Source organism: Scophthalmus maximus, chromosome 22 (genome assembly GCF_022379125.1).
Source record: "Scophthalmus maximus strain ysfricsl-2021 chromosome 22, ASM2237912v1, whole genome shotgun sequence".
Classification (NCBI taxonomy): Eukaryota; Metazoa; Chordata; class Actinopteri; order Pleuronectiformes; family Scophthalmidae; genus Scophthalmus; species Scophthalmus maximus.
Genome location: NC_061536.1, coordinates 5,195,001 through 5,257,500, shown reverse-complemented (window position 1 = coordinate 5,257,500; position 62,500 = coordinate 5,195,001). Strand labels below are relative to the sequence as shown.

The window sequence follows — 62,500 nt, the reverse complement described above, 5'->3', positions numbered from 1 at the left end:
CCAAGACAGAGAGAGAGAGAGAGAGAGAGAGAGAGAGAGAGAGCAGGGATTTAACCACCAATCTAGTTGAGGCTACTATCACTTTGCATTAGTTCAGGTCCTGGTCTTAATTGTCAATTCCCTTTAAGTGTTAAGCCATTATGTGTTAGGTGTAATTAAATGGGGTGTATTTAAGGCAGTCACTAGATGGTGCTCTCTGCTTGAACTGCTTCATCTGAACCCAGCTGCATATGGGACCAGGTCAAATACTCGCCGATGGTGTTCTTCAAATCCGCTTGACTCATGTTCTTCAAATCCGTCAAATGAGAGAGATCTCAATCACAAGCTCGGCAGCTGCTGATCTGAGTCCAAGTGCGGATTATTGTAAAAGGGCAGTGAAAGGCTTTGTGAGTCTCTGACTATGAAAATCAAGAGCCTCTACATAACTATTTAAAAGAGCCATTAATAATAAGGGAACTTTTCCTTTGTTATTATTTCTGCACAACTTAATAAGAGGTAGGGTTCTTTTTATTTTTACAAATTACCTAGTTAAATTACGCTCTGGCTGTAACAAAAATCCACATGAATGTTAGTAGAAAAACTATTGTTCCTTCATGATGTGACAAATTAGAAACAGTACTCTTGATTGATTTTAAAAAGGTTTTTGACTCTGATTCAGGATTGAATAAACATGTTGCGTCTGTGAACTGATTAAAAGTTTGAATTGGGGAAAGGTTCAAATGCAAGACCTACAAGAGCCCTCCTTGTAGCTGTGAAAAGCCCCCAGATCCCTATTACGGAAATGGGACCCCCTTCAGTTCCGGATGAAAGCACATCAGCCTCACAGAGAGAGGTGTCAATTGGTTTCGACTGGGGAGGAGAAGAGGAGAAGGCAAGGATGAGGAGAGAGAGGGAGGGATAAAAGACATTGGCAAGTTACCAAGTGGTGCAGGTGCCAGCCTAACAACAGGCTGCACGAACGCAATGCACAAGGCAAGCGAGGTCTGGCCTGAGCAGGGCCCAGAGACTGTAGGAAAACAAACCAAGCCTATAATGGCAAACACACAGAGAGCAGGACTGTGTGTGTGTGTGTGTGTGTGTGTGTGTGTGTGTGTGTGTGTGTGTGTGTGTGTGTGTGTGTGTGTGAGTGTGTGTGTGAGTGTGTGTGTGTGTGTGTGTGTGTGTGTGTGAGTGTGTGCCCGCACGCCCACATTGTCTATTCATGCAGTGGACGAATAGATCCTTTCATCATCCTTGCGAACATGAAGACACTTTGTGACTTTCAATTCTGTCAAATCTATGCCGAGCTCAAAGAAAAGCTATGAGATAAGGTTAATGCGCTCGATAAATCATCATTCAGAAGTCTGAGACTCAACAAGTCTGTAGTCCAAAAAACAAGAAAACAAATCAAATGTCTGAAGTCTAATTTCTCGGATGAACCACATCATTTAATCTATTGAATGCACTTTAATGCCTATTTGTTAAAAACAATGTTGATTTTGATGAGAGTGATCCGTGCTCTCTAAAAAAAAGAATCAGCTGAATTAAATGTTGTTTCTGATTTGTTGCAATATTAGGTCCTACCCATAACAAAAGAAAATCTCTTTTCCAACTTCAAGAAAATAATTCAGTTGGAAACACAAATGAATTTGGGTTTTATCAAATGAAAGCTTTTAATTGTCTTAACCTGTTAACTTGTGAACAGTTCATACGTGATCAGACCAAAGGTCACTCGGGTCACGTCGTCAGTGGACGCAGCATGTGTCACTGTGAATAAATACAAGCATTAACTTCAACAAAAATTTGAGAGACACACTTTCTCAGAAGCAACTATTTAGAAATGAAATCAGAGGAGAGAGCTCCTCAGAGGCTCCTTTTCAAGTGCAAGTCGTGGATATCCTGAATATTGAATATGTTTTTGTTTTGACCATTTTAAACTTGTCAAAGTTTTCAGGTTGCACCTCTGCACTTAAATGGTAAGGGTGACATTAGTCACTGGGCACACAATGACTTATTAAACGTTTAGGATCAGCTACAGGGTTAATTATTATTATAGCCAGGGGCAAATCTCAGTGAGGCATAATTACAGCTAACAGGCTAGCAAAGAGCGCTGCGTCAAGCTAACTGTAGGAGGTTGCTGACAAACGGAAGTACGCCGCGATTAAGTTTTTTTTCCTTCTTTTTTTTTGGGGGGGGCGTTTTTATGGTTTTTCCTGTATATCACAATCTTCACATTCTTTAACTATGTCGACAGGTTTCATTGCATTTTCCAATGTCATTACTTTAAGGGCAAAAACGTATTGACCCTGGTTTCACCCTCATTGTAATTTATTGCTTTATTTTACTGACGTTTTTCTTTTCTTTCTTTCTTTTACAATGCCCTTTTCTACTGTAACATGGTACATTTCCCAGGTAGAGACTGATACGGGATTATCGTATTATATAACTTATAATCATATCATATACTTTGATTGCTGTACATAAAAGTTTTGCAAGATTTCGGGTGATATTAATAACCAGAAAGCCATATTTAAGTTGAAAGGGATGAGAAATGACGTTATAAATCTTTATATTACCAGTTAATAGTTCGTGTACAGCAACTATTTAATGTGTAGGGCAGTTATGCCCAGTTCAAGGAGCCCCCCCCCCCCGTCGTGCTTTTATTATGACAAGGTCGTAACGGAATCTCTTCGGGTTATGACGGTCGCCTTGACGCGGGCCAGGAGCCCAGCGTGGAGGAGGAGAGGATGTGGTGGTGGGCATGCTGACATCTGCAAAGCCAGAGGTGTGAGTGGAGGACGAGCGCAACGGCCCCGGCGAGCTCCAAGAAAGTCCGAGACATGTAACTTTCTCCTCAAGGTAAAAGTCCTTCCCACCGAAGCGAGCTAACACCGCGTCTCTCTCGTCTTATTTGTCCTGCGGGGACTTTAGTGTTGTTTTTAATGTCGCCGTCACGCAGTTGCGTTCGCTGTCGACAAGTTAATTCTCATTTCCGACTCTGACGCGTTCTGCCGGCGAGATGGTGTGACGAGGAAGCGAACGGCGACGTGTACAAATCAACTTCACGACGCTTGTGGAAAAAGTTCAGACTTGTTTGTCACTGCTCCGACTCACTGCTGCGCCAGTCTGCACATTTGAAGCACGACTGTGCGCTGAGACGTGGTTCTCCAGACTTCACCCTCCTCCCCGCGTTACGACCGTCCCGGGCCGGCCGGGTCCGTGTGACAGGCCGGGAGACGGTGTGTGTGTGTGTGTGTGTGTGTGTGTGTGTGTGTGTCCGGGAGACGGTGTGTGTGTGTGTGTGTGTGTGTGTGTGTGTGTGTGTCCGGGAGACGGTGTGTGTGTGTGTGTGTGTGTGTGTGTGTCCGGGAGACGGTGTGTGTGTGTGTGTGTGTGTGTGTGTGTGTGTCCGGGAGACGTGTGTGTGTGTGTGTGTCCGGGAGACGGTGTGTGTGTGTGTGTGTGTCCGGGAGACGTGTGTGTGTGTGTGTGTGTGTGTCCGTGTGTCCGGGAGACGTGTGTGTGTGTGTGTGTGTGTGTGTGTGTGTGTGAGAGTGTGTGTGTGTGTGTGTGTGAGTGTGTCCGGGTGTCCGGGAGACGTGTGTGTGTGTGTGTGTGTGTGTGTGTGTGTGTGTGTGTGTGTGTGTGTGTGTTTGTTTCCGGGAGACCTGTGTGCGTGTGTGTGTGTGTGTGTTTGTGTGTTCAGGTGTCCGGGAAACGTGTGTGTGTGTGTGTGTGTGTGTGTGTTACCGGGAGACCTGTGTGTGTGTGTGTGTGTGTGTGTGTGTGTTGCTTTCAAGTGAATCTTTCTCCTGCATATGTGAAAACAAGAGAGGGGAAGCAGCATTTGTTCAAGACAGATTGTAATCAAGCAAAGAGACTTGGCTGCGTCGCCGAGAAGACGTTGTCAGTGATCCTGTCACACACACACACACACACACACACACACACACACACACATCTCACGGACAAACACGTCTCACGGACACACACGTCTCACGGACACACACGCACACACACACACACACACACACACACACACACACACACTTGTGGGCCAGTTGGTTAAATGGGGAGGGGATTTGTAGTTGACCCTTCTGGTGGCTGCAGCTTGTGTAACCTGTTCCACTGCTGCACACATCGCGTGTGTTTGTCCTCCTCTCACGAACTGGCTGACGAGGAAGTGAGCCATGTGCGTCGCCGCGCCGCGGTGCAGAGACTGTTCTTTCCAGGCTGACCATGGAGAGTGATGAGTTTTTTTTCCTTACCTCACACAGGTAACCTCATGGCCTTGTCAGTGTGACGGGGTGAAACATGCACCACAGATTGCATCCTTGGAAGCAAATGTGAATCTTAATCTTATCGTTTGTTTCATTCCCTCTTAGCCAAAAAGAAAGTGGAGCAGGATTTAAGTCTTTTTCTTTTTTGGGCAGAATAAGGAAATAACCATAATGGGGCACTGATGTGAGGAAGGGGAAGGTTTGCGTGTGTGTGTTTGTGTGTGTGTGTGTCAGTGTTGCTGCTAAGTCTGTCCGCCACTGGCTGCCACACGTGTGAAACGGCACTCTGCTCAAATATTAATGCAGCACAATAATGTGATTACACTCAGTCCAGTCCGGTGTGGTGCTCTGCTCTCGCCGCGTCCTGCTACGACACGCTAAGTTGATCCGTCAGACGTGAATGACGAAAATGACTCACCTCGGCTGATCCTATTTTAAGTCGGGATTTACAGATCTGTCCTTGTGTACATATTCCACCATCTCTATTTGGATGGCAATCCTCAAATAGAGGAAAAAAAAATGCTCAATATAAATGCAGACAAAGTCTCACTGAGGCCCCGACAACAGGCTGAGCACCTGGTGTGTTTGGAAAATTACAAAAGCTTGACTTGAAAATGTGCCTCATCGAGTCAGATTCTTCCAGAAAATATTCCATCTGTAGCAAAAACTTTTACGTCTGACGGGGGGGAAAAGAAATACATCTCCGCGGTTTTCCCAGAAATGTTTGCCAGCACGAACGAGGGGGAATCGGCTGATCGGAAACCTCACATGACATGTGAAAATGAGCGGCGAGCTCAGTCGGTGGCACAGTCTGGGGGAAAACCACTACTTATTGCAGATCTTCGCTCTGATGCAGTGCGACTAAAGCCGCGCCGCTGTGATGAAGCTTATCGTGGCTCTCATCGCAGGACGTCGCGGACCCAATTCGCTGCGCACATTACTGTACCAAAAGCCATAATTTAACCTCTTCTGTCTACGCATTTTTAGAATTTAATGAGCAACTCAATGCAGCCCTGCATGCGACTATATTAATGATGTCGGTGTTGATTATTGGTGGTCCGGTCTGTTGGAGCCTTGCCCTCAGGGCACTTGTGAATTCAGAGTCCAACACTTTCTTTCTTGGGTGTGTAGGTGAATAACTTCCCTTCAACCTGACGAGGAGAGTTGACTCTTATAGAGTCTTTTTTTTTTCTCGTAAGGCCAACACATGTATCTGATATGTGATATCTAACGTTGATGATCATACCTTTTAGTGTAACCCATTGTCTCCTGTTCCCCAGAGGCTTGTGTCCTGTCGGGGCACCCCGAAGCTCGGGCCAGTGACGGTGCCTCCCGGGGGCTTTGCGTCATGAGGGGGCGTTGCTCTCGAAAACTGGGTGTGCTGGCCAAGGCTGGCTTCCTGCTGTGGCTGCTGTGGCTGGGCTACCTTTTGCTGGCGCGCTCCTCTTTCCCCTCCTCTTCCTCCGTGCAGGAGGAGGACGAGGAGCGCGAGCGCGTGGCGCGACAGCTCTCCGTGGATGAGAGCAACAGCGACGGGCAGCTGGCGAGGCCTCTCTACATTAAGCCCACACCAGACAACAATGCTCCGGGGGAGTGGGGTCGGGCCACGCACCTCACCCTCGGCCCTGAGGAAAAGAAACAGGAGGAGGACGCACTCGAGCGCTACGCTATCAACATCTACGTCAGTGACAAGATTTCCCTCCATCGGCACATCCAGGACCAAAGGATGAACGAGTGAGTAGGAGAAAAGCTGCATCCTAAATTTGACCTGTTAGTCCCCTCCTGAAAAATACCTTATGATGTTTAGCCGCTTAAAATTGTTTTTTGCAATATTTTTTTTATTGCTTGCTTTTTTCTGAGTTTCAGGCCAAAATACATAAGTATCTCTGGCCCAGAACACTGCTTTGAGCTGATCGCTGTGCTGCAGCTGTGTCAGGGATAAATGACACAATAGAGATTAAGTTGAGCTCTTTACTGGAATCAGTTTTCCCACTGACAGTCCGAAACAAAGATGAAGGCTCACGATGCATCGCGGGGGCTTTACTGAAGCTGCTGTAAGCAGCTCTGCGGCCGAACGGATTTGATTCCCCCCAGAGTTGTCGTCCGCAGCTCAGCCTGTGATGAAACACAGAGTGCGATGTCTTTTATTAGGAGTTTTTTATATCTCTTACTTGGCTCCCGTCCTAACGAAACCCAGATGTGGTGTCCATCAGTGTGCTGAGAACCGTCACTTGATTGTGTAATGACCATGTGTTTGTTCTTACATGCCCCGGAGTATAAAAGTGGAGCGTAGATTCCCCTTAACAGCGGAGGACCGCCGTGATAAAATGTGTCAAATTGACTTCAAAACGACTGACGACAGAATAGATGATGCTCCCACGTTACCAAGGTTAAAATGGGAGGAAAATATTTTGTCATGGCTGCATATCTGGAGATGGACTGATAGCGATTACACGCTTCGATCTTCCCGCCGGGCTGAGGAATCGGCCTGGAAGGTGAGGAGTCAAACCCCGTGGCTTATCCACAGATAATGTTCACATCAGGCACCAGCCTGGCTGTGAACGTGACACACGTTAGCTGTGTGCAGATTTGGTGTAATGGAACAATATCGTATTCACAATCTTGTATAGATTACATGTCTGCCAGTTTTTACTACGAGGAAAATAAACACTTTTTTCATTTTTATAACTATTCACATGCCAGCTGTGATATGAGTGGCTGTCATCCAACGTACTAGCAGTCAGTCATTACGGGGCTGTTCTACATAAAGTGAGGTTTGTGGATTACATCCTTCACAGATATTACGGGAGGGATGGTTTTATGCCTCTTCCTGTTGTCGGACTGTTCCAACTGCACCAGTGTTTGTCTTTTATGCCTAGCAACAACGTAAGCAAATGTGTTATGTCCTCCCAAGTTGATTCATTCTCAGGCGGTGTGCTTGAGCTTGCTTCGTAATCACATCAGTTTCCTCTTTGGATCAGGTTTTTTTTATGGGGGACAGATTCACTTTGGGCTGCTCTCTGCGCCATGAAACTGCAGCAGCACTGACAACAGAGCGTAGATGGAAAGGAAAGCGGCCTTTTTCGATTGGTTGCGACTGATACTCGGGGCGTTTCGCACATGTTCTAATTCCCAACAAACTTCTCAAATTTGCGGTTTGATTCTCTGGCCATAAAATTATTCATTCAGCTTGCGCCAATGTTCACACACTCTCTCACTGCGTCTTACACACTTACACACAAAAACACAGTTCACAAAGAGAGAAAAGAAAAAGTCTGTCCATTTTTTTGTTGTCGTTCCCATCGAATTATTAGTTTCCGGTGTTTCCAGTTTTGATTTTCCCTTCCCTTCCCATCTGTTCTGTTCTTTTTGTCTGTTTGCCAGAGTTTCTGTAGTGTCTCTCTCCCTCCCTCTCTCTCTCTCTCTCTCTCTCACACCAGAGTACTGCTGCGGTATGTTGCTCATTGGTGCGATACCCTTCCTACCCCCATTCATTTTTCTGCGGCTCTTTATTGTTTTAATGACTGCCATCTGGATTAAGACCAGACAACCTCCTCTTGCCTCAGTAGTTGCTAAGTTTGCTCTGGCCATATGCACAAAACGTTTTGCCTGGCTTTGAGTCTGTTTAGTGAGCTGCGTTTTTAGTTTAGTTTAGTATTTTTCACTTTTCTTTAAAAATTAAAAAATGTGTGCCCTACATGTTCACCTTTGCTTATGAAAACCCTGTCTCCCTCCTCCTCACCCCGCCCACACACAAACATACTTCAGATGCCGGAGTAAGAGGTTTGACTACCGGCGTTTACCCACCACCTCTGTGATCATAGCCTTCTACAACGAAGCCTGGTCCACCCTGCTGAGGACAATCCACAGTGTGCTGGAGACCACGCCCGCCGTCCTGTTGAAGGAGATCATTCTCATCGACGACTACAGTGACCGAGGTCTGATGACTCAACGCTCACAAATAAACCAATGTGATATTATTTTTTGTAAAACAAAACTGAAAAAAAAACTTTCGGTGCACAAGGGACGAGTCAAACAGGACTCTGCTATATATAGAAACGATATGCTATCTACGTAGCAGTGAATAGGTGATGCCTCTCAGTGTAGTGAGGGAAACATCCTGAGAGAGAAGTCGGGAAACAATCCTTTAACGGTGAGACACAGAGCAGAGTAACAGCACGTTGGAAACACTTGGCTTTTTTGAATTTCTTTAGAGGTTATTCAAAATACATGGATTTTGGTAATCCACAGATTTTTCCTGCTGTATTCGCCCATGGGCCAAAGGCCTGGCAGGAAAAGTTCTGGAAAATGTCCGGACGTCAGTGCATGTCTATTCTAAATGTCCATTGCTTTGTGTCGGCACCTTTACAACAAAAGTTTGAACTTTAGTAAGGAAGTTATTTCTTGACCTTGGGAACGCTGCCTCTGACCAACTGCGTCTCACCGTTTCCATCAGCAAATTGAGTGTCATGATAGTTCTGTGTTAAGGCCGAGAGTGATCCGACTTTGTCCCAGAAACTGGATACAGGAGCAGCTCGGTGTCCGTCTGTCCTAATGGAACTAGTATTCGCTCTCCCAGCTCGTCTGGTCTGTGTGTATCGGAGACGTTACACCATGATGATGACTTCAGCAAGCACTGAGCTGCCATGACATCATTTCCTCTCCTCTGACCACCCTGACCAGATGGAATGCTGGAAATGTCACTCCATGAACCAGAACAGTTACTGAAGAAAGACAGTGACTGGAGGACTCACTCATGTTTCCGAGCTGGGTGGACAGGGTCTATCACACTAGCCCCAAGCACACCTTTAGGTCCTAAAAGTTATTGTGTTAATGTAACTCATCTGATAATTGAGTTTCGGTAACTGTCAATTGAATTCATAATCAGGAATTTATTCATCAGCAAAGCTTGTAAAGTGAGCAAGTTATTAAACCTGCATTAATCTGTATTTTTTTAAATATTGGCACTGAGTCAAATCCCTGCACCAACTCTGGACATTTCTTTTGTCAAAGGGACTAAAGCGGAGTAAATGGGATTCAAAAAAGGTTTAACTCATCATGTGGCTAGTTTATTATATGTTTTTTTGTCTGTCAACTTATTTCAGTGTTTTACCGCCCACTAGTGGCCAAACTTCAATTGAAGCAGCTTTGACGTAAAGGAGTGTTACGTTATGGAAGAGGAAAAAACAAAGCTTCATGTTTTAAATTATGTGCCTGTGTTTGTGTTCTGAAAAAATAGGATACCTGAAATCCCAACTAGCTGAATACATCAGTAATCTGAACCGCGTGCGGCTCATCCGGACCAACAAGAGAGAAGGGCTGGTCCGGGCACGTCTCATTGGCGCCACCTACGCGACGGGTGATGTACTGACGTTTCTCGATTGCCACTGTGAGTGTGTCCCAGGCTGGATTGAGCCTCTGCTTGAAAGGTGGGTCGACCAAATCAGCCGAGTTAGAGCACTGGCAACCCTATGAAGGCTAAACAAAACACTAAACCGAGAGTTTCATACTTGTCTCTCCTGTCTTGTTATTGGCCGTGCTTCTTTGTTAAGGATCGGCGAGAATGCCAGTACCATCGTGTGCCCTGTGATCGACACCATTGACTGGAACACTTTTGAGTTCTACATGCAAACAGATGAGCCGATGATCGGGGGTTTCGACTGGAGACTCACCTTCCAGTGGCACGCGGTCCCAGAAGTGGAACGCAAGAGACGCCAGTCTCGCATTGACCCCATCAGGTGACGGTTTGATGCTTCCCGTTCGTCTATCACATGGGAGAGCACTTGAAGAAGATTTGGCACATGACCTGTATTTTTCCTTGAATTTCTCTTCCAGATCCCCAACAATGGCAGGTGGATTATTTGCTGTGAGCAAGGCTTACTTTGAGTACCTGGGCACATATGACATGGGCATGGAGGTGTGGGGAGGAGAAAACCTGGAGCTCTCCTTCAGAGTGAGTTCAGTTTTTCCTCCAGCGAGGAGCACAGAGCACTTGGACACGTAGCAATTTGCGACCAGTGTGTGGCTTTAAAAAAAAGAAGAAAAAAAGTTGGGGAAGAGTGACTAATCTACTGAAATCTCCTACTTGCAGACAGAGCATCAATTGAGCTTGAAAGTTAGCTTCTCTTTTTTTTTTTTTTACTGTGATGAAAAGTAGACAGAAAAGATAAATGGGGTTTTACTTTTACTGGCTTCTCATTACCAAAGGGAATATCCTGTCCACAGTGTTCGCCCCTGATCATTTCATTCGTCCATCTTAACAGCCAACAGTCAGTGGGTCAGTCGATGTGAGACAGACACGTGTCGGATGTCGGATCACAGTCGGCCATGGCATCTGAAACTGCACCCTGATATTGGCTGATACCTAGTTGGGACATTGGTGCTGCTTTTCACTTGTTTGTGTTGATCAAATTAGCACAGATGTTTGACTGTGTGTTAGTTTACAACAGAAGCATGCTATGGTCGTTAATGTAAAGTGTGTGTGTGTGTGTGTGCGTGTGTGTGTGCATGTGCGTGTGTGTGTGTGTCATTACCTACGTATGTAACTAACTAACCTCTGAACTGGTTTGACCAGGATGTAGGTGGGGTTTGCTGATCTCTGCTTGAGGGTGTGTTATTTGTAATGTATTGAAAATATGCAGGTTTATTGAGTGTATGTGGCTACAGAGTGAGGACGGATGGGCTGTTCCCCCTTTTAAATTAAAAAAGCCTCTCACTGAGACTTTTTTCAAGTGGTTTTAAGTCTGTTTCTGGAGTGCTAAAAATATGTCGGCCAGTGAAAATCGTGCTGAATTAAGATGGAAGCGACGGTCATGTCGTGGCTGTGTATGTACGTTAATGATTTTGCCCTGTGTTACTGCAAAACAGCTCATCCAAGTGTTAAGGTTAACCTTGTAAACAACCTTTCATTATTTAAGGGTGTTGTCGGTTTACTTTTCTGTTTTTCCATGGTAAAAGAACAAGCAATGATACAATGCAAATGTGTGCGATAAATCAGCCGCATTCAAATGAAAGTTGACTCACGACTCATGACAGGGAAGTATTTTCACAGTGAGATTGAAGGCAAAGAGCGCACAGCTTTGTTCGTCATTCAGAGAGGATTTCTGGCACGGCATCAGTCACCACGAATGTTATCATTTTATCCGAATTAAGGTTTGTATCCCCCTTAAAGAGAAGATTTATACTAATGTAGGTATGGATGAAAATAGTGCACAAGGACATACTTATTGCTAGCGACTCTTTGTTGTTCACCATTTGCTACACAAAGTTTCTACCAGTTTATCTGCAGGTAGGTCAATGATTGTGAGTCATAAATACCTGCAGTAAAGTTCAACCGGTTCAACGTGCAGTGTACAACTTACAATGTAGCAAGTTAATGATAAACACATTGATGCAACTTTTGATCTTCATCATAGTAAAAAAACAAAAAACAGCAACATCTAATGTGCGGTATTTGGTGTGTTTTATGTCCTCAGGTGTGGCAGTGTGGGGGCAGCCTGGAGATCCACCCCTGCTCTCATGTGGGCCATGTGTTCCCTAAGAAAGCTCCTTATGCGAGGCCCAACTTCCTCCAGAATACTGTTCGAGCTGCAGAGGTTTGGATGGACTCTTATAAACAACACTTCTACAACAGGAATCCTCCAGCAAGAAAGGTACCGTAGGACAGAGGAACTGAGTTTTTAAACTTTTTTGCTTTGCTTGACATGTTTCTGGCTATCATGCTGACCTCAGAATCATATTTGGACAAATGCATTCACCAGGCACCAGGCTATGTCTAAGGATACATCCACACTACTTAGTTTTAGTTTTTTAAAACTCAACCCTGCTGCCACGGTTAACATGTCATCTAAACTACTCCAGCACCTAAAATGGAGAAAACTCTGATTGCCCCGTTTTGGTTTGAAAACTCTGACGTTTAGAAACAAAGACGTTTAGAAACGATGACGCAGTCGCTGGCATTTCCTTTCTGGTTGGTTCTTATTCCGCACAACCACCAGCGCTGAACGCAAAAGGTTGGAGACACTTTTCACGTTTGAATCTGCTTTTTCCTGCTGTGTTCTCACACAGGCATTTTACGAAAACTTTAACAGGGGGCTGGCAGGAAAAGATCTGTAAAGTGTCTGGAACACTTGCGTTCTTACACACAGCCCCCTGAAGTCAGGACTTCAGTGCATGTCTGAGAGCAGCTTTAATGGCTGTAACCATTCCACCTCATCATCAGGCACTCACATGTCCAGTGTCAGTGAGGGGCCATGTGATATCAGTTTTTCAGGTGTGTTACGGGGGTTAGTACTGACACAGAGCTAAAATGCTTGTGTGGACACAGAGAACGTTTTAGTTTGAAAAAGATTGTATGTAGCCTTAGACTTTACATGCTTGTTTTTCATTCAACAAATTGCTAAACCGAAGCCTCACAGTGATGCCATGTTCCACCCAGCAGCATCATGTTAACATGCTAAGAGTGTCGTACCTTTGATGTCAGGATCCACCTGTCGAGGTGTCAACACATGATGAAACGCTGCTTTTGTACGGCGTCGGATGTAGGTGTATGTGAGTGTGTGTGTGCTGTGCCTCTCAGGTTTTGAGTATTGGGCATCATTAAAAATTCATGTGTCTCAGTTTCACCTATCTGAAAAAAAAAAAGTACATTATTAATGTCGGGGATCTTTGATCAAATAATAAATTAGCTTGTCAGGGGGATTGAACGCAGCACTGCCAGAACAGAGCTCCAAATCCATTGGTCTGCGATCATAATATGTATTAACAGACTACAAAGCTACACACTGCAATATTGATTTGGACTATTACGTAATTATTTTGTTATTTAGTACATTTAGATGTGAGTATTGATTAAATATTCACTGTGCCACTCAGATAAAAATGTTCTAATCAGGATTTAATTTACCATAGCTGCACGCACGGCATTCATTTGTAATGAGTCTGTATATGCAGGGTTTGGAGATTCATCGTGAAAATTGAATCAAGAGTTTTCACAAAAGATTAAAAAATAAATCCTTACAATCTTGTTTATTTAAGCAACTGCATTCCTCTATTGTTTAAACCAGCAACAATTTCTGATGCAGAAAGGCAGGCTGGAGCAAAGTGTGTGACTGAAACAGGCGTAAAAAGTAAATGAAACGTGCCTTTCTAATCTTAAACTCGAGTCCCACGCTCCAATTCGCATGTCGCTGAGGATCAAACATCCCATTCACACACTGATGGCACAGCCAGCATTGACAAAATTGTGGGTCGGTGTCTTGCCCATGGACACTTTGTCATGTGGAGCCTGGGTTTGAACAACCAACCTGTTCTACCTGCTGAGCCACAGTTGCCCCTAATCTTTGACACCCTGTACTTTTGTCACACCGTCAGGCAGTGCGGAGGTGTCGTAAGGTGTGTGTGAGTGTTCTGGACTTTGTTTAGTTAGAGGTGGAGTTCCCCACCTCAGCAAACACAGCTATCTAAAATGTTTTATTATGTACCTTAGGTTTGACCAATTCAAACCAGCGAGTTTGATTTCCTAGAAGTTGCGTGTGTAGGATGTAGCCATCATATCCAGGATGTAAATGTTTACTTTTATGGTGTGACTGTTTGTTTTAGATGTTTAGAATCATTCATAAAGTGTACTGCAAAAGATCAATGTGTATGTAATGAACAAACTGAAAAGACTGTGGAAGAGAAAGTGACGCTGTCACGTCACAGAGGCGTGTCTGTGACGTGACAGCGTCACCGCTTGGTGACACGCAAATTGTGCTCATTTCACAGGAAAACTACGGGGACATCTCAGAGCGGCTGCTGCTGAGGGAGAGGCTCAAGTGCAACAGTTTTGACTGGTACCTGAAGAACACCTACCCTGACCTCCATGTTCCTGAGGACAGGGAGGGCTGGCACGGGGCTGTGAGTGTCTGCCATCCATATCTTTATACGAGTACAACTCCTGCTTCAGTGTTTTATTTTCTCTGATCACAAATCTGGTGCTGGTGGTTGTACCTGGATTCTGAATCTCACAAAAAGTCATGCTGTTTCTTTCTCTTTTAATTCCGTCTGTTAAGAGTCCAAAAACGGGCGCGAGGTGGGGACGTGATATGGGAAAATCCTGTTGATGGCGAGAAGGCTGGACTCAGCACAAACAAATGCTTTGAAATCCATTTGGACTGAGCTCAAAACCACTATAATCCAGGCACCTGGTCGAATACTCCATCCACCACAACTTATTACCAAAAACAGAAAAATCCCCAAAAGATTTGTTAGCTAAAAATCCAACACCTTGCCATGTTGCCAACGGTTTCACATTAACAGCTGTGAATCACATGGTACTCGAGGGCTAAAATTTTGAATGCACGCCTACAGCACAGACGCACAATGGCGTAACTTGAAAATATAGCTTTTTTTCCCCCCAGAAGAAGAAATATTGGCCTTTGAAATTAACTCAGGAGAAAGAAATACATTGGTCATCCATCTTATATTGATTGTTCAAAAGATGTGTTGATGTGGAAAACAAGCAAACTGCAGCTTAAAGTCTGTTATCGTTTTGAGGTGATATTTTGGATTTATTTATTTTATTCTTCTCTCAGTCTACCAGCTTCAGTGGTGCTGTTCTGTATCTGCCCTTACAGTCTGGCCTGCCTGGAGAGGATTAAACCAACCAAGAGAAACTTCTTACAGTAATCAATGTATAGCACAGCATTTTAATTTTTATTGATATTTATTGCTCTCCCCTTGCCAGGTGCGTAGCTCAGGGATACAGTCAGAGTGTCTGGACTACAACGCTCCAGACCACAGTCCGACAGGTGCACACCTCTCCCTGTTCGGCTGCCATGGCCAGGGAGGCAACCAGGTACGTTAAACGTTTCACACCTCGTTTATTCTGTCGCGCTCCGTCTCTCTCCTTCTCTCTCTCTCATGCCCTGATTTTCTCTTGTCACAATGTGCACAACCTCTCTTGGCCAAGTGGGAGGCATATCTTAAAATGTCAGCGATTTCTGTTAAACCCCGAAAATGAGCTGCCACAGTCGATTCACACCATAAAAATTCTCTCTGCTGATATCTCCGGTCTGACTTGAGTGTAATGAAGGGTAAGTGTAGCTGGCTATTGCATCCACATATACCCCCAAAAGATCGCACGATTGAATCTCTGGTAGTCTTTAACTGAACGCCTGCCAGCTTCAGTGATGGATGCCTTAGCAAGCAGCAGATTATTTGTCCGTGATGATGTATATTTAATGTTTGAGGCAGGCTTCTTTCATCGAATCTCCAACCGGCTTGATTTCTCTGATTACCCCATTGGTGCACCGCATCAGGTGTCCCCAGTCACATAAAGCACCATGTGTGAGTGAAAATCAATGTGTGAATGGCTCGCGTCTGAAACAAAAACCTGAGGGCCATCCACCGCCTCCCTCTCTCCCTGGCACCACATGAGGACCACGTTCCATTTAAAAGATACATGAGCTTTGCAGGGCGAAGGAGTGGCACAGCCTGGGTAAAATACGCTTGAGGCCAGAAACAGGGGCCTCGAGTGAGTCTTTTATCAGACATCCATTAAGGGCCCCAATGCACCTGAAAGATGTATGAGATGTGAAGAGAAGGATGGGGAAGTATGAAGATTGATTACCTGACCCTCTGTTTAATGGGTAGCCAAGGGATTGTTGCATCTTTTGTCCCAGTGGGCCAGAATGTTGAAATGACACGGGGGGGGGGGTTTGTGTTCCTGATAGAGTGCGCCAAGTCTGCATCTTTACTGATGAGATCCCTTGGCACGCATGCAGACACGCCATGCAGACACGCCATGCAGACACGCCATGCAGACACGCCATGCAACGCTGCCCGAGCCAGGAACTGATCCCACACAGCTCAGGAAGAGAAAAATATCCTGTAATCCTAGTAGAAAAAACAACATGCCAACCTTCTCCATTGTGCATTCTGAAAAAAAAGACAGATTAAGGTAGAAAGAGACATCTACAGAAACAACTGGAAAGGAGGCAGAACAGCATTTTAATCTCTTAGTTGCTCTCCAAAGAAATGTACAAATGCAGACTCGTTGCAAAGCAGCCACATAACCGGGTCTTTCTTCTGCCCCAGTACTTTGAATACACATCCCAGAAGGAGATCCGTTTCAACTCGGTGACGGAGCTGTGCGCCGAAGTGCTCGAGGGTCAGACCTCCATCGGGATGAGGCACTGTCCTCGCGATGGGGAGCTCAAGTCTCCCAGCATCACCTGGGAGTTCAAAAAGGTCAGAGGTGCACACGGTTACACACACACAAACACAAACACGCTGTCTCTCACTCGTGCACAAACCCCAAGAGAACTCATTTGCACAGTGCATTATTCCACATGACGAAAATTTAACACATTTCTTATCCCACCCCTGATCTAAACCTTCCAGGACGGGACCATTTACCACCCTCAATCAGACATGTGTGCGACCGCCTGCCGCACATCAGAGGGCCGCACAGACACCCAGATGAAGCGGTGCAGCCCGGGAGACAAGAACCAGCAGTGGAAGTTTGAGTGGTAGAAGGAGACGGAGACAGGGTGGCAGGAAACCTCAAGTGACCTTCTTTGACCATAGTGCAATTACCACAGCGGACGTCTTCTCCGCTGCTCCCAGTTTGCTTTCGCTCTTCGGGTCTGCACTCCAGTTGAACAGGAATAATGGGCAAATGCAAAGCAGTGAAAAAGTCACTTTAAGCCAACAATTCACCCAGTTCACAGCTTTTACCCCCATATGAATGACTGAGCAAGTGCAGATTGTGGCGGTGCGAGTGAGAATTCAACTTGAGGTTTATTTGGTCTTTTTTTTTGTAAGGAGGCCGGCTGAGCTCGACACTTGTTGCTTTCATCCAAGTGCCTCTGCAACCAAACGGAACCCGGCGCACACCCAAGGTGTCGTTCACTGTCGTGTCTTCTTGCAACAGCTTGTCGGCAGTGAAACTGGTTTGACTGTCCAGCACACAAAGAAGTGCCTTTCAGAGAGATTCAAGACCAAGTGTTGAATGTTGTCTCTAGATGCAAAATCGTGCGGCACCTCAAAATGTTCCCCCACTAATGTGCAATGGATATTAATTATTGTTGTCAAAATCAAAAATGCTTGTTTCTTTAGTTGTGAAGAAATAGCCAATTTTAAGGGATGGGCTGCCTCAAAGAAGTCTCGCCTTGGAATGTAAGGTCAGCGGCAGTTTGTTCCAAAACCAGCTACATCCTAACATGCTCCGTCATGTGAGAGGAAAACAGGGAGAGAGCGCCGCAGTCATACTACACTGCTTCTCAATTCTATCTCTCACCCGTGGAGCCAGTTTCATGGTAGAATGCTGCCTGAACAAGACTTGAACTTTTGTTAAGCAATTTGCACCAAGTGCAATGTGTCTCGCTGGGGCTTAGCGAGTTGACAGGAATGTTGTAATCTATTTTCCCCTGTTGTATAAAATTAGGAATACCCGCTAAACCCATCTGCCAATGTGCCTTTGAAAGGTTTTCATTCCCGAGAAGAACTGTGTTCGTGCCGCAATGAAACGTGCCAGCAGAAATCCAAAACAACACTGGCTTGATGCACTTGATTGTATTTAGTCATGGAAAAGCCTTAAAGGGAGCACCTGTTTAATTTAATCTTTTAACTTGGCAGTGCCAGAATGTTTTTTGTTAAAACTCCTGTGTAAACTGTACTTGAAATGACGTCAGAAACACTCCTGTTGCGCGTGTGTGTGTGTGCGTGTGTGCATGTATGTGTGTGCGTGCGCGCGTGCGTGCGTGCGTGTGTTCCAATGAAGATCCCGACAGTGTTTCTACCGGGTTGTAAGGACAAAAGAGACGCGGCATGGCTGTATTTGCTGATGACTGCTTATCACTGAGCAACATTTGGTCTCTGTGGTCCTTTGAATTGGTGAACGTGATGGATACGGTGGGTAAACATGTACAATGGCCCATGTTTTGCGTCACCTTTGTAAACGATGTCTGAAATAAGGGACCAGAGGGGGGACAGTGATACTGTAAAGCACTTCTACAACTACTGATAATGCAAACATGATGATGATTACTTGATGCAAAGAACAGGGTGAATGATTCAAATAAGGGTTAAAGCTGTTGGGAAGGTTGAATGAATAAAAAAGTAACCACAGAGGCCAATTTGTCGTGTTTTCACTACCACCTCCACACACAATATCATCAACCAAGTAATGGGAGAGCAAAATCTATTTTTAATTTCCATTATATGCATATTAGCTGGTGCTTTTAACTTTTATTATACTAAATTAAATTCATTTAATTTATTTAGACCTGAGGCATTTGCAGCCAATCACATGAGCTCCTGCAGCCCTAAACCTCACTCCCATTGCCATTCAGACACGGATTACAGCATTCACAGTCACTTGGCACCACCTACTGGTCGGAAAGTAGATAACATGGACTAATAATGGCCAGTCAATCCACAAAAACTGGACACAGAGGCAAAGTCGACACCGTATGAGATTATTTCAGAAGATTTGCTCAGAGAAAAATCTGCATCTTGGTGGAACTCATCATGGTCTTGTTTTACTTACAATTGTCGCCATGTGACTGTGTTTTGAATATGTTTGACACAGCTGTATACAGAGATAACACTGACACTACATCTGAGGTGAGTGTGACATTTTTAAAAGTAATATTTAATACCTAGAAAATTGTTTATTTCTCACGTTTCTTACGCTCCAGATGTCAGAGGGATGATCCTGTTGTAAACTACAATCACCGAATTGTCACCGCAAATGATGGGAACCTGTTCAAGATGCAAACCGTGGTCTTCCAACCATCTGGCGGATGTGGAGGGACGACGGAGACGGAGGAGGGCTGACGAGGAGAGGCAATGGATCCAGTAGAAAACGTAAAGGGGTACCGAGTGAGGCCCCCAGCACAAAGCCGAGCTGCAAGGAGCAGGTCAAAGCTAAAGGGGAACTACATCCACAAGTACATGTTATTATTTTATCATCATTATGAATCTCTTTCTATTCATTTGCATTCTACTCACTTCTCCTTTTATCCGGTATTTTGAATTTTAGTCTGTCAGGCTTTTAACTCTACAAATATTCGAGAAAGTGCTTCCCTCGGTCCCTGGTTCCTCTTTTTACTGAGTTGTTCTGAATCATGTGTGTGCTTGTGAGGGAATGTGTGAGTGATTGTGTTACATTTTGCTTGTATGAAAAGTGCCATAAAAATAAAGTCTGATTGATTGATTGGTCTAGAATGAACTGATACTAATACTTTGGCAGCAGACTGAGCAGCATCGTCCTAATCTACAGTCTGCAGTGTGCACAGTTGTGTTCCCCTGATGCAGCTGCTGCCGTCCTCGTGTGACCTGCCACATTGGGGTCACGTTTCTCCACGGCCCCACGGTTATGTGAAATCTGTAACCTTGCTGACTGTATACGCTTGTTAAAGTACTCGCTTTATGGCATGCAAACATAGATCCCTCTGATGAAAATCCCTTGATTCCTTTCACAACCCAAATTGTTGTGTCATTCACATAGCTTGAAAGCTGCGGTTGCTCAACGCCCTGTTGGTGTTGTGTGTTTGCGTCACTCCCTTTTGCATGCAATCTCAAGATGGATCATAATATCTTATTAGTCCTTTGGCAACTTAGAACCTGAGGCGATTCCTCCTTTGGGACCGGAAAAGGCCGGATTTTCCTCCGGTGCACCAATTTCTCCAAAGTTAATCTTTGTCAATCAATTTATGTTTGATCGGTCAACGGTCACACAAAGCGAGACAAATTAGATCAACCACTTCCACGGCCGTTTGTTTCCCTTGACTTTTTCCATTGTTGCTGTTTTGAAAAATTTACTTTTTAATAAGTGACAGAAAAACAAATTACAGAAAACTGTGGCATGTCTGACCTGGTGTCTTTTTTGTCTTTTTTTGGTGCCACACTGTAGTGGAGCAACAACAGAGAAGATAATAGCTCAGTGCAAAGGTGCATTGTCTTTCCTCACGCTGTTAATACATTTGCACCAAATATCTGTTGCATGGAAACTGTCATCCATCAGCCGCTCCTGAATGAAAATGCCCTCATGCATTCACATTAATATTGTGCCTCTGACAAACACGACGAGCCCAGTGGGCCGTGGTATATTACAACACTCCGGCTGACTTGTTGCCTTCCTCTGTCCTCTTTGTAGTTTTCACAATATGGGTACTCGATCAAACAGCATGCCACTCAAATTACCTTCTCGCCTCCAACCATCGCCCTTAATTATTTAGCATTTTAATTTGCTCAAACATACATTTTGTGTCAGATTTCATCTTTGGTGTCAAGAGTTTTCATATTAGTTTCATATTGAGTGACAACTGTTAATGATCTAAGAGTTGGTCCATGGTTTCTTCACTTCAAGTGTTTCAACTGTGCGTGTGTCAGTAGGATTATTTCCTAATTATTTGGAAATAAGTTTATTTCAGTTTATGTGTTTATTTTAATATGTATTTTTATATATCTCTCACCAAAAAATATAAATGATGTTCAGTAAAGACTCAAAACCTCAGGTAAGAAGACGATTGATTAAGTCGGATATGTGGAAAATCTGGGTCGAGTTCAAAATCGTTTTTATTATTCAATGAAATAATCTCAAATTAACTGAAGTTTCTCTCCCTTGACAGATTTATTTGCTTCTACGCTCTACACTGACGTTGAACTGAAACTCCATCAAGTTAAAAAGAAAAATATAGCACTTCACTTCCTATTCGACTACTTTGCCTTCAAAATAAAAGCACAAAATTGATCTCGTTTTACACCGGACTATTGCGTAGCTGTTTTATGGCAAAACAAACATGCGATAATTATGATAACCATGTCCATGATTACAGTTCATTTTCATCACAGAAGTGACCCATGTATTTTGGTTAAAGAAGTGTAAAAGTTTTAGCCTGTAATATTTTCATAAAATCAAATAGGTCTTATTTTCATGGTGGAAATTTTGACTCAGTTGTAACTCAAGAAATTAATCAATACTGAATTCCATTTAGCTGCTTGAGTTTCAGGATCCCGGGAATTTTCATAAAAAAAGGTTAATTCCATTTTATTTTTATTCAAACACCGGAAATGCAGATGGCTTGCTCAGCGCAGCTTAACAGTTCGGTAAATACGTACCTGGGAGAGCTGGAGAGTAATACTACATCTTTAAAATATACACTATCAGGACGCGGGTTGTCACTTCCTACTCTTGGGAACAGCTCAGCGTGCGCGCTTTTTAATTCCTAGCACGAGGCGAAAGAAAACTAAACGACAACATTGGATGGGACTTTTGATTTGGCCCTGAAAATATTTTTTCTTCTTCTTCGTCTCCCCCCCCCCGTTAGGTAGCGGGCTAATCCGAGAGGATAACTAATCCGAGTTTGCTAAACACTTCTCTTCGGCACGGCGTTGAAGAGAAGAGAAGAGAAGAGGAGGAGGAAGAGGAGTGTGCCACTCCAAAGTCCGCCGAGATAAGGACGTTTCCTCTCGAGAAGTAAAAACCCCCTTCGGAGTTGGTTGAAGAAGGTATTTCTCCGACGGAACGCGAACGCAACACCACGCAACAAGTCGCGTTCACTGCAGCCTGGGAGAAGAAGCGGGAGAAACTTTTGAGTCGCCCGAGTGACAGAGACGTGACGAGGCTGCTGAAGCGGTAACGCAGCCTCCTCCTCCTCTTCTTCTTGTTCTTCTCCGGGGCATGAGGCCCCGACACAGCTCCGCGCCGAGGAAGGAAGCGACACGATGGCAGCCTGCGGACGGAGGAACCGACCCAAGCTCCTCGTCCTGCTCCTCGGCGTCACTTTAGTGGGATACCTGGTCTTCGTCAGACACGGCCCCGCCGACGTGGCCGACCCGACGCATCGCCGGGGGGCCCCGCTCCCCGCGGCGGAGGAGGACGAGGAGCTGAGGAGGCCCGTCTACCAGAAGCCCCCCCCGGATTTAAATGCCCCGGGTGAAATGGGGCGAGCTGTCAAACTGAGCCTGAGCGCGGAGGAGAAGCGGAAAGAGGAGGAGAGTCTCAAAACGCACCAGATCAACATCTACGTCAGCGACAAGGTGTCGCTGCACCGCACGCTGCCGGAGAGATGGAACCCTCTGTAAGTGACCCCCCCCCCCCCCCCCCCCCCCCCCAACACACACGGTGACCTCTCAGCCTGAGGTCAAGTCCAGGAGGAAAGTTCAAACCTGACTCTGGAGCCGTCACAGCAACACAGGCTCATGTTGTGGTGTTCCAAGTTATTAACCAACCACCTCCCCCCCCCCCAACTCTCCTGTAAATTCTCCTTCCCCTTTTTTTTTTGGTTTTGCTGCAGTTGCCGAGAGCTGAAGTACGATTACCGCTCCCTGCCGACGACCTCCGTGGTGATCGCCTTCTACAACGAGGCCTGGTCCACGCTGCTGAGGACGGTCCACAGCGTGCTGGAGACGTCGCCCGACGTCCTGCTGAAGGAGGTGGTGCTGGTGGACGACTACAGCGAGAGAGGTGCGTATGGACGGACAGACAGACAGACAGACAGACAGACAGACAGACAGACGGATGGACAGACAGATGGATGGACAGGCGGAGAGGGAGGTAGGTGGGGATCTGACAGGCCGACAGTCGGGGAGACGGTTGTCAGAGGGACACACACAAGGGCAGGACAGGTGACTGGTGGCTGGTTTGTCAGACGGGTAGCGCGGGACGAGGACAGACTGACATGTCGGAAATTAGGAAATCCAAATGGAGAAATAGCGACAGGTAGTGAAACTAAGCTGCGGATGGAGGAACATCGAATGCAGTGCACACTCAGATGGTCACACAGTCATCAGTGTCACACAGCTGCATGGACAAGCAGAGACATCTTGTCATCCATCGCTCCCTTGTTTCCCCGCACCGTGACTGAATGCGGGTGGCTGCGAAGCATTAAGGAGTGGCTCTGAATTTTTTTGGCACACGATCATTAAGAATGAAGCAATGCCGGCCCCTCCCACTGCTTTAACGCCGGAGACAGGTGCAGGCTCTTCTCATTGTCCTTGTTTGCTCTATTCCATTCAATGTCATTCCGAGAAACATAATTGCTCTCGGAAAAAGGATTGCTCTTCTTGTGTAATTTCCCTGAAGCTTACCTGAAGGAGCCCCTGGAAAAGTACATCGCAGGTTTGAGGAAGGTGCGTCTGATCCGGGCCACCAAGAGGGAGGGGCTGGTGCGGGCCCGGTTGCTCGGGGCGTCCATCACCACGGGGGACGTGCTGACCTTCCTCGATTGCCACTGCGAGTGTCACGAGGGCTGGCTAGAGCCCCTGCTCCACAGGTGAGGAAAACCCTCGCTCCCCTGAGCATCGTCTTAATGGTCGCCCTGCGTTTGCACGGACTGTTGGTTTGCCGAGCTGCAGTAAAACTCTTAGCAGAGATCCCCCCCCCACCCGCCAACAGCTTCTCTTTCTTTTCTCCACAAGGATCAAAGAGGAGCCGTCGGCGGTGGTGTGTCCCGTCATTGACGTGATTGACTGGAACACCTTCCAGTACTTGGGCAACGCTGGTGAACCTCAAATCGGGGGGTTCGATTGGCGTTTGGTCTTCACCTGGCACACTGTCCCGGATTATGAGCAGAAACGTCGTCGCTCGCCCACTGATGTCATCAGGTGCGTCGTGATTTATTTAAATTCTCATCTTTATAGAATAAGGCTTTGAGCACTACAGTCAGTTGGTACTAAACCCCACACTGATATCACTGGTCTACTGCAGATGAGTTATCATTCATAAGAGGAAGGTATATTGATGTTATATATGTTTTTTTCTCCTCAGGTCTCCGACCATGGCAGGTGGTCTGTTCGCTGTGAGCAAGAACTACTTCCATTACCTGGGAACATATGACACAGGGATGGAGGTGTGGGGAGGAGAGAACCTGGAGTTTTCCTTCAGGGTAAGACATTTTTGTGCATCCCTGCATGACCACATACATGTACCTCGCCTAGCTTTATGGAAAATGGACATAATGCATACTTACATGAAATATGCACAACTTTTAGCATCAAGCCACAATACAAAACACAAGGCACTGAAAGGCAGCCACATCTGGTTTACATTTACCAAGACCTGCAATGTATAGCTGCTTTCAGACATGCATTGACTTTCGGACTATTTCCTGAATTTTTCCGGAAGGGCCTGTATGTGAGAACGTAATTGTCTGCACATGTTGCTTTGGACATTTTCACTTTTCCTGTCAGCTCTTCGTTAAATTTTCCGCTTTCCGCAGCGGGTATATCGCCTCACTTTCAGATTCTTTTTCTTAATTAGTGTTTTATTGGCAGTTGACAAACCAGATCAGAGGTGTATTACTGCCACCAAGTGGTCTGGTGTTGCTACACTCTCACTCATAGGCTCTTTCAGTCTCATTATGTTCCATTCGGGAGCATCAACAGAGTCAAGGGCAACACCTAGTGATAAAATTGGTGTTTGGAATCATATCAAAAAAAACCTGTTTGAATCTTTTTACACTAGCCCAACCCCAGCCCTACCAGAAACCGCTTTGTTTCCAACCCATTTAATGACAAGGGCGTGCTTCGTGTTGCCTGATTCAAATGACGGAATCGCGGCTATGACGCTAACTGAATCCTCATGGTGATGTTGTTGGTCTCTCTTAGATTTGGCAGTGTGGGGGAAGCCTGGAGGTCCACCCGTGCTCCCACGTGGGCCACGTTTTCCCCAAAAAGGCCCCGTACTCGCGGAGCAAAGCTCTGGCGAACAGCGTGAGAGCTGCCGAGGTCTGGCTGGACGAATACAAAGAGGTCTACTACCATCGAAACCCCCACGCACGACTGGTGAGTGTGCGCAAGATGTGGTGTGTTTGTGCAAGTGTGTATGTGCCAGTTGTGTCAAACGCGACCAAAAACTATCGTTTAAGAAAGCCTTCTGGTATATTTAATGACTGAGTGACTTGTTTTCTTTATCGAACATGGTGTTTTTTCCAGAGCCGCTCTCATCACAAAACTGTCTGATTGATTTATGACTTGATTTCCCTAGTGACATACTCAGTCCCACGCACACATGTACAAAATGATATGCACTCCTTTCTCTCTCAAACTACACACACGCACACACACAAACTGCACTCCCGCTGCGGTGTAAAAGCTCCCCTGATTAAGTGACACTTGGGATACATGAGTGGCACACACCCAAGGTGACAGGGGTGTCAGGGCATTCCGGTGTGTGATTACCACCTTTCCGTGCAACTCGGTGCGAACGGGGGTCACCCATCCGTCCTTGATAGAGTGAGACTGGTGCTTACCCACGGGGTGCCCCGCCTTTGTGTGTGTGTGTGTGTGTGTGTGTGCGTGTGCGCATGCGTGGGGGGGCCTGGTTGAGTGCGTGTCAGCGTAGTTAAACACAGATCAGGTGGCGCTCGTCTCTCTGAGAGACGAGGCCTTTCCGACCTTTGGTTCACCAGATCCTCCAGAGAAGCCCTGCTTGACTTAAACAGACACGTGCGCGCACACACACACCCACACACCAGGCCCCCTGTCAGCAGCCTTGTGATATATTGTATTATTATTGGAATGGGACTCATGTTATTTTCTGCCCATCTCTTCGTTGATCTGTTATTTTTGCTGTCATTTCTCTTGCACTTACTGCAACTTTATGAGTTTTTCGGATACCCTCCCTAACTGCAGATTGTTTTGAACTTAAGGAAATTATGAATCTGCACCACCGCCTTTTATGTCCTGAATTTTGGTTCCGAAACCCTTCAATCTAGACGATTACTCTGTAATTGAATAGTGCCCTGCTGTCAGTGTCGTGAGAGTTCTGTTTACAACTCTTGGTTAATGAGTAATGAGGCGGTGTGAAACCCTCTATGAACCAGATTCAAGACTCAACAGCGCGTCACCTTCAGGGATGATTCAGACACAAGAGTGATTCTGGAGCATATCTGTAAGGTTTGTATTGTGTTCCCGCTGCCTTCTACTTCACTAATTGACACCTCTGGCCCCCCTTCTGTACATCCGATTGGCCTGTAGTCGCTTCCTCAGTTTTGTTTTTCAGTGACCTCTCACTGATCAATTGTCATTTGGTAGGTAAATCTCCCTCCAAACTCACCGTTTAACTAGCAAGCACTTGTTCTGGTCATTGATTTCCCCCTCATTGGCCTTGTATACCGTAGTACCCCCCCCCCCCAAAACAGACTTTGGGCGACTCTCTCCTGACCTGATACACTGATGAAGGGCCAATTAGAGCTTTGAGAACCACCGCCATCCACGATCCCGCGGAGCTGCTGAACTCCCAGCAGGAAAGGTGTGGTGAGCGTATGTTCACCGGTTAATCAAAGTGGAGACTGTCTTCTTCTCCAAACTATAACTCATTAATCATGTTCACTGTGGGGTGTGTGTGTGTGTGTGTGTGTGTGTGTGTGTGTGTGTGTGTGTGTGTGTGTGTGTGTGTGTGTGTGTGTGTGTGTGTGTGTGTGTGTGTGTGTGTGTGTGTGTGTGTGTGTGTGTGTGTGTGTGTGTGTGTGTGTGTGTGTGTGTGTGTGTGTGCGCGTGTGCGTGCGTGTGTGTGTCATTAACTATGTATGTAACTAACTAAATATGTACTATGCATAAAGGTTTTTTCATAATATATACAGGTGAATCCTCTGAACTGGTTTGACCAGGATGTAGGTGAGGTTTGCTGATCTCTGCTTGAGGGTGTGTTATTTGTAATGTATTGAAAATATGGCGTGCACACGTTGGGTAATTTTTTCTTTTTACTTTTTAACGAGAGTAGGACATTGACTGAAAAGTAGACATGTATTTAAAGTCATTAAAGTAATTCTGTCCTTCCCGATATTGTGTATTAAGGCAGAACGCTGGCACTTCAATAACGATGTGGAACTATCGCTTGTCGTCTTTTGTTTCAAGGAGGCCTTTGGAGACGTGACGGAGCGAAGGATGCTCCGAGAGCGGCTGGGCTGTAAGAACTTCAGGTGGTATCTGGATAACATCTATCCCGATATTCACGTCCCAGAGGATCGGCCAGGCATGTTTGGAATGGTGAGGACGCAGCCGATGTCTCTGATTGTCAGGTTTAAATGAAAGTATGATATTGAACAATTATCACCTTTTTGTTTGAATTTAATCCAGCTGAGCAGAGCAAACCTGTGATATTTCCATTCCACCTTACCCCTGTATGAGCTCCTGTAAGCTGTATGTTATTTATACTTGGAAACGGATATATGAATAACTGCTTTTTGCTCATTGTAGCTTAAAAACCGAGGCAAGACCAACTACTGCTTCGACTACAATCCAGTAGATGAACACGTCGTGGTGGGTCAGAGGGTCATCCTCTACTCGTGTCATGGCATGGGTCAGAACCAGGTACTGGACCTTAGTCTTTTCTGGCTAGAGGCCATACAATGTTTCTCAATGTGTTGTCTGGTGAAAAAATCACTTCAGTCCATCGTTATTTGGCATTAACAAATTTCATGTGAAATATTTATACGCTTTATTAATCTCAATTGTACTTGAAAAGTCTTTTACCTTGAGTTTTTTTCTGTTTCAACTTAACCACAAAACTGAAATTCCCAGCATAATGCACATCACCTATTTTATTGGTTTGAAAAGTGCCATCAAACCATTATTAATCATTTATGAAAAAACATTGTACTTGGGTATTAAGGCACCTATTACAAGCTGCACTGAAAATGTAATTAAGTTTGATTTCAGTTCAACTAAAATCATTAGTGTCTCCGCCTTCAATGATATGGAGTTGTGCCACAAGAACAAAATTAATGAACCGAGAAAGAAATTGATCTTCAAGAGTCACCGGGGCCTCGTCACTAGCTTCATTCTGATTCACCTTCCCCTTTTTATCACCCTTCCCTTCCCTCTTCTTAGCTTTCGACTTCTTTCCTTTCTTGCACGTTTTATTTGTCATTATTCCTTATTTCCTCCATATTTTCTATTTGCCTAAGAAAGCATTACCTCAAAGTGGAGATACAACCATCTGATTTCATAGTACAGCAAGGCTTTGCAGCTCTATTCTTTTTTTGTTTTTACAAATCTGGGAATAGTGGACTAGATCCACCTGTCCCAGGTTGACAAATGATCGGTTGGCCTTGTTGTTACAGAAATGTGAAATGTCCCATTGTTATTCCAGCAGCCCTCTGTGGACACACACTGATGTGGGCTATGAATCACACTTTGAGTCATAGTCTGCGGCCGTATACTGTCTGTTACGGCACAAACATGCACACACAAGTCCACTTGCTTTCTATACACAAGTGTATTTATAGACTCTCATGTAACTGAAATATTGCAAAAATTAAACGCAAGCTCCTAATTTTCAGGATATTATCTGTAGTAAGTGTCTGAAAACGGCTGAAGTGGGAAGAAATTCAAGAAAGGAAGGTTGGCTAACCTTCTCAGACACTCAATAAAGCGCTTCCAGATTTTTCGCAAGGATTAAGTGGAGTCTATGTGCAAATGTAAACTTTTCCTCCTCGTTGAACCAACTACCCTGAGAGGAGGGACGAGCGTGCGTCCCCTTCAATTCCTTTAATTTCTATTTCAAGTGAAATGTAAAACTTTTATGAAAGACAATGAATAGAATGTTTCCATTTACTTTTTATTTGAGTTCGACTGAAACCCAGCCGTCACCTCTTCCCCCCCCTCCTCTCCACAGTTCTTTGAATTCTCCACAGAAGGTGAGATCCAGTACAACACGAGGGAACCGGCCGGCTGCGTTGTGGGTGACAACATCAGCACCTACCTCACGGTGCAGCTGTGCAGAAAACGAGGCCAGCCCGTACCTGCAGACCAGAAATTTGTCCTCCGAGAGGTAATGAGCCTCGTTTCTGTTCGTCATGTCTGTACTTTTTTAAACCCACATTTTAAGAGTGGTAAGACGGAATGTAGCACGGTGGCTCCGCATCCTACGGCTTTCTCTTGTTGCTACAGTTCAAATGTGTCCGTTCCATTTCTTTTGACCCATTCTAGAGCAAGGTGAAATAATTAATAATTTCGGAGAATCTCTGTTTGATAGCCTTTTGGTAATATTTATTATGTATGTGTATATAAATATTGTTAATTAGAAAATGCTGTAAAATCGGCAGACTTATTTTAACGTACAATTTATACTTTAATAATGTAAATATTTCATAGAATTTGATTTTCCAGATGCCCAATGCCACTTTACAGAGTTCGATTAGCTCAGACGGGTACTGGATGCATGGATGAATCAGTGAGCGACGGGTGTAGTTTAGACATATTTCTGAGGTGGTAGAACGCAGATTTAGAAATCAATTTGATGTGAGACGTAAGATGGAGTCCAGATTTTGTGTGTTATTAGTGGACTGAAACAGAGAGTCACTAATGAGCAGTGTTGGGCAAGTTACTCAGGAAGGTTAATCAGTTATTTATTACTCTTTCAAAAACTAATTTTATTACCTTACTCATTACTTTTAAAAGTAATTAGTTACTTTGTTATTACTTTTGCGGGTTTTGCATGTTCAGTCATAAGAGCAGCAAGGAGTATCTGATGGTTTTACAGAACATAAAATGTTGCATAACACCCAAGGTGATTTTGTGTCCAGCTTCTTGTTCTGTTATTTCTGCCCTGGCATATTAAGCAAGGTCCTAATGTTCAGAAGTGAAACAAAGATTGTATGTCATTAGCAAAAGCTTATCAAACCTTTTATCTATGATATACCCAGCGACAAGCTTCTCCAGATCTCTGTCATGCTCTATCCTTCGTTACGCTTTTTGGGTCGTAGCTGTAGCCTGTGCATACACCTATCATATAAGAAAGCCTACCTAGGACAAAATACATATTCGCATTCGCGCAAAGCAAAAGTAATGCCGCGTTACTTGGATCAGTAACTGTAATATAATTACTATTTCGGAAATTGTAATCCCTTACACTACTAGTTACTGGGAAAAGTAATAATATTACAGTAATATATAACTGAGTAATTAGTTACTGCCAAACACTGCTCATGAGGCTCCTGAAAGGTCCAAAAACCTAATTCACATCCAAGTCATGCGTAGCACATCGCTGCGTTGCTCCACATACGTCGAGCACCAGCGCGGCTGATCCTAAACTGTAAATCACACGGCGCCGGCAAGCTGGGAAATTCGCCCAGCTTGAGTTGTTTAGCATGTATTCAGTGTAGTTACACCAAACCAGTGTCAGTAGCTAAAACACTATCTAAATGTAAATGGAGCCGGCGAAGACTGTTTGGATGTAACAATGAGACAGAGGAGTGGGGATGCGAACAATAAAGGGAGGGAGAAGAGGAGGGGAAGCAAACAAACCGAAACGGGGTGAATAAACGGGCAGATCGACCAGAGCCCGATATGTGTTCTACAATAATAAACTCTGGTGCCTTTAAAACAGTGTTGATCTCCAGTCACACTACTGAAGACAATCAAGATAATATTCATTTTACTGAGCTACTTTATCCCCTTGTTGGCCATTTGTAACTTATGTTGATATCCTCAGGACGGGAGTCTGTACCACGTGGCGAGCCAGAAGTGTGTTCAGGCCGTGGACGGGACGGACAACGGGACACCAGCCCCCTCGCTGCAGCCCTGCTCGAACAGCCTCCACCAGAAATGGTTCTTTGAGGAGAGAATGTAAAGGCATCGACTCTGAATATGTTTGAATATATCATATTTGTCATTCAGGGGCCAATATCCGGTGGAGGGACTGAATTACCAATTTTTTGTGCCTTGCCCCGAAAGGAGCCCTGAGAAGGGAGCGTCTGTGCTCCCTTCCAAACTTCCAAACCTTTGCACATTTCTCCTGCCAGCTGGATTTAACTGATCACTCGGAAAATATACTGAAAAGTACTTCCTTTCTGAAGTACTTTGTAAATATTTATATATCTTGGGATATCTCTTCTTGGATGCTGCTGCTGGGAGACAGGAGCCCCGCTGGAATACAAATGGGCTTTTTCTTCTAATCGAGATGTTTGAGAATTAGTGATAAGCTGTGCAACACAAGGACATTTTGTTGTTTTTATTGTTTTTCTATGACCCACTCCAGCTGGTGAAATCTTAAAGAATGAGATCAATTTAGCGCTTTACACACACATGGACAACCACATCAAACATGTGCGCATGTACATTGGAAGGAAAACAATTGCTTAATACCTCTGTCATCACACCCGGAGCCGCTTATTAGTTAGTGTTTGGCATCTCACTGATTTTTCAGACAAGCAGCGTGAGGCATTTTTGCGTGTGTTTACATCATCTCCTGTAGAGGGGGCCGATGCGCCTCGCTGCACTTTCCTTTCTTCCATCATGCTTTTCTGTTTGTCGAGAGAAAGTAGGACAAACTTCAGGTATTTAAAAAAAAAAACCTTTTCAGGACATTGCGAGTGCTTGCTACCCTCACATACAGGTGGCTCGGAGAAAAGCCTTCGATATGACAGGCATTATGCAAGTACTTAGCGAATCTTAAACTCAATCACATAACTACTGATAATAGGATAAAGTCCCATTCTTGTCCTTTTTCTGCTTTTGCTGGGGTGCTTTTGAAAAGCTCTTTTCACCGACTTTTGCAGTCATTTTTGTAAACACAGTGCACTTTGCTTTTGCATCTTCAAAATACTAAATCACAGCCATATTCTTATGGATTGAATTCATGTGGTGTCGACTCTGTTTTAAATTATGTATTCTGTGATTTCATAGCACCACTGCAGAAATATCTCATCTTAAGTGATGGATGAGTAGGATTGTTTTCATTTAATGCTGGTGAGTGCAGATGTTCTCGCTCTTTGTACTTGTCCACTTGGAACCCATTGAAAGTGCCTGATGTTAAAAAGCTTGTAATTTGATTTCAAGATATCATCCCTTCACGCTGATAGGATCATGAGAAATGCTCTTGACGGTGTTTTATTTTGTCACGCAATGAGGCAAAGACAGAGCAGTAATTAAAGTTGTGACCGCACACTTCTAGTTTAGGGCAATTCCTCGAGTACAGGCGGTTTGTGCTGATTCGTTCACACCGATTCGCTTTCCATTCATCAGAATTAGGCAACTATAGATCCCTGTCCGGAGCTGTGGTCACTTCTGTGACCGTCCCTCGGGCAATGCGGAGGGAATAAGGGAAACGCGGCACAGTGGTCGACAGTTGCCGGCGTCTCGGGAGTGCTGGGATGGCAGATGGCTTTCTGATTGATTTTCTGGTCCTCTCCCAATTCTTTATCACCACCTCTCCCTCTCCCTGACAGAGGTATGCAGCGGAGGGACTTATCTTTTGGACCCGCGCCAGCCAAATCCTCCTCAGTGGAGCGCTCGCATGCACCCGCGTGCTTTGAGGTTTGATTTATGAACGGAAGTCATGAAGTGTACAGTTTTTGACAGCGGAGGCAGATAATGGAGGAGGCTGATTGAAGCAATCTGTGACCTCTTCTTCACCATTGACCTTCAGAGGATGTTGGCGCATCGGTCTCAAAGGACCCCCGTTAAGAATTGATGTTACGGAATGATTGTACGAAAATAGATTTTTCACAATTGATTCTGAGCGTATGCTCAGGAAAAGATGAATGGGAGATGGGGAAATAGACGATTTTCCCAGTGCCACAACTGGGATTTGAGTAGAATCAGAATCTCCCCCTGCGCTAAATGTAATGAATGTGCAGTAATATGTTATAGTGAATGATGAGTAACATCAACACGTCTAAAGGCACAGTGCAAAAGATGCCCTCCTTACTATTCTGAACATGCATTTATAGTTGTGTTGCTGTGTACAGAGCAGTGTAAAAGAGTTTCATGAGATAACTGTACCGATTAGGATGAAATCATAAGTTCCAAACATTTCGGAGAGAGTATAGATTAATTCCTGGGGTTAAAAAGTTCCCAGTAGTCCATGGTGCAGGCTTTTGCAGGCACTAAAATTGGTTTATGATTGTGGAGGTCATGCCTTGTAATAAATGGAATGGACCAAATGACCAGTCGGAAGATTATGGTCAGCTTCACAAAGGGATGGGGAGAGGCATCTGTCTCGGGGACTGTTCGATGGATGGCAAAGGGGCTGCCTGCAATTTCCTTAATAGGGGTGCACCATATGCCCGGGAAAGTTCTTAATAAGCGTTTGTTTGAAACGATTGCCGAGCTGTGCGCAGCCCTGGCAATCCTGCACGCTCCTGATGGCTTAGCTCTCCACAATTTAGGACTTGACGAAGAGGAAGTGACGGCGTTTTCATTTTCTTCAGGTTGTGTCCTCAGCCCGTCGGTGCAGCATAAATATTGTATCCCATTATTAAAAAGGGGTTATTGATTGTTCCGTTTGGCCATCTGTTTCTCCAGACATGTCCTGCCCACCGGGGCATTTTACTGTATGCTAATTTTGATACTGTACACGCAGTTGCAATAAGATTGGTGTTTGCCAGTCGGATCCCTCTGGCAGGTCATATAGGGCTTTTATGTCAACCAAAACCTTTGTCGTAAAACAGTGGCGATATTCCAGGGAATGGCTCGCAGCACTTGAACTTGTAAAGTGGCTGATTGTACTGTCACCAAACCCAAATGGACCAAGCACTGATGTTTTTGCAGCAGCATGCACAGACTTCTGTTTATAATGATACCCGGTGGTGACAGTTTTTCAATTATTTAAATTGTAAAAATGCACAAATAATAATGCCGGAAATCAACACAATGTCCGGTGTTTTTATGCTATGAATCACTCCAGTGGCCTTATATTGTTATTAGGGAAAGTGAAGGATTTAACCAACATTATTATTTTTAATTTTTTTTGGGATCCAATAAATGGACCATATCTAATGTTAATGTACTTGTTTAGTTGTTGTCAATTAAGTAAAAAAAAAAAATGAGCGAAAGAAAGTAATATTGGATGTGTTGTTATGGGCTTGTTCATTGTGTTCTTGTTTTTTTATGTTCAGTTTCGTTTCTTTTTAAAATGTGTATCACAAATTGGAAATGCATTCGTATAAAACACTTTACTATGACTTATTTTGATCTCACTCTACATCATTGTTTATTTGAGCCTGTGAGGCTTTCAACACAGGCTTTCATCCACATTTCGCTGAGATGGGGACGTGAATCAAGGTGCTTGTGGTGAAATGAGAGAAGAACAAAAAAAAGAAAAGAGAGATTTTCCAACCATATCTCATGGGTTGGATTCCCAGCTGCTGAGTGAGATGGTGAAATGTCCCGCCCGAGCCAAGTCGCTCTGTTTCCTGTGGCGTCGACGCTCTGCCCTGCACACTCGCTCACTCGCTCACTGATGGTGCTTTGCTGTTCCTTTCATACAGGGTGTGTGTGTGTGTGTGTGTGGATGTCTTTCTATCAAAGGCGCGAAAGGGGAAGTCCACGCTAAATTGGTAATAAATACATGCATACATTGTTTTTCCGGTAATCTTTAAAAATACAAATTCCACATGCTCACAAACTACAAAAGGTCGTGTGCACCACACAGCCAGAAATGAATAGGAGAATTTGTGAAACGCTGACGCCACTGCATGAGACGAGCCAGTTGTCTTTCTTGCACACGGCGACGTGCTCTGATGGCAAACTTGGCAGAGACGCTCACGCCCCGACAGAATGCTGCACAGGCGCCACTCTGCGGCTTTCCTGGGGAGAGTGAGGAGCGCCGCTGCAGAAGGCCGTGGTGATGCTGTCTCTAGCCCTGCCTCGTCCTAATCTTTGGCCTGCGTCCCTGTGAAAGTGCAGCGCCGAGAAAAATAACCTGACATTCAGCTCACGCTTCCACAGAAACACCATGTCTGGTTGTAGTCTATGATGTATGCATATGATGTAAAGACCCCGATTTTTTTCTTTTCTCTTCATATCCGGTGTGGCATAGCCTACATGCAGCACTACAGCCTCCCGCAGCCCATATGTGTCGTTAATGATAATGCAAAACAAGTCTCCCCGTGGTGCAAGTCTTTGGAGACGCTCAGGCTTCAGTTGTCAGGGAGTGCGAGTAACCATAGGAGGAGCAACACACAGACACACACACACACACACACACACACACACACACACACACACACACACACACACACACACACGTGTAAGACGCCATTTGCACACTCCCACGTTGGTTCAGTTTATGTAATCCCCAATACCCAGGACAGCTCAGGAGCAGTGGCTGTTGGCTGCATACATTAGATGACACACTTTCACTTTCAGGAGGCAATCCAGACGGTGCAGCAAACATGTGAGGCCTAGATCAGGGATTGCTGTGCATTTCCATATGCACCACCGCCGCCGCCGCCTTGCATCAGATGAGGTGGATCACACAGCGAGGAGGGCAACAAGGCCTCCACGAAGTCTCTCAGTAGGCAAATTTGTTTAAATAATCCCATCCAACTATTCCGCAGCTCATCGGCTCGGTCGGAGAAATATTGCAGTTCTTGCTTGCTGGATCATGTGTGCCATTTCCATCTGACAGAGCTCATCAGTTTCATGGCAATCCGTCCGTCCCGTCCCCCCTTCTTCCAGCAAGCAAAGACAAATTTAAACAGAAAATAACCTTGCCAGCTTTCAGCACAGCAGACGCTCGGAATTGTAAACACCGGCGACGTCGAACGGACTCCGTGGCGAAGACCGAGAGATTTAATGTTTTTGCGGCCCTACGAATATGCATTTGTGGAGCGCTGATGTGAAACAAACACCGGGGCAACACTTGAGCACGGTTGGGGGAGGGGAGGAGTTATTTATTTCAAATGATGGACTCAGAATTTTTTTTCCGGAAATACTTCAAGGAGTTTCACCAGTCGTGCCTCGACTTAAATCCCCTTTTCAGCTGAACGCCTGCTCCGGTGAAGGACCAAGCTCATCTGATCCACGTCTGTGAAACCAGCCAATGCAGCATCAAAGGCAGATTGATTGTTGCTCACTTGCCCCGGGTGACCTGTGTTTGTTTCTTTTCCTTCGGCAGAGGTGGACCTCACCAGGCTCTCACTTGAGGAACAATGGGTTTCCAAAAAAGCTGATTTGATGAGAGCCCTCTACGATCCGTGCTCGTGCATTCAAGCACTGCTCGACGCACGACCCTGCCCTAATTTCTTCATTCCTCGAAGATCTCATGACCCCCGTCCTCGCGCCGAGTGGTTTAAACCTTAAGTGCGAATCATCAGAACAAGGAGATGAGAATCTTTAACGGTGGCTTCTGTCTCCACCCTTTTGAACCACGGCCACGAGCGGAGCTGCAGGTGAGTGGACCGCAGCTCTGTTGATGACACCAGTGGACTGGTCCCTGATAATGGGTCACTTGCTCCGACCTGCCACACAGACAAATCTGACCTTCGGCGCTCCGCTGCAGGCCGACGGATTCGACGGACAGCGGCTGTACCCTGAACATATTTATCTGTTTCTGAAATGACACAGATGAGGTGTGGCCAGATCGTAACATTACCTTAGAATTTGCACCAGCAATACATTTTGTCGAATATAATCTCTGTGGCCAAACAGTAAATGATACACACACACACACGCACACACACACACGCTGTCACACTTGTCTGCTAAAAACTGGAGTCTGTCACTCTTTCCTCCCCCACGGCAAATGGACACGGCAGAGCCTGGAACTATGAGTATGTGTTATTTATATTGTAGATTAGATGGATCGGGATATAAATAGGAATCAAGACAACAGTTTGACCTATGGTGACTTTTTATTTAGATTTTTTGCACGCGTCCTTGTTTTTTTAACACGCTGCAGTGGTGAAGACTGATCCACTCTCCACTCTGCTTTCTTCCCCTGTCCGATGCAATGTTGAAACCTGTCGAGGAGCAAATCCTTTTTTTGCTGAAATTATGATGCATACTGCAAAAGAGAACGCCAGAGCCACATTGGCTCACACCCCGGCAGACTGCGATTCTTCACAGGCTCCCCCGGCACAGCCTACGCAACACTGACAGAATACCTCTTTAATATGTTCCTACTAGAGAAAATGCTTCCACAGGAGATCAACCATTCCACCCCGCTCCCATTCATTTTCACTTCATCACATTATTTGATTGCTCGCCAAATGGACTGCCTTTCCCCCCGAGGAAAATAGGCATATACTGTGTACATTTCCTTTGGACAAAACAAGATGCGGTCGATCTATTTCCCCTTGAACACTGCGTTTTTGCACATTTGATTGCAGCCCTAGTTCAGTTCAGTCAAGTGTACGTGCGGTTTCCAGATATTATGAATCCCTTTTCCAACACATGTTTTATTCTGGGGTTAACATAGTGGCCTAGAGCAATTTTAGAGTGTCAGGTAGAGAAGAGTGAAATAGTAGTTTACCAATAATCTAAACTGAATTAGCAGGGAGCCATATTTCTTCTCAAATGTCACAGATTTATTGTATCATCCTTCCCTGCGGCAGATCACCTGAGCTGAACTCACTGGGTGAAACGCCCGACGCGCTGCCGCCGACTTTGTGAGATAGATTAAAGGAACCATTTTTTTGCTGCACTTTATGAGACGAGTCAGTGCAAGTGTTGTTGTTGTTGCTGGTGTTTTGAGACACATCGGAGACCTGCTGTTTGGCAGTGCAGAAAATGGCCGAGTGAGATCTCGCTGCCTGATGCCGTCTTCTCATCGCTCCCAGGAGGTGAAATAAACCCTACACCTTGATGTGCCGCTAATTCGGAGCGCTAAAGACGTCAACTTAGCTTTTGCCAGTGTTCTGATTAAATTAAAGTCGGCCTTCTCTTGGGGGGCCTTTTCACTGATGGGGTGTAGCAATGCAGGTCAAATGAACAGATCCCTCGCTGTCTGGGAGCAGTCGTGTGTGAATGAAACGCCTCATCACTTTGCAGCGGCAGTGTCGGCTGTGAAAGTTAACTGTGATGGTCCTTCCACATGTACAACATATGCACATGCGATGAGTGTGCTGTCTGTGCACCAAATACGACACCCCCCCCCCACACACACCAGTCTCAGAAGTCTGCTGTTTATGTTTTATTTCAATTTTGCATGAGATGCAATATTAACCATGCTATAGTCTGAATGAAAATGCTTTAAAAAAATATGAATTTCCTGCCAGGGAATTAATTACTGTACAGTATTAATCTTATCGGCGGGAGCAGAGGCAGTGGATAAGAAAGTGGTGAAGGGGGGGGGGAAAGAAAAAGTAGCAGGACGAATTCAAGCTCCAAGCTCAAGCATCTGAAGGGCTGGCTAATGTTCTTTTGAGAATGAGGCAGTATTCAGAGTTTGCAGTCGCCGAGTCTACAGCAAAAGATGAATAAATAAATAAAACCCCTGCCTCTGCATAATTCATCGCTGATGTGATGATGATGTGCTTGGTCGGACAGACAACCAACTGCCCTGGCAGTGGAAATTTAACTCAGATTGATGCGGCGTACACATGGTATTAATCATCTCGGCCATTGAGCTGATGCTTTATTTGGAGTGGATAATTCATTAGGGGCTGTCTGTCAGTGGTTCCCCTCCCCCTTTTCTTTATTACACCAGTGGTAGTTTCACGCTCTAAATTAAGTCTGTCCATATTGTAAATATGAAGCGACAGACACCAGTCAGTAAGTTTCGCCAAGCGTAAATATTTGACAGAGCTACTGACACTGACTACTGGTCACAAAGAAAAAAATACATCAGCATCTCTGAAGCTCATTCATGAAAGATGTTGACCAGTGCCGTCTTGGTTATTTGAAACCAGAAGTAACCATATTTGGAAGAGCTGGGGGTGGGCCTGACTGAGAGCTCGTCCACTGCACGTCCACCTGCAACCTGCACCCGTTGGACACTACCAGCTGTCAATCATGCTGCATCCACGCCCCAATGCATTCCATGTTTATCGTCTATTTTACTCTATGTGAGACCATCATTTACTAAATGTACATCATGCTGTATTGAAGAAGACCTGAAACTTGCGATTGAGACCATAAACTCCTCAGAAAATGTTTACTGACGTTATCAATCAAGTGAGAAGTAGAGTCATAAGACTTCTATAGAAACTGACTTCTTTTTGCAGCCCGTGGAGTCGCCCTCTGCTGGTCATTCCAGAGAATGCAAGGCTTCCGCATTGGCATCACTTTCTGGACCCGGTGACTACGTCTATAATACACAGTCTATTGTGGGTCACCATGATGTTGGACCTAAAAGATAAAGGACGGCCAACAGGAGACAAGCAGTAAGCAGTACTGGGGTGCACTGAACAAAGCCTGGTGACGATTGAAGGGTAAAGGCTCATGCCTCCTTACACAAGCAGCAGGGTATTTCTCTGCTTCACATGTTGCCTCTGGTGCCCGGTGCCAGCCTGGTTGGGCAGCGGATCCTCGTGGGTGCAGAGTTCCAGTGGCTGCCAGAGTGTGGTGTGGTGGGGGCGGGGGGGGGGGGGTTTCCAGCAGTGAGCCAGGTCACTGACCTTTACCAGCACGCTGATCGATAAGGCTCAGCATCGCGGCGCGCCGGAAATCTCTCAGCAGAGAGAGGAGGAGCAGGAGAGTCGCGCTGTCAGAGGATGCGCTAATTGCTCGCGGCTGCTTACCTCGCCTACCCCTGCAGGATGAGTCTCAGCCTTCCTGCTCCTGGGTCCCTCTGGAGTGTGGATCCTTAAATCCCCTGCAGGGCCATGGGGCAAATCCCGTACCGGGGGCCAGTTCCATACATTGCAATGAACACGTGAAAATACTGTGTTGCACCCACCTATTATAATATGAAGGTCACAAAAGCCTCACGTAAATCCGTGGCAGCAGACATATGTTCTTTATTTACAGACACCTGTTCTACAGGCGTGTAATTATTCTGATATATTTTACAAAACAGAAACTGAAAAAAAAACACGAGCCTCCTCGGACACGAACATCTGCCGCATGCACAAGAAGAAAAAAATGTGACAGCTTTCTTTTCACCCCCCGGACAGCCAAACACACACAGTGTTCGCACCGCTCTGTCAAAAAGGCCCCGGCTCTTTTGAGTGAGAGTTCGCCAAAGTGACAGGTGAGTAATGCTCAGCAGGTAGTGGCATAGCAATGGCGCACGTAGGACTACACGCTCGTTGAGCCTGCTTGCTGATAATGAGCCCGCAGACATGTGGAGGAGTGGTGGCAAGCAGGGCCAACTCCTCTTACTGCCTAACTCTGCTTTCATCGCCCTGCTTTCATCAGGCTCAAGTGCCACAGCTATTAGACCTTTGTGCGGCGTTCGAGGGGGGGAAGCCGAATGTGCCAGGACGGTTGGCTAGGTTACTTCCAAACTGCTTCCCACAGCAGCTCTTTGATTAAATGCTCAAAATTATGATTAGCCTTAAGCATCTTGATTTTGTATGCATCCCGCGCGAATGCATTTGGTCCCTTTTAGTTTTTGTGTGTGTGTGTGTGTGTGTGTGTGTGTGAGTGTGTGTGTGTTTACTTTGCTTCAAACATCCATCAAATGTGCAAGGACAGAAACAATCCAATTTACAGACGCCAAATGGATTTATTTCAGTTAACGCTGAATCAAGTAACATTATGAGACTTCACAGGGAAATGTTTCTCCTTTCAAGTACACCACGTGTGTGCAACCTAAAGTGGAATTCACTCTTGAGTTAGAGAGACTCCTTTCGATGGACTAACCTTCTCGCCACCCGTGCATGTTTTCACGATAAAATTCACAAGTCCTATCCTCCACTGTCTCTGTTGTATTTCTCTTCTCTCTTTCTGTACTTCCATCGTTGCTCCTTTATGACTCCCGATTTCTGATTCAAACGGCATGGCTATGCCGGGGCCTTTCTCTGTGGAGTTTGCATGTACTCCCTGTGTCTGCATGGGTTTCCTCTGGCTGCCTCCCACAGTACAAAGACATTCAGTTTAGGGTTAGGCGTTAGGGGTGATTGACTCCAAACTGACCATTGGTGTGAATGTGAATTTGGGCGTGAATGGTTGTTTTGTCTTTATGTTGACCCTGTGGTCTGGCTTGCGACCTGTCCAAGGAGTGCCCTGCCTTCCACTCAGTGTCAACTGGGATTGGCTCCAGCGCCCCCTTTGCAATTCTTAAAGGATGCCGGATGGATGGGAGGAATGGCTATAGTACACTGTTTCTTGCCGAGCTTCAGAGCACCCCCATCCACTGGATGCCATGAATATTAGTCCTGACGGGTGTCAGTGCAGTGGCAGGAACAACATGTTGTCGTCTTTCTCAACCCACATACTGTGGAGTCATGAAGCAAACACACACACACACAAAAAAAGACATGGAAACGCAACCTATTGAGTGGAGGCAGCCAGAGGCACACCACGAAACTCCTGCCAGAGCGGAGCCGGTGAGTGAGTGGCAGGTGGTCTGGCCCCCGGGACTCCTAATGAAGAGAGTCGGCCTGCCTGCTTATCGATCCACATCAGCTGATCTGATGCTTGGCAGACTGGTGGTAGGGTGGGGCTTAATGGGCACCTGGGGCACACACACACACACACACACACACACACACACACTGTCCTGGTCAACAGGTTGTACGTATAGTCAGATGTCTTTGATGTTGAACCTATTCCCTGTCTTTTGTCGGCGACAGCTGCCCGCCTGTCACACTGTAACACAGCATTTCTGAGCCACTGTCCAGCATTATCTATTTACACACACACGTGCACACACACACACACACACACACAGACACACACCTCTGCCATCACAGATGCTCCTTCAAGCTCATTATTTCTGGAACTGTCGGCTTATGGCTTGTTGTGTTGGCTGGGTAATGCATCTTAAGCCCGGCTATCAAATATGAATGAAGCACTGGCTTCCTCATCTATCTTTCATGGCTTTCATTTGTTAAGCTATTTGCCTGCAAAAATATTTTTGGATGTTCCCCCACTGTTGTGAATACTGTGCTCAAGCAGCAGCCGCTGGTCTATTATAAAACCCGAACATACTGTTCTCTCTTGTGTAAATATTACTGTTTGAGGGGGTGGTTAAAATATTTGTGTGAATGAGGCTTTGTAACCATGAACGATATTAGAATTTTTTAATTTCATGGTTTTTGTGACATCACGGTTGAGCCTGCATATTGCACAATGCCATGCAATGTTTAGGAGTTAACGTGAAATACATTTACATTTATCCATGTGTATGTCCTTTTTCATGTTATGTGTCGGTTTTCATTTTGCTCTCATTACTTATATAACAATTAAAACTGTTAATACTATTACTAATAATTCAATTAATACCTATTTTATTGTCTTCCAACTACATGTGCCACATGATTATTTTGGTACAATCACAATGAAGTGATCACGCCTGCGGTAAAAGTTGGGCTTACTTAATTAGCTCCAGATGGATAACAACCCTGAGATTGCAGACCCCCCAGGCACATTCAAGACATCAGCGGGGGGAACTGGCTCCACTCCCCCTTTCCCAAAAAAACAAAACAAGGTATGAACTGAACCGCGGATTAGACAACCGTTACACCCCTAACATGCCATGCATAAATGAGAGGGAACGTACATACATATTCTGCTTTTGAACATGTTTGCTTGTGTCTACATTTTAAAGGAGAATATCACTGTACATATATTGTGTGTTTACAATGACCTTAGACAAACTAGTCAATATGTGCAAATTATTTGTGTATTCTTCAATCTTCTGAGACGAGCCTCTGCATGAAATGTAAACTGAGACAGAAGTTCAAGGTGATAATCGAGATCAAATGGGGATTTCCCACGGGTAAGGAAACTTTTTGTGTTTGTGAACAGCTAACAACTCAGCTCAGGTGAGCATACCAACTGAAGATATTCTGTGTCCCAGAATCCCAGTCACATTTAAGGAACAGTTTGCATGTCTGGCTTGCAGTCAGATCGTAGCTCCCGTCCGGGATTTAAGAAAACACATACTCAAGACTTTTGAGACAGAGCACGTTTTCCACACGTGAACTTGACACTGCACTCCGCGGTTCACATTTCTGAGCCATTAGGACAAAGCCGTCAGTATTCCGCAAGCAATCCCTGATCAATGTTGGCGCTCCGAGAGGCTGGCCATCTCCCGTGTCCATTAGAACAATCACTGGTGGAGGGATGTAGAAACTGTATCCCCAAGTGCTCCTCGTTCGCCCCATGCAGCCATCTTTATCATGGAGAGCCAGCCACACCAATCCGCTCACACATATGCGAATAAATCCTCCAGTGGCTTTTAAACTCTTAAGGGCGCGCGCCTCTTTGTGCTGGTGGATGGAAAGGGGTTGTGTATAATTAATGCTGGTGGGGGTGAGGTGAGCTAAGGATGAAGGCTTTGGGAGAGCCGCCGTCCATCCCTTCCGTCCCGGAGCACATGCGCTGTGGCGGGCGCATGCCCATACATCAACGTCTGACATTAACTTGACCCAGAGAAAATGCCGGGAGATTCTTTTTCCACGCCACTCTTTGGTGCAGCTTATCCCCCCCCCCCCCCCCCCCCCCCACCCCTCGATTCCTCCTTTGAACTATTTTGCCCTCTCTCCTCCTTTTTTCTCCAACTCCCTTTCACTCTCCTGAAAGTGTCTGTGTTGTCTCACTGTCGAGTGAAAGTCTGCACGTAGATTTTGTGTGTGTGTAAGAATGGCCATGCATGTGATGAGCGCAAGCCCGGGGACTTTGTCTGTGTTTGCATGTGCCTGTGTGCATGTTTGTCTGTGTAAGTCAATTTGCTTTTGTGTGTATGTTTCACATCTACCCACTAATTAGAATGACAATTTGTATTAATAGTTTTGGGCTGATGTGCAATAACATGACTCTAGCTTTCCTACTCGCTCATGTACCCTGCACTCTTGCCACCCTGGGCCCTAATTATCGAGCTGATGATCTGACATCGGACCACTGAAACAGAGACGACACGTTGACATATTGTCACTTCTGCCTTTAGACTGGACCCTCTTTAAACCTGCGGTTGTGGTCTAGTCCACAGACTTGTTCCATCCTGTCCATCTGCCTTTAAGAATGTCTGAAAAGTGTCCATATTTTTTTAACTAAATAGGATTGATGAAATATAATGAAATACATTAATAGATTCCAGATCTCCCATACTCATGTTATGCTAAGAGTTCTGCACGTCAAGAGTGATTAATCAATCTCAGAAAACAACAACATGACAGCAGACAGTGGTTGCCTTGAGTTAGTTACTCTAAAATGATGGTATATTCATATTATTTCAAATGTTGTTGTAGTGGGTATGATTGGAATGAGTATGATTCAGATGCAGCAGGTTTTTATTTCTGGAATATGAAGAATTTTAACATGCAGGGATAAAATGACGCCAGTTTGAAGGCTCTATCCTTTGACTGTGTTCCATTTCCATTCAGTGTTCTTTTCCCTTAAAATGCAAATCCTGGAACGGATCATGCATGCATATAGGATATACATAATGTGTTCTCTCAATTCTGTTGTTCACCACTACACATTACACAATATTTTAAGAAAGCCATCTATTTATCTACGTATCTGTAGTTGCTCTACATACAAATTTCTTGACATCTTCTCTTTTTCAACGAGTTATATCCAACCTACAGGCACGAGGAGTTGCTGTTGAACAGTTATGCCCTAGATGACGATGGAAACGTTCATTGTAAGTGTGATTATGTAAGACACAGCTCTTGCTATTACTAGGACTTGACAGTAATCAAAATAGTGTCCTCCCACAGCACAGCCGCAACTGGAGATCTTTTGAAGGCAGTGGCCTACTTTACACCGTCTCCTCTCATATTCCTGATTTAATTTCAGAATGGAACGAGAAAGGCTACTATAACCTCTTCTTACCAAGACAAAATGTAACAAATGCAGTAAGCCCATCAAGATTTTTGCTCTCGGGTGCACAGCAGAACCACATCCTTTATATGATAAATATGCTGTGTGCATGCTCTGTCCATTCTGACAAAAGTGAGCCTGCTACTGTGTAGTGTAGTATATTCTAGCAAACCAGGCGGTCTGTGCCTCTTGTGTAGTGGCATTTAGGAAACATCTTTCCCAAAGATAAATTCCAGTAATCATTTTTGAATACTTCTGTTGATAGAATATTAAAAAAGAATTGCAGCACTCCAAAATGATTGCTGATAAATAAATGGCAACAATTGGCTTCTAAGACAACTCCTGCTATTAGTACAGCTAATGAATGTGTTCATGAAGGAAATGGAGCAATTCATCTTAACAAAAAAATGAACGTATGCGTTATGTTTAATGTCTTTACATTATCTTGTACTCTTGTGTCTCTGTATGTATTTTTCCTTGTCAGAGATTTTCGACTCTCGTGATTTCATATTTGACTCAGTTACTCTTTGAAATAAAATACCAATAATTAAAAAACAAACAAAAAACCCGTTAGGTCGTAAGGCACCGTACGTGGTCGCAAACTGTCGCAACACGAACACAGTTCTCCACCGGTGCGCGCAGCCAAGTTTTGTTTCAGTCGAACGGGGTCCGCACGAGTGTGTGAGGGTCGGGAAGTGTCTTCTGAAATGCGGTAAGTGATGTGAATTTGACAGCTTCAGTCTGAGTTATGACGACGGGTGACGAGGAGTCACGGAAGAACTCAATAGACTATCAACGACACTCGGTCGTACACGGTAACATTAGCCAGCTAATTGGTTCGACAAAGCAGCCGCAGCTGTAAAACGTATTGGCTAGCGGCTCATTACCCCCGCAACTGGTTGATGATCCGTTCAAAAAACGAATGAGAATAAAATAAATAAGTGCAGAATTTCTGGCAGATTATTAGCCAAACTAGCGCGAACACCAGTGTTGTGGTTGTTGTTGTTGTTGTTGTTGTTGTTGGATGATGTTGGTCGCTTCCTCGTTTGACATCCGAATGTGTTTGAAGATGAGAGTCGCCTGCAGTGTGTGAAAGTGTAAATCCACTGAAGCAGCTGGCCCCGCGTTGCTCTATCTTATTTACATTAAAGCAAACTGTGACCTCCACCGAACTCCACGTTGATTACGCAGCGGCCATTTTGACGCGTCATGGCAGGAAGCGCTCAGGTGCATTTCACAGCGTTGATTAGGGCTGCGTGCCACAAGGCGGAGGCCCTGCTGTCGAGCACGTCAGCCAATGAAAGAGCTACCCACGCTCAGGGAAGTTTCCTCAATCTTGACGTGACCCGGGACTATTTGGTCAGCAGCCACGATGAGAGCTGTTTCGGGACGCACGTCATCATGTAAGTCACTGTTACGCCATGGATAATTTACATCTGATGTCGCACGGCGATGGAGCCGCCGCGTTCGGAAGTGGGTAGTTTCACCACGGCAATAACACCCGCCGTCGCGTGATGACGCAGTACAGTGAGAGTGGAGTCGGATTCTCTGAGCAGCGCTGTTGGCTCTTCGCAAGTCCTGTCCGTCCTCCTTTGCACCTTTCCTTGACCTCATGACGTTTTCCACTGAGGTCAAGGAATAGTAGATGGGAACATTTCGACCTGCACCGTCCCCTTACAGGCTCCTGGCCTGCACATCCACGCTAAACCCTCACTAGATATTTGAATGACTTAGGCTGAGTAGACCTCTGAGGACTGGGTGCGCTTGTATAGACTGGGCCTGATCGACCCCCCCCCCCCGCTGTTATGAAGGCCTCTCATTTCATGGGGTCTGGTGACATCACCTAATTCTTGCATTGCTGTGTACACCTTCAACCCGAGCCAAGACTGATCAGCCAGAATAAGTGAAAACACTTGTGAGGTTGTGCAGGGCCATTAACCCATCACCCGTGAGCCTGGGAGATTGCTGTGGTCTGCAGTTTGCCCACTTATGTTTTGCAATGTTTGGTACGGCCTAAATTAATTCAGCCTTGTATTTGTAGACAGCCGGGTGGATGGTGAGCTGACGGAGGTGTGGGGAACTTTGCAGCTGTCTTCGTCATCATTTCAAGGTGAATTTATTTCGAGTGACTATATTACTGAATGTACTGTATGCCATGAGCCTCATCTGCTGTGTAGTTGTAAAAATAACACGTCTGCTTATAGTCTTTACGGCACAGAAATGCATGTTACTGTGAACCATTCCAGCTGTGCCAGCTTTTAAGTTGACACAAATGACTTCTGCCACAAATAGAGGAACATACATAATGCATACTCATAGCCATAATGTATAATTCTCGTCGTATTGTGTCATGCACTATTTGCATTTCAGAAATTGATGCATTAGTCTGAATTGACAGTATATATCTGCCACTTTTCAAGGCAGAGTCAGTCATCCTTATTGACTGTATATAAATAGGTCCATCTACAACGGGTGTTTGATATTAGTGTTTTAAGCACGGGGCCATATGATGTCCACTTGTGTGCAGATCGCTTTAATATGTTTATTGTGTGGGAAATTACATGTTTTTCCTCTCATATAATTGTATATATCTATGGGATTTCGTATATTTCTGCCATATTGATGACCAGCAAACTTCTCAGCAGCTTTCTCCAGAGACTGCCACACAGCATATTTCACTAAATGAGTTGCACAAAGAAATCTCATTCGGTTCCAAGCACCCCAACAAAGGCCAATGTAAATCATCCCTCTTCTTTATCCCAAGGGGAAAATGCTAGTTGACAGTCTGCAGTATTTTTATGTTTTCCAAGCTCATAAAACATGCATTCGCCACCGCCATGCCGGCAACACGCCCTGTTGAAGAATTGCTCCTTAACTTGTTGGTATGTATGGAATTCACAGGACTGTGCCTCATGATTTTGAAACCAATTATTCAAATAGCTGCCACTGTAACTGGCAGGGCAAGCGTGTCGAGAACAAGGCAGAGAAGCATCTCAGAGATTCATAATAAAATGGTTTTTTTTCTTCTGCTTTATAGTGGAATTACTTGTCTGCACCATTTCGAGATAATGTTGTCCTTGGCTTGGAGTTTTGAGATCAGTCATGTGTGAGATGACTCTGAAGTGAGGTGTTGATCTGGGATAAATGAAAGTCTATTCTAGCTTTAACTTCTAGTTCATGTGTCTGTTTGGTGAGAAGATCACAGTAAAGCAGTTCATGTTCAATGATGTGTAATGTGATCCCACATCAGTCTCAGCTTCTTCAGATATAAACATAACTCAATATAATATCCAATAGTGGCTAAATAATGAAATAGTTGCCGGAAGATTGCATTAATGTACTAACCTTTACTCCTTTCCTCCACTCGTGGTAGTTTTGTAAAGTATACGAAAATAAATAAATAAAACAATTGCAGAATGAGTTAGCATAAAAGTGTCATGAAGTTGACCAAGTATCCATCAGGCTGCTCAGTTATGTGCTCATTCCACATAAACAACCCGCAAAATCTCTACACGGATATTCCAGACGTGAGCACAACCATCGGAGCTAAGAAAAATGAGAGGATCGTAAATATCATTTTTCATTCATCCAGTTCTGAATACCTGCCATTTAAAATTCATAGAGCATGTTGTAGTGTATTGTCAGAGGTTTGGTGAGGGATGTCCTCAGGCAACCCCATTAATCTCTATTAAATAGGGACACATGGGCCATCTCTTGTCTTTCTCTTTCTCTCTCTCTGGATTGGATGCATTTTTCGTTCTTTTAAGACAACGTATGATGTTTGGCAGTTACAATGCAGTTGCTTGAAACGTGGTAATTCTTAATTTAGTTTCTTATTGTTTTCCAGAAGTATCAGTACCACGAGAGAAAAGAACAAGGATATATTAGTCAAACAAGCCCATTTCACACCACCTGCAAGCTGTTATCTAGGTTGCTACATGGTCAATGAATCTGCGGTCATGATACAACATTTCATCGCTGATTGCTCAACTGCCAACATCTGCATAAATATTTCACTGTGTGCCCTTCATACCACACAAGTATGTTCCAATTAGCGGTGATATATTGGCTTGACATCTCGTTTGGCGAGGACGGGCAGATTGCAGAGCCGTGATTGAAAGCTTATTGAATGATTCATAATCTAGAATGAAATGGACATTTTCATTTGGGTGTCTGCAACAATCATTAGGAGGACAAGTAGCATGCGTGTATTAGAACAAAAACCCTAATGTGTCAATGTTGGTTGATTGTACCTGGGGATGTCTGTTTGTCCTGTTTTGATGTAAACCATGTCCTAATTAAGAAACAAACTTTCAAGGCCCTTTATTGGCCCTTAATATTAAAGTTTATTCACTTGCAATTTAAGCGTTTAATTTCCTTTTTGGATGTAGTGTTTACTCAACACTGTTTGTACTCTACCACCTCATATTCCTCGGTGGCTGCTGTCTGGGCGTTGGAGGACTGTTTTGAGCAGGGAGGGATGTTTTCTGTTGTGAAAAAAACAGATGGGACGACAACTTGACCTACTTCTTCATCTGGACCACTCTGAATAGAAAAGAAGAAGAGATCGAAAGCAGATGTGTGTGATGAGTTTATTGTATGGACGAACACAAAGTGCATAGAACGCAGCTCCCTTCTGTGGATTCGCTTGATCTCCTTTTAAATTTTTTTATTTTTTATTTCAGCATTGTGTTGACTGCAAGCGTTTGCATGCATTGTGTCCGTGCACTTTGATTGCAGCAAACTGTCTGTCCCCGTCTTCCTTGACCACTTATTCATGCAATAAATAAATTAGGCAGCAGATATACACAGGTCAAAACCAATCAACCAGAAATAACAACACCATAACCATATTGTGTTCCTCAAGGAGTTGAGATGTCTGATTTGGGGAAATCTTTCATATAAAGGATGTGCTTGTCAGAGAGAGAGTGGATCCAGAGAGATTCAGCAAATTACCACCACACGAAGAAGAGAGAGACCTAGATATTTCAGCAATCCTCTGGAGCTGGCTAGTTGCTTTGTGTGTTGTGTGCATGTACTTACTAGGCCTTGTGATAAATGACCTGTGTGTTAAGAAGCCAGGAGGGTCAGCTCTGCCATATCAACCACGACAGCTTTGTATGCTAAAACCCTTAATGAGGACCCAAGAAATTGGTGCTGTAAGGAGGGGTGGAAATCGTATTGAGATAAGGAGCATTTGCTTATGCAAAAGTTACTTCATAATACCCATTTCCTGAGAGCAATGTGAGGGGGGAATTGGGGGGGGGAAAGGAAATACTTGGAGATGGGATATTTCATAGTTGTGCATACAGTATGCAGACATTATCCTGTGTATGTCTTTGTGCTTTGGACATCGACTTCTCCTCCATGTTGTGGTAAAGTTCACACCACGGAGATTATAACTAGGCAATCTTTGAGCCATGTGCCATTTTCATTCTCAACCTGTATAGGAAACAACACCTCTGACAAAACTGCAGGACAAACATCCAAAATCTCTTATTGCAATACAAGCCGATAGAACAGCGGTAACCCAATCATGACCCACTACTATGTTGCTCTACTAATGTAACACATAACAACAATAACAAAATTTATATGCGATTAAAAGTTAAGGCAATCTTTACATTTTGAAAAATGTTACGTATCATCTTCCGGCTCTCCTGAGTGGACAACCAATTTTAGGTTGAGTCAAGCCAGACGACGAAAACATATCCTGGGTATGTTGAACTGGCTTGGTAGAACAATACCCCTGACAGAGCAATCAGCTCAATCGGCTCAAGATGGACAGTAACCACGGAACTGCACTCCTCCTGGGCACATTCAGGTCAGCAGTGTGGAAACATTTGGTGATGAGAGAGAACAAGTACTTCCTGGATCCCCCTCCAAAAAAACCCAAACAATGGGGTATGAACCCCCAAAAAAACCAACTGGATTTGGAGAACCGTTGAAACCCTTGTTATCAAGGCAATTTAAACAAACCCCCTTGATGCTGAGTATAATTGTGCACGTGATATAATTGGTCAAACTGTATGTGCCTCTGTTTTGAAATGCCGTTGCAAGTGATGGCTTGAAAGGCTTTTCTATTTTTTCCCCACGTGGAGAACAGTTACCCCCTGGCAGTATTTTCTGTTCTCTTCCCACGCCTCTTTAACAATACCGTGAATTGTGTTGCAAACTATTGCAATAATTGCCCGTTTGGACCATTGTGCCACAGGAGACACTAATCCTTGTACACAGAAACATGAATAAAGATGCACATATCCTGCCCTGGGGTACAGGTAAAAGACTAATACAGTATGTAGCATAAATGAATAACCTCTGCCCCTCTGAAACCAAACAAATTCAGCTGTCTCTGTTTAGAAATAAGACTTATATGGGGTTCTCTATGATGCAATATTTCAGAAATGTTGGTACCAGTGAAACATGTCAATACCAAACACCAAAATATTTTCTAAATGGTACAAGGCCCTGATACAAAAGTGAATACACCCTCTAAGTGTCAATAAACTGCTTGTGCTTAAGGGATCCGGGTCTCTTGAATCTTCTTCCGATAGCTCACTAGTTTTCCCATTACAGTGAAGTACTCTACATGTTTAATGAATTTCAATTTTCTCACCTTTCCATGTGGAGTGGGTGGGTTCGGTGGGTGTTTGTTTATGCCGAGTACTGTACTGAATGTAGTCCTATTCTGTTGCAGAGTTCAGCACCATGGACAGCGCTGGCGCTTTCCAGCCCGAACACTTTGGTGTCCATGGTGCTGAACTTTCGCTGAATAGTATTTCATGATTATAGTCATCTGTACATGTCAACTAGCACCACGGCGAAATTAACTTTTCCTTGGACCCACGAATGACTGATGATGTTTGAACTCAACGTCAGTCTTTTGGCCCATTTGGTCGGCCTGCAACATAACACTGTTTTTGAGACCATTTACTAAATCAAAGCACACATCCTTGTAGGCGGGTGTCTAATATCGATTCTACATTTACCATTGGTCCTACGGTGGGAACTCTCTCTTCATCCCCGGGTTGAGACGCACACAGCCTATGTCTCATGACCCTCGATGATTATAGGGCTACAGCCCAGTTGCCTGCGGGAACAATCTCACCATCCCTGAGGATTCCCACTTAAAACGAGTCACAAAAATATAGCTAGATGAGGTGATTTTCGTTTTGATGTGATTGTTATGTGATGTGAAACATAGCAGAGCCATATATATATATATATATATATATATATATATATATTAACAAGCCTGCTCCATGCATGTCTACAATGTCCTATGCCTCCAACATAAAATCAACATAATCACCCTCGGCTGTCAAGCCCCTGATGAGTCTGCCCTGCACAAAGCCTATATGCAGCTTTACCACCAGGCTGTTGTATCCTGCCCCCCCCCCCCCCCCCTTCCTCTCCTCCTCCTCCACATTCAGCGCTCCCTCTTGCGCGCGCGTTGAGCACCACCACCACCACCACCACCAGCAGCAGCAGCAGGAGCAGTAGTAGCAACGGCTTCTGCGCTTCTCCGACGCACCATCGGAGATGAGCATCCCGGTCCCATAGGCTGTCAAGGATCACTCTCGACATCTCCCCGCAGGACCTCTGCGGCCAGGCTCCCGACGCAGCTCCGCGTGTCGTCGGTCTGTCGTCCCCCGGTTCGTAATTTGTCAGACTCGGCGCTGCGTTTGGCAGGGATGCCCGCAGTTGACATCTCTTGGCTGGGAATTTACTTCGGAGGTGATTTTGTATCCGCGACAACTGTCAACGAGTGGTAGAGCCCTGTCGACACTCGGGCGGGAGGGGATCTCCATGTTTTTCGGTGCATTCGTCAGCGCACTCTCGTGCGTCTAAGACAAGTGGTGCAAATTAAAGGTGAACAGGGGGTTTGAACCAGAGGGCTGTGTGACAGGAGATCGTTTGGATGACGGACACCGGACGCCAATAGCTCTCCCCCTGCAACGCCAATCTCTGCGTCCTCGGAATATTCTTACACAGGCACTGTTGCAGAGTAGAAATATAGAAATCGGATTTTTTTCACTGTTTGCAGACAGCCACAGGGCGAGTGAGTTCGCCCACTGCAGGGGCTTTTGCGATTTTTTTTTTCGTGTCTGCTCTGATTTTGAAACACAATTTCCCTGCCGGACGGGTGTCTGAGCATCCCAGACGAGCCCGACTTTGCGATGCCCGAACAGTGAGCGCACGGTGGGATCGCGCTCGGTCACCCTTGCACGGTAGCATGGCTCCAGCCCGGAGGGACCGCAGCGGCTGGGAGATGCTCCTCCCGACGGGATGCCTGCTCCTCTCCGCCCTGCTGTTTCACCCGGCCCTGGCCAAGGTGTGCAACGACCGCACCAAACACGGACAGGACAACAGCTGGTTCGCCAGGGACGGGGAGAACTTGCCCATCATGGTCCTGATGCCCATGAACGAGTCGGCCCTGATGAGCGGCATCAGCCAGGGGATCGAGCCGGCGGTCCAGCTGGCCATCCAGCACATACGGGAGTCCAGGAAGTACTCGTTCTCTCTCATCACCAAGATCTACGACACCGAGGTAAACGGGCGGACCTGATCGTTGCAGTAGGCGGGTGCTCGCCGGCCCTGGTGTGTTGAACACAAGTCGCATGGCCATGGGTGCGCGCGCGCGCCTGTGTGTGTGTGTGTGTGTCTGTGCACGTGTGTGCACGCGCGCCATTGCCCCCGCAGCGCACCGCCACCGTGCGTGTGCGCGTCCGAGGGGTTCAGTTGTGTTTGGAATCTGTGCAGCCTCGTTGTCACTGCGCAAAAGTCAACTGCCCCCCCCCCCCCCCCCCCCCCCCCCCCCACGGTGTCAGCGCCCGTTTCCCCTCCTGGTCTGTCGCTGATCGCTGTGAGTGTGTGTTCCAGAGGGCTCTGCATCACCCGGGCACCCCGGAGGACGTCTTAATGGTTCTACCGCAATCTCACGATGACGCGAGGTTACCAACATGCGTGATAATACCAATGTCATTTTCACCGCAAACTCCGCATTCGGTCTCTGTCTTATTCTAAAGGTGTGTGTATGGCGTGGTGCTGTAAAGGTTTTTTCAGTCACGAGTCCAGTGCACCTTTCGCCGGTCCAGGGGCCGGTTCTCAAGGTGCCTGAAGGGGGCGGTAACTGGATGCGTATAGAAGCCTTTCGGAAGGAGCCGATTCTCAAAGCGTTCGAGCTCCTAACTAAGATCTGTGTATTCGCCAGCGACAAAAGTAGTAGAGGCTGCACCTCTTCAGCTAAAGTCCTCTTCACGTTTAGTTATGGTTAAACCCCTACAGTCTTTGACAATGTAGGCGTGTTCACCATAATGTGTTTTACACTTGAATTATTGGACTCATCCAACAATACTTAAAGTGGCCTTCACTGATTCACGTGCTTTAAGGACACATTTGAGCTGATTCATATAACATATAACGCTCTGATAAAGGTTTATAAATGATTAATCTATTTTACAACGTTAAGTTGATTCAGGTTTGTCTTATTTAATCAACTCCTGCCGCTTGTGCCCTTTAGACTGTAGTAATGTTTTGGGTTTTTAATTCAGAACGGTATGTGCATACTCTCCGTGTGTCCGTGTGACAGAGCAGCCAAATGTCTGTTGACAGAGGTAAGCCCTCACATGCAGCAATGCGCTCAGACCATGAGATTAATATGCTCTTATGAGAGTTATGATTTTCCCCTTTTACTCCCTGGGAGAGAAAGATGAGCCGGAAGCAAGAGGTCAGTGGGCCAGCCTGACGTGCGCTCACTGGGAATGTATGATAGTGATGCCAGCTTTCTAATACTGGGAATCAATGGGAACTTGTGAGAACAGTGTTATTCGATGACTTTGTGGTCAAAGGCTTAACTCAGTTACACCATGGTACTGCCAACCCCATGGTATTTGACATTTGTTTTGTTTAAAGGAAAGCTTAAAATCCATGTCAAAATTCAAGTTCTTTTTTTCAAATGTGGAAAAATGTAATTATTCCATATCTGCACTAAAACTTTCAGTGGTTTTCCTTCAATAACAAATGTTTGCTCACTGCACTGATACATATAGAAATATATACTCTGCACTATTCCTTTTAGCAGACCTTCTAGACATGTATTTGTCGTTTCGAGATAAATTTCTTGAAGGAGGGGTGTTGGCCTGACGCGCCCTGTTGGCTCTGGCTTTAATAACGTTGCCAACAACTTAAGAGTATATTTACAAGCTACTGGAAACCATCTGGCTCAGGCTGACATGGTTTAAGTCAACAATTGACCGCAGAGAGCGCCGTGAAGTGCATGCGGCAATTGCTGTATTACTGCAACAGAATGGTATTAGAATGTGTATTTACAGAGAATAATAAAGAAATCATCAGAGACTTCAGAGAGAGAAACATGATTTCAATAACATGTTAAGTATATGAGAAGCTATTATTGTTTGTTTATATTGGATGAAGTGGGCTGGAGTGATCAGTGTCTCAACACTCCTGGGCATATAGAGATAGAGAAGACCTTTGCCCGGGGCAGGGTTATTGTTGTAGTGTTGACTATATTGGTTTTAGAGCCTCTGACATGTTTATGGGAGCAATAATATGGAGTTAGTGATGGCTGTTAACACTTTAGCATACATGCGTTCATTATACATTTATTGCCACATAATCTCTTGCTTGCACATGAATAAAAGTCCTGAACACACACACATCCACACATCCACACTTGACACAGCTTTCCACACATACCACATGCTTATGTCAGGAAACAATATATGCATCAGCGCGTTCGTTGCAGCTAGCAGCAGGCCAAGTGTGTGTCTGTGTGGTGTTTGTACCCGTGTGTGTGTGTGTGTATGTGCGGGCTCTGGGATTTAGCCTGGCAGATGTAAGTAATCAGTCCCTGAGCAGAGGCTCTTTATCCCTTTATCCCCTGTCGGTGGAGCCATGGGTAGACTGAGCAGGCCCAGTCCATTCCCTGGTGGTGTGGAGCTGGGTGGTGGTGCTGATGATGGGGATAGTGAGGCACTGGGGGGCTGTCCCATAGTAAAAGGCCTGAGAGCGGAGGCTGTGTGGCTGCTAGATTGAGGAGGTTGGAGGAATGAAGAAGCAGCAGCTCCTACAAGTACAGCAGATGTCCTGACGTGGACTGTCTGGAGGAGATGCTCAAATGTGAGAAGGTGTGAAACTGGTCTGATCAGGCGGAGGAAGATGTTTCAACCAGAGCACTGCAGGTAGAAAAGAAGCAAGATGGATTATATCAACTGGGAGGCTTAGTGCCGGAGCCGGAGTTGGTCCTCCACTTGCAGCTCTGGATGTGTGAGTGTGGGTTTTAGTGTAACTGAGGACTGATACTGTAACTGTGCAGGCTTAGGGGATCAAAGCTTTGGAGAGGACGGCAACACTGGAAGAGGATGGAAGGGAGACTTTGGCCAGTGAGCGCGTTCTCCTAAGCTATGCTAGTTCACAGGTTTATAGGATGTGTGACAGGCCCCTAAGAGGGGCCACAAAGAATAGTGGACCGTGGTAGACTAAGTTTTTTGAAAATCATTGCCATCTTGTGTTGAGCTTTACCTTATCAAACAACACATGGGCTACACTATTTCCAAAACTGTTGAATAAGAAAAATATTTGGATTTGGATATCATAAACAAATGCGATTCTAACATTCTCCTCATCCCATAAAGGCATTTTACTCCTCTGTACATGACGCAAAGTACAGTTATTCTGTTAAAGCTTGGAGGACCGTTGTGAGGCACGAGGACCGTTGTGGGATATCGAGAAACACTGGTGAAAGCTGCTGTGTCAGAGACCGAGGGGAATCAGGAGAGAGTAGGAAAATGAAAGTCAGAATACTTTCATTGGGCCTCCTCAAAGTTTCGACCACTGAGGCTGTCACTTAAGTTTGAACAAATGAGAACGAACACGTAATTCTTTCAGACTAACTTAAAATCAAAGCCCATTGAAGAAATGCCTCACTCAGGGGAAAAGCTAACAGCTGACATCAGATTTGCCGTTGGGGTGGTATTAGGTAGATGGATGGATAGATAGATAGGTAGTTAGGTAGGTAGGTACTTTATTGATCCCAAGCTGGGGCATTCCGGTAACTCCAGGCAATTATGTTTTGAGAGGTCAGCAAACAGCCTGACCTTTTTCCAAAATGATTCCATCCCTCCGCCCCCCCTCAAAAAAAAAAGAAAAAGGAAAAATTTGCTTCCATACAGAACACCTCGTGTGATTTGGAGCCCGGCTCACCACCTCCATTTTGCATTTACAAACAGAACAACAACCGTTGGGTCGCACAGTGACAGTGCAGTTTCCAGACCCCCCTTGGAGAAGAAGGCACAGCCTTTTTGCCCTTAGATGCTGTGGATTTCACATGTCGGTAAAAAAACGTTGTTTAATCTGTGAATACAAAGTGACAGCCCTACCAACCATGCGTCTGCAGTGATTCAACACCTTTTGTCAGTTGTGGAATGGGCAAATGATATGCGATAACATGTGATAACAGAAAAGTATGAAAAAAAGGATATGATGTTGTGGCTGATGCCCTTTCTCAAGTGCGATATTTTTTTTGTGTGCATAGTGCTTAAATTAATAAACAGTGTGTTTTTTTAAATGGGTGGGGGTGTTACATTACCCCACAGGTAATGTGTAACTGATAAAGTGAGACAGTAATGTGTGTTATGTTGCTGCTTAGGATTTGTGGACCACAACTCTACTTCCTCCTCTCAAATGTTATTGGTTTGTGAATCTTAGGACCTGCATGCAAGCACAATCCATCTGGGGTCTGCGGGAGTTTGTAGCTCTCTTGTAGGTTGTTGTTTTTTTAAGGTCAGAGAAGTATTCATTTAGCTGTGAAATATCAGTTAATCAGTTATTTTAAACTGTTTCTCTATTGCCATTATTGTTACATTCATCCCCCCCCCCCCCCGGTTTTTGTGTGTTTTGACTTTATTTTTCTTTAATATCCCCCATCGTCACATCAGAGGTAGATGGTCTCATTTGAGGCGACAGACAATTTTGATATCAGCTCTTGGAAACTTTCCCTGGCTTTGTGATCATTTTAATGAAAGCAGTGCCTGTTTCTTAGTGAATCTGCTCCTTTGCTATCACGTTTCCTGTACGTCAACAGCCAGAAGAGTGAACATGTGTATTTTAAAGGGAGATCAATACAACCACAAAGACACAGAGTCTAGAGTTGGACGTGTGGATCTTGCCCATGTACAATTTACAAGATACAGTATGCAGATGGGTATTTATAGAATGTGACCGTGAAAAACGATGGGCCTCCTGAGACTGTTAGCAATGACCCATGTGCAGATACTGCACACAGATATGTACAGTATAGACCGTTTCCCCTGCTCTCCTCAGAGGACCAGATGCAACATGTCACATTTGTGCCCTGGGTTAGGGTTAGGCGAGCCTGAAACTGCTGTACAGTACACAATACACAGGAGGAGGAGCCCCAGCGTAGGTAAGGCGTTCTGTCATTTTGTCAGAAGCAGTTAGGTTTTCTGTGAAAAGGCTTTTCAATAATGGCGGTGAAGGCGTTGTTAAGCACAAAGGTCCCAAGTCAAGGCGAGCTGGTTCTGGGCTGTTGGCTTTGTGAGGGCTGAGGAGATGTTGTTTTTTGAATCATTCATCTACAGTGCAAGCTTTTTATACATTTATTCACAACGATGACCCTTTGCTGACAACTCACACACTGTACCTCACCTCAGAGTTTTTTGTGTAAAATCCTTTGACATGGGCCAAATGAAGCAGCACCTTGTGGACATTTTTTGTCACAGTCTCATATTTCATGTCACATATTATCTAAATCTCTGACATCTACTCAGCACAGCAGCAGTGACCCTGGGGGGGGCTGGGTATAAACAAATGATACCTGTCACTGTTCCTAGGAGGGGGGGATATTCAGGGATAGTAGAGAAAGCAGCCTGCGACAGTCTGGGTACTCTCCAGCCATACAGAAAGTGCTGAGTGTGGCTGTATTCACTGACCTGACACAGATAGTGGGGATCAATGTGCAGCGGCCCTTCTCATGGAGCGAACAGGATCTCAGGGGAGAATCAGAGAGAGGCGAGAGAGAAAGATATGTGTAGGGTTGTGAGATGGAGATCCCCAAATAGGATTATATCATCTTCTGTGCAGGAAGAGGAAATGGTCTCCTAATTCATATTGGATCATAATGTAATGCCATTTGCGTTGTTTCTCTTAGGCTACATAGTTTAATGGCTTTGTGGGGGGAAAAAAGCAATTACTGCATGCAATGAGGTATGAGCATTAGATCAGATAGAGGCACCCAAGATTCTGTGTTATTACATGAGCAATACAATTTTGCAGGTTCAAGAGAGTATTGTGTTTATATCCTTCTAATGTTTTTTGTCTGATTCACTGCAAATTAGAGAAACAAGGATCATTGTTCTATAAAACCACTACTGTACATTTGAGCATTAACTGCTGACCTTTTGTCTGAGTCAGGCTTCCAGTGGCCTGGAGGGCTTGAGCAAGATAACCAGAAACGTGAACTTTCCCGATTAAAGAGGCTCTCATTTGCCCCGAAGCTGCTTTATTACTGATACTCGTACACACAGGCACACATGTAATGTAGCCCATAAATGAAAGAAAGACGTATGTTTGCTGCACTAAAAATGTTCATGCAAATATACCACTGCACACACAGACCTGTCTCCTCCCCCAACACACACACACACATCCACACATAGCACATACACTCCCGCATATGGTCATGGCTGTTTTCACTTGGCGCCCCTGCATCACCGCCTGAGGTCACGACAGTGTTGTCAGTTGAGCAGTGAAGCAAAGTGTTGTTCCGTTCCACTAAAAATGGAGGCACATTAGCAGACTGTGTTATAGCACAACATTTATTATTATCCCCCGCTCTAACCTCGATAAAAAAATAAGGTGCATCAATCATTTGAAACATGAAATGACTCTTTGTGTGCCATATATTTTTAAAAATTCCCCTACATACTTGTCATGAGCACTATGACGTTCATCATGTGCTTCATTTAATCTGAGCCAAAAATGTAAAATAAATCTCATGACAAAGTAAATGGATGACGGAACGATCGCATTAAAAGCAGTAAAAAAATAAGAGAGACAGTGCATCTCTCAGGCTTTGTCAATCAATTAATCAAATTTGATTTGTACAGCCTATCTTCACAAGAGGCCTCATATGCCTTGACAACATTTTCAAGGTGTGATATCCTCTGTCCTTAACCCTCCATTAGAGTGACGAAAAACTACCCCCCCCCCCCCCATTGATCATAGAACAAAGTCTCCTTGCTAATATTTTAACCACACAATGCTTTATTTGTAATGATATTGGTATTCCGAGCATAAAATTCAACTGGCGACTTCAAGTGTGACAAAAAACAAATTAGCCTTCTGGTGAACACCTTGCATTTGCCTGGAGTCGATGACAGTGTGTTTGACTGAACCTCACTGTACTGCAAGTATGTTGCTAATTGGACCGTGCAAGAGAGTGTTCCGCCTTATCTCTCGTCTTGGAGTCCAGGGCCTGGTGTACTGGCCAATTTGAGGGCTGCTCACATGAGAGAGGCAATGGTCGAAATTCAGTTTTTAAAAGCACCTCGTGGAAGTCCCATCGGTCGCTCGCAAAGTGGTTCAAATGTGCGTGTGTTTTGTCCGTGAGCGCTGCTGCAGGTTGGCAAAGGAGAGGAAGCGTTACAGCAGATGTGTGGGTGGAGGTAATGATGTGAACGTATCGGTGGCTGCTGAATGTGATTCTTTAAGATGAACCCAATCGCTCCACACTAAAAATAAGACTATTACCCTGGAATTCAAAACAGCAAAACGATGATGTTAAGATGTCCTTGCTGTAACTTTTCAGATTGGTAAATCTGCCTTATTGTAACAGACTGGAGCCTAATTTATATTTTTGAACTGGATAATTAACAGCCATTGTCGGCCTAGACTCATTCATGACTGCACTGCGGTCGACGCCATCATTTAGGTGGTGTAAAGAAAGAGCACAGTATACATCAGGGTCAGGCAACCTCCTCTACAAAAAGAGAAAGTAATAATCATAATAACAATAGCATGCCAACACATTTAAATACATAACATGGTACCTCACCTGAAAAGATCATCATAGCACCTAAGACTCTGCATATGTAGCCCTGAATTACTTTCATGTCAATTACAAACAGGCAACACGCTTGTGTAGTCAAAGCTTTAATGAATTCAGTTTGTGATAATCAATTAGGTTTCAAATGAATTTGTCATTGTCAAATTTTAATCTTCATTTCTTTTGTGCCATCCTATTGTGTTTTCTCAGCAGATGCTCTGAGTAGACATCTGTTGGCATGCCCCCTCCTCATCATCCTTTCTCTTTCGTTTTCTCTGCTGCCGTCGAGATGCACAATATTCCAAAAGGCGGTGAACCAGGCATCTGGCTGCCATTAACATTAAACAAACAGTTACTCTCCGATTCACACGGCTGTACTGTGGTGCTGAGGGAGGCACACCCACTGGGAAATCACCCAGGAGATAGAAACTGGGTGGGAGGAAGGATGACGAGGTGGGGGAGCTAAAAAAACGAAAACTGGGACTTGAGGAGGATGAGATAGGAGAGGTGGAGAGTGGAGACACAGAGGGTGAGGTAGATAAACTTTTGGGGAAAAAAACAACAGTTTTAAAGTAGCGATAGACAAGATCTGGGATGAGGCTGAAAATCTCCAATCTTCATTCACTGCTGCCGAAAATGCTGTCAAGATGGCTGCTGCCATGTTGAGTGCAACACTTAAGTCCGTCTGTCTGCTACTGCTGCGGCATCTATAAAGCTGCCATTGATCCCCAGCCAAGCCATTTGCACAGACAATTAACACAGAGAATGTTATCCGCTGCTATAGGTTGTTTTCCGCTGAAAGAAACAACAGTCCTTTCTATAAGTCAGCCCCCCCCTGGAGAGAGGGGCGGGGGTTGTATGAGATGTTCATATGTTTTGATATTGCTTCTGTTTCTAATGCGGTTTGACCTTTAACACTTAAACAGAGCAGACTCTGTCCAAGGTGCTGCTATTCCAGATGACCTTTTGAAAAGAGGACCTGTTTTCCTCTCAATATCGCCTTTGTCAGCCATTATGATGCCTTAATCCTGGAAATTTTACACCCCTCCCACTCATCACGGTCTGCTTCCTTCACTCCTCCAACACCAGCTCACACGCACACACACGCACACACACGCTCACAGGCACCACCTGATTCACCTCTGTGCCTCTCTGTCCCTTTCCTGTGAGTGGACAGAAATGAAAGGATTACCGTGGAGAGGGGTGGGGCATTGTCATTAGAGATTGGACAAATACTCGGTGCATGTCCCTGTCTGTCGCTCTCAAGGGGGCCCGACAGAGCAATAAGCAGAGAGAGTCTGTCCTCGTCAGTCCTGTAATTACATTAAGGCTCATGTAATTCTTGGCCCCCAAGAAAAAGAAGAGCCAACCACAGTCTGCTTCTCTGGAAGGTTTTTTGTGCATTGGTACATGTGTATGAGGATGCTTTTTGCTGGTGCTTGCATGGCTCCACAAAAACAGTATGTGTTTGACTGAGGGTTGGTGTGTGCGCCTGTGCATTTGCTTCATTCTAGCATCACACAATGTGTTTGATTATAGCATGTGTGCATCCAGTTCC

At 45.0% G+C, this 62,500-nt stretch overlaps 3 protein-coding genes across 11 annotated transcripts in view; all 3 read left to right on the top strand.

Annotated features, from left to right (window-relative positions):
* The first annotated feature begins 2,679 nt into the window (after positions 1-2,679).
* Positions 2,680-18,374, top strand: poc1bl (POC1 centriolar protein homolog B (Chlamydomonas), like). 2 transcript variants are annotated; one of them, XR_004786767.2, is made up of 11 exons: positions 2,680-2,838; positions 5,540-5,993; positions 8,028-8,197; positions 9,499-9,688; positions 9,812-9,997; positions 10,095-10,212; positions 11,735-11,911; positions 14,025-14,156; positions 14,986-15,096; positions 15,974-16,130; positions 16,338-16,480. XR_004786767.2 is itself a non-coding variant. In XM_035620264.2 (11 exons), the coding sequence occupies exons 2-11, from the start codon at positions 5,608-5,610 to the stop codon at positions 16,773-16,775; spliced, it is 1,755 nt and encodes a 584-aa protein (XP_035476157.1). In that variant the 5' UTR covers positions 2,680-2,838; positions 5,540-5,607; the 3' UTR covers positions 16,776-18,374. The 2 variants fall into 2 exon arrangements, 1 of the variants encoding a protein (XP_035476157.1); XM_035620264.2 differs by lacking the exon at positions 15,974-16,130 and adding an exon at positions 16,644-18,374 and having other exon boundaries at positions 16,338-16,490.
* Positions 18,375-21,340: 2,966 nt separating this feature from the next.
* On the top strand, positions 21,341-34,163 carry galnt12 (UDP-N-acetyl-alpha-D-galactosamine:polypeptide N-acetylgalactosaminyltransferase 12). The gene is made up of 10 exons (XM_035620265.2): positions 21,341-22,330; positions 22,547-22,716; positions 23,335-23,524; positions 23,670-23,855; positions 24,019-24,136; positions 24,858-25,034; positions 27,108-27,239; positions 27,450-27,563; positions 28,870-29,025; positions 30,688-34,163. The coding sequence occupies exons 1-10, from the start codon at positions 21,975-21,977 to the stop codon at positions 30,823-30,825; spliced, it is 1,737 nt and encodes a 578-aa protein (XP_035476158.1). The 5' UTR covers positions 21,341-21,974; the 3' UTR covers positions 30,826-34,163.
* An 11,303-nt stretch (positions 34,164-45,466) lies between these two features.
* gabbr2 (gamma-aminobutyric acid (GABA) B receptor, 2) overlaps positions 45,467-62,500 on the top strand; it is a 166,813-nt gene continuing 149,779 nt past the window's right edge. For 6 of the 8 annotated variants that reach the window (XR_004786858.2, XR_004786857.2, XR_004786856.2 and 3 more), the window contains exon 1: positions 52,320-53,406. Coding sequence is in view for 2 of the 8 variants with exons in the window: in XM_035620971.2 (XP_035476864.1) it covers positions 53,092-53,406 (315 nt within the window). In the remaining 6 variants the exon portion in view is untranslated. Of the gene's footprint in view, positions 45,568-46,896; positions 46,966-52,319; positions 53,407-62,500 lie in introns of those variants that run through there. The other 2 variants (XM_035620972.2, XM_035620973.2) reach the window with 2 other exon arrangements.

Bases quoted from the DNA above. Each gene is read 5' to 3' on its own strand.
- poc1bl (XM_035620264.2), top strand. From the start codon at position 5,608: ATGAGGGGGCGTTGCTCTCGAAAACTGGGTGTGCTGGCCAAGGCTGGC. The intron at 10,213-11,734 runs GTGAGTTCAGTT...TTATGTCCTCAG, and splicing joins ACCTGGAGCTCTCCTTCAGA to GTGTGGCAGTGTGGGGGCAG. The intron at 16,491-16,643 runs GTCAGAGGTGCA...TAAACCTTCCAG, and splicing joins TCACCTGGGAGTTCAAAAAG to GACGGGACCATTTACCACCC.
- galnt12 (XM_035620265.2), top strand. From the start codon at position 21,975: ATGGCAGCCTGCGGACGGAGGAACCGACCCAAGCTCCTCGTCCTGCTC. The intron at 23,525-23,669 runs GTGAGGAAAACC...TTTCTCCACAAG, and splicing joins CTAGAGCCCCTGCTCCACAG to GATCAAAGAGGAGCCGTCGG. The intron at 29,026-30,687 runs GTAATGAGCCTC...TGATATCCTCAG, and splicing joins AGAAATTTGTCCTCCGAGAG to GACGGGAGTCTGTACCACGT.